General features: G+C 45.3%; 2 protein-coding genes across 2 annotated transcripts in view; one reads left to right on the top strand and one right to left on the bottom strand.

Annotated features, from left to right (window-relative positions):
- Window positions 1-2,312, top strand: part of sucla2 (succinate-CoA ligase ADP-forming subunit beta) — a 13,887-nt gene extending 11,575 nt beyond the window's left edge. Inside the window, exons 10-11 of the mRNA XM_080478685.1 lie at window positions 871-959; window positions 1,076-2,312. Of these exons, the coding sequence (XP_080334811.1) occupies window positions 871-959; window positions 1,076-1,150 (164 nt within the window). The 3' untranslated portion in view covers window positions 1,151-2,312. The remainder of the gene's footprint in view (window positions 1-870; window positions 960-1,075) is intronic.
- Window positions 2,313-26,669: 24,357 nt separating this feature from the next.
- htr2aa (5-hydroxytryptamine (serotonin) receptor 2A-a) lies at window positions 26,670-71,786 on the bottom strand (the record flags this gene model as incomplete). Its single annotated transcript, XM_080478917.1, has 3 exons — window positions 70,323-71,786; window positions 42,566-42,766; window positions 26,670-27,517 (listed from the first exon to the last, which is right to left on the bottom strand). Exons 1-3 carry the CDS (start codon window positions 70,714-70,716, stop codon window positions 26,670-26,672), a joined length of 1,443 nt encoding a protein of 480 aa, XP_080335043.1. The 5' UTR covers window positions 70,717-71,786.
- Window positions 71,787-72,089: the final 303 nt, after the last annotated feature.

Here is a 72,089-nt window from a genome sequence, read left to right as displayed (position 1 = left end):
AAACATGTGCTGTGCATAATTCACACATTATAAAGTCGATAAAAGATACAGGTAAAACAGATAAAACTAAACGGTTCAAACAAATAAAAGGTCGAAGTTGAGCAATAAAGGTTGCAGAGTCCTGATCTGAAGGTTGTACTGCAGCTCTCCTCTAGGGGGCAGCAAAGAGCTTCAGTCCTCAGCCTGGAAATTATCGTCACGTTACTGGAGGAGTGTGAACAAAGAGCTGGAAATCCTCTTCACACACACACACACACACACACACACACACACACACACACACACACACACACACACACACACACACACACACACACTAAACTGCGTCAACATTTTACATGTGTTTGAAGCTTCGGTTTGATTAGATGTGGTGGGAGGAGCCAAGAATGACCTCAGGTTGTAAATATTGACTCTTGTATCATGAAAATAAATAACTAGATAAATAAAACTTCACCATGATGAGACACATGAAGCTCCTGGCTTCAGGCTGCGGGATCGTTTCTAAACGAACGTTACTCTTTTACAGATGCGCCAGTAGTTGGTGTCAGATTGTGAAAGCTCGTTTACGTGACACATTTAATGAGAGTGTGTGTGTGTGTGTGTGTGTGTGTGTGTGTGTGTGTACTTCTGTAGTAATACTAAATTACACAGCTAAATACTGAAAACTGGTTGTGTCCATGTTATAAATGATGTCTGTCGGCCGACCTCTGACCCCTTACTGCATAGAACAGAATAAAATAAGAAAATAAAACAGAATAAAATAAGAAAATAAAACAGAATAAAATAAGAAGATAGAACAGAATAAAATAAGAAGATAGAATAAAATAAGAAGATAGAACAGAATGTATGAACTCCTCTGTGTGTTTTCAGGAACCAGAGTGGACGACGCCAAAGCTCTGATCGCTGCTAGTCCGCTCAAGATCCTCGCCTGCGACGACCTGGACGAGGCCGCCAAAATGGTACACACACACACACACACACACACACACACACACACACACACACACACACACACACACACACACACACACACACACACTGGCAGCCTCATGTTTGAATGTTTTTCTCCTCTCAGGTTGTAAAGCTTTCTGAGATCGTCTCTCTGGCGAAGGAAGCTCAGGTGGACATCACCTTCCAGCTTCCCATCTGAAGAAAACATGCTGATTGACCTTCTCACCCCCCCTTTAACCCCCCACCCACCCCCACCCCAAGCGAGACATCGAACCTCTTTAGGAGTTTCTACAAGTCTTTTCTGTGGCGTGATGGCTCCGCCCCCAGTCCTAATGTCTCCGCCCCCAGTCCTAATGTCTCCGCTTCCTGTCCTAATGTCTCCGCCCCCAGTCCTAATGTCTCCACCCCCAGTCCTAATGCCTCCACCCCTGGTCCTAATGTCTCCACCCCTGCTCCAAGGGCCCCGCCCCCATCCAAATATCCCCGCCCCCTGTCCTAATGTCTCCGCCCCCAGTCCTAATATCCCCGCCCCCTGTCCTAATATCCCCGCCCCCTGTCCTAATGTCTCCGCCCCCAGTCCTAATATCCCCACCCCCTGTCCTAATGTCTCCGCCCCCTTTTCCCATGTCTCTTCAGTCGATACGCACAACCCCCTGACTTTAGCCCCGGTGTGATTCAATAGGAATGTTACAGGATTAAGAATGTTTTGCTTTTGTCTTTTTCCTCCTGAATAACCAATCAGAAGCCACACTCAGATTTTAGACTCCGCCTCCTCCCTCCACAGCCTATCAGAAAGCCTTTTCCATCCCACAGCAGGTTTTTCCTTTTCTTCTCTGGAGAAACCAAGCAGCAGCAGTTTAATTGTGTGAAAATGAACTCAAATTCATTTCACCGTCGTTTGAAAAAAAAAAAAAAGCTCTTAAAAACAATCAAAAAAGTCTTTCCTGCTCAAAGTCAAAATCCTGTAACCAACTGCAACTGTCTCGTGTCTGGAGGTGGGAAAGATCCCAGTTCCTAGTGGGAATTACTATTACTATTTGAAAGTGGTGATACAAACAACATTCGAGCGTCGTGGTTTTTTTACAAAATGTTTCCTGTCATTTCAAACACAACTTTAAAAAATGGTAATTTTCCAGTTCTCAGTTGCATTTTTCATTTTATGAAAACTTAAGGTCGTTACATCTCACTAAGGTTCAACGTTCTCAGTGAACTTTCTCTTTAGTTTTTAGTCTGAAGATGAAAACTGAAATAAAAACACTTGATTCTGAACATTTTCACACAAACTCTTGCAAAGGAGCTCGAAGCTTCACGTCTCGTATTTATAATCACGGACAGTTTGGATGATGGAAGTTACAGGAGGTGGAGCGAGCAGGTGGAGCGGTGAGGTAGAGCGAGCAGGTGGAGCGGTGAGGTGGAGCGAGCAGGTGGAGCGGTGAGGTAGAGCGAGCAGGTGGAGCGGAGAGGTGGAGACGCTGGAGTCCAACGGTTTCTTTCTTTCTGGGGTTTTCATGCTGACTGAGAGAACCTGCTGCCGTCACGCCACAGTTCAATCCTCCCAATCCTTCAGGTTCTGTAGAGGCTTCCTCAGTGATCACTCCTCCTCTTCCTCCTCCTCCTCTTCCTCCTCCTCTTCCTCCTCCTCTTCCTCTTCTTCCTCCTCTTCCTCCTCTAGCACTCCAAACACATTGTGAGTTGTACGTCATTTATTATATCTTGTAAATAACCAAACGGATGTTCTTGCTCTGTAAAATATTTATGCTCCTCGCAGAGAGTAAAACACAAATAAAAGCAGAGAACAGAAACTCGTCTGTGCTTCTTCCTCCGTTTGGCTTGAAATGGAAACGCAGCCTCTGATTGGTTAGTTCACACCATGTGACGCGTAGCAGGCAGGCCTGAGCGGTGCAGTGGTTAGGGCTCAACTCGGACTGCGGTGGTTCCTGGTAACAGAAGGTTTTTATTGTTCTTCAAAAACTTAATATCCAGAAAGTCACTAAAAAAGAAAAAAACATTAAGTCTATAAAGGTCTCTGATGAAAAAACATATAATCTAAACATTACAGGGGATTTCTAGACATTAAAAGATCCAACTGCTCTCTTTATATAATGAAGAGGTTGTTTGGGTCGGGTCGGGTCGGGTCGGGTCCGGACTCTTCCTCTTTACCTTTACTGATCTTCTCTTTGTTCTGAACAAGACGAGAACATTTTCTTCAATAGAAATAGTTTTGAGGACGAACGTTTGAATAATTAAAAACTTTATTTGTATTGTGGTTTTGATTCTTTTAAACAATCAGTGTTCGACCCCTGATGTGTTACTGAGGGTTGCTGGTTCAAAACCTCTTCTGTGAAGTTTGTGAACGCTGGTAGAAGGTTTCTCACCACACTGAGCAGGTCACACACTCTATTCTTTATTGTCTTTATTTTTGCTGGTGAAGTAATCCAAAAGTAACTAAAAGTACTCTGGTACGTTACTTTTTTATTTTAGTACTTAGAGTAAGTTACTGATTCCTTTTTTTGACAGGTAACTTGTAATTGTAATGGATTACAGTTTTCAAGTACCCTTCCCAACCCTGGAGGTTGATCCCTGACATACTGGACGTCTCTGCTGTTGTCTCTGTTGGGACGGAGGACAGAGACGGATGAGGGGGAGGAGCTTATCAGCCGGACGTCAGTCAGGAGGCGGATTTCAGCTCCGAGCTCGAACTTTAAGGTGTGAGAGGTAATCCTCAGAGTATCACCATAGTTTAAGTTTTGTTCAGTAAAACGAGATGTTGATGAGAGAAAAGTAGCTGAAGTAATTCTCAGTAACGAACAGGTTCATGTTCCAGACATGGAAAACGACATTGAGCATCTCAGAACAAACAGATTTGATTGATTTGATGATCGTCTGTCAGCGTGGTGGGAGCTCGGACCTCAGGAGCTCCTACAGCTGGAGAAGTCTCGCTGAGCTTTATAAATGATGTCCAGTAGAGCTAAATATATCCCTGTAATGATGCATACATGAACAATCCCTTTCACTCAGACTCATAAATCGTCAGAGATTAAAAGTCTTTTCTGGACCCTGCAGGAGAGAAAGTGAAAGGTCGACGCTGAGTCAGGGGAAGTCATCCTAACGTCACCTAATGAGCACCCCAGGGGGCCTCTGGGAGTTTTCCTCTGGAGGCTTGTTGAAAATAACAATATCTTGTAATATATAGGAAAATATCTTGTAATATATTATACAATATATTTCCATATATGGGCATGTGCTTATATTTTCCAATATATTCATATATATATTCTGAAGTGTATTTAATACATTATTACAAATATGTTAATATAAAAGTAAATATATTTTCATCTATTTTTCAATATATGAAAAGTGGCTATTCTTTGTGTTTTTCAGTATATTGTAATATATCAATACAATACATAATTCCATATATTTACAAAAGATGCTTGTTTTGTTTTCTAGTTGAAATCAGAATCAGGTCGTAATGCAAAGACAGAAATTAACTTTATTAAATCTTTTAATCAACCAATAAATCAGAATGCTAAATATGTCAATATATTGAAATTAGACATATTTTAGAATATATTTTCTTTTATGTAGGGGGGGGGGGGGGTAGGGGGGGTAGGGGGGGTAGAGGGGGTAGAGGAGGGGGACAAGAAGGACCAAAACCTGTGTTTCTTCACAAAACACAGAACGGCTGGGCGCCTCTGAGCGGCTGCAGGTCCTCTCAGTCTGAGAACAGAGAACACTGTGGAGGAGACCCAGAGGAACCACGACGTCTCAGAGCAGAGGAACCACGACCAGCAGCAGAGCAGAGGAACCACGACGTCTCAGAGCAGAGGAACCACAACCAGCAGCAGAGCAGAGGAACCACAACCAGCAGCAGAGCAGAGGAACCACGACCAGCAGCAGAGCAGAGGAACCACGATGTCTCAGAGCAGAGGAACCACAACCAGCAGCAGAGCAGAGGAACCACGACCAGCAGCAGAGCAGAGGAACCACGACGTCTCAGAGCAGGAAGTGGACTGACAGAGAGGAAGGAGAGTTCAGTCTCCTCACCAAGCAAACACACGCCTCATTACAGGAGCTGAGGACAAGTTACTGGAAGTTACTTCAACCACCAAGTTGGATTGTTATTACGGTGACTGTCAAAATAAAGCCACTAAGTTGGATTGTTATTACGGTGACTGTCAAAATAAAAGTACCAAGTCCCAGGACTGGGAGTCATGACACGACGGAGGAAACTTTGTTCAGATTGTCTCTACTGAGCATGTGCAGAAGAACTAGTTACCATGGAGACCAGGAGCGTTTCCAAAACGTTCAGTGGCTCTGAGCCGTTACCATGTGAACAGAAACTCCAAAACACAATGAAAGATTCACGTCAACGATCAATTTTTCCTGCAGCAGGCGTCAGAGCACTCCGGTCTGTTAACGGGTCTCGTCTCAGATGTTCTGCAGACCTGGTCCAGACGACGAGAGGTGGAACTCTGAAAGGAGGATGGAGGATGGAGGATGGAGGGTGGAGGATAGAGGATAGAGGGTGGAGGATGGAGGATGGAGGATAGAGGATAGAGGATAGAGGATAGAGGATAGAGGATAGAGGATAGAGGATAGAGGATAGAGGATAGAGGATGGAGGATGGAGGGTGGAGGGTGGAGGGTGGAGGGTGGAGGGTGGAGGATGGAGGATGGAGGATGGAGGATGGAGGATAGAGGATGGAGGGTGGAGGGTGGAGGATGGAGGAGCCCAGCTGCTCTGTTGTTTGTGCTCCACCTCTTGTCTTCATGCCTCCTCATTTCTTTATCGGGTTCTCGGGAGGGAAGGACGAATGACCTTCTGCGGGATGTCGGTGACGTCAGGGTCGCCACGGAAACCGACTGAAGGAGCTGCTGTGTCCGGGGGAGGGGGGGAGGGGGGGGGGGGGGGGGCTGAAATGAATCCAGAGCAATTAGAACTGTACCAGAGCCCGAATGTGCTTCCCTGCAGGAAGACATGCTGCTCATGAAAACCATGAATGTGGCCAACAAGACGCTCCAACGGGGCCAAAGCCCCGAGAAAGAGAAGAATCTTTTATTAACAAACCCTGAGACCGCTGACCACGCTCACGACCACGCTCACGACCAAGCTCACGACCACGCTCACGACCACGCTCACGACCACGCTCACGACCACGCTCACGACCACGCTCACGACCAAGCTCACGACCAAGCTCACGACCACGCTCACGACCACGCTCACGACCAAGCTCACGACCACACTCACGACCATGCTCACGACCAAGCTCACGACCACGCTCACGACCAAGCTCACGACCACGCTCACGACCACGCTCACGACCAAGCTCACGACCAAGCTCACGACCACGCTCACAACCACGCTCACGACCAAGCTCACGACCACGCTCACGACCACGCTCACGACCACTGTGCTATCCACCAGCCTCAAAGCCTCGCCGTCAGGGGCACTTTGTGAAAACACCCAGAATGCAACAGCAGGAGAAGCTCTCTGGACGTTTCACTGGATGTCACACCATGAAGGGTTTGTTACCTTCACCAGCAATAGTTTGGGGCGGGGCTTAAGTTTGTCTGCCTGTTTAGTTATTCATTGATTTGAATGTATTTGACCAACTTTAACACAAAAACTATTAACCCACATTTCATGACATCTTCTGGAATGATTTGTCTTTATCAAAGCCAAAATGTTCCGTTTTCAATTCCCTATCCTGTGATATGTCACATGATCCAGTGAGGTCATCACCCTGATTAGTGGATGGGGGTCAAAGGTCGGGGGGGGGGGGGGGGGTCACACACAAATTGTAAGAAGTATTTACATCAGTGTCAAACAGTGACATGAAGTGATTTAAATGACCTGGGCAGATGATGGAAGGAGCGGTGGATCAGATCACCTGCTAATCTACTGGTTTCCATGGTGACAAATGTGACGTTGGTGAAGGTCTGCGCTCTACCGAGTGGCCGCTCCAGTAAAAATTGGATTTATGTTGACATTGGAGTCGTTTTCCACCAGAATTGTGAAAAAATAGACATTTTCATCTTCTGTGTAAAAAAAACCTTTAAGATTTAAATTTCAAGGTTCTGATGTCACTATTTTACTGGTTAACGTGAGAAGAAACGGCTGAACTGGAATGAGTTTCATTTCTATTGTGAATTTATTATTATTAGTATTATTATTGTTCAGCTCTAATGAAGAGTTTTTTGTAAACGTAGAGGAGGAAATATCAGTTTTTGTAAAAACCCCAGATACGTGTGAACGTGGCCTCCGAGGTGCTGAAACCTGCAGAACCAGTATCGGGCCACGTTTACACGTCCCCAGGTCTGATATCTCCCCTCTACATTTACAAAAAAAAATTCTTCATTGACACTGACCTGCAGCAGCCAGACCTGTAGGGGAGCATGAAGCCATGACAGCCATTCAGATTCCCAGAAAAAACACAATTTCACTAATTGTGAAAAATGAGAGATTTCAGGAATCGTGGTTTGTGGAGACTGGAGGCCAGGCCGCCGCCGCCAGGCCGCCGCCGCCAGGCCGCCGCCGCCAGGCCGCCGCCGCCAGGCCGCCGCCGCCAGGCCGCCGCCGCCAGGCCGCCGCCGCCAGGCCGCCGCCGCCAGGCCGCCGCCGCCAGGCCGCCGCCGCCAGGCCGCCGCCGCCAGGCCGCCGCCGCCAGGCCGCCGCCGCCAGGCCGCCGCCGCCAGGCCGCCGCCGCCAGGCCGCCGCCGCCAGGCCGCCGCCGCCAGGCCGCCGCCGCCGCCGCCGCCAGGCCGCCGCCGCCAGGCCGCCGCCGCCAGGCCGCTCTTGGTGTTTGGTTTGAGAGAAGCTCAGCTTTGGAGTCGTCCTCTTGTTTTTACTGGTGTGCAGCGACTTGTGCTTGATGCACCATGAGGAAGCTGGAGAGGAACGACTTCCTGGATCCTCAGAGGACTGATGAACGTTTTCACATGGAAACAGGATTTTCACCACAAAGACTTTCCGTCAGTGAAACGTGGAAACACAACTTTCCTCTGCGACTCCACGAAGATATTTCTCTTCATTTATTCTTTATCTTTGTAAAGATGCAGCAAAGGAGGAAGTTCTCCGGGAGGCACATCTTTCCAGTCGTCCAGTTTGTCCATGAGAATCGTCCTCGGTTCTTCTTGTTGGACGTGTGAATGTGCAGCCTGAGCAGGAGACACACGGCCGGACGCCTCCGGGGACGAGGCAGCAGATTAAGATGCAGATGAGATTAAAGCAGAGCAGAACAATATGTGAACCTCTTCAAACTGGAGAAAGAATCAAAGCTGCTGGAGCATGCGGAGGACGCCCAGATAAACCCGGATCGACACGGAGACGAGGACATCTTGTCTTTAAGGTTTGTGTTGGTTCTTACTGGGTAATCCAGCAGAGAACCAGTGAGAACGCAGCTTTCAGCAGGATGGCGTGATGAGGTGACAGAGGTGAAGCAGTTTCACGGCTTCAGCAAACTCCACACGGTTTACTATGGTGACTGTCAAAATAAAAGTACCAAGTTGGATTGTTATTACAGTGACCGTCAAAATAAAACCACCAAGATGGATTCTTATTACGGTGACTGTCAAAATAAAACCACCAAGTTGGATTCTTATTACGGTGACTGTCAAAATAAAACCACCAAGTTGGATTCTTATTACGGTGACTGTCAAAATAAAACCACCAAGTTAGATTCTTATTACGGTGACTGTCAAAATAAAAGTACTAAGTTGGATTGTATGTATATATATATATATAAAATAGAAAATGTAAATTTTTGAAAGAGAATAAATCCTGATTATCAAACCTGTTAGTTGGGGCCTCAGGAGGAGAGCGCGCCACACCCCTGGTTCATCGTACAGTACTGTCACACTCCATTTTCCACTCCAGCGCACTATGGAAGCCAAACCCCTCCAGCATCCAAACTTCCCTCCCACTGATAAATTGACCGGGCAAAGAAAAACACTTTGTGCTGCGAGATAAAGAAGCAGGGATCCGGCCGGTGCAGCTGCTGTTCTGGGCTCTGCGACTCCTCCTTGTTTCGGACAAGCGGTTCACATGATGAATGGATCCAGACGACGATGAGCAAAGGGCTCGGCTGCGACGCCGTCTCCCGGCGGCGTGAGGAGAAAAAACCATCCCGCCATCAATTAACCTTTCTAAACAATGTGGAGCTCTCGTGTCACGATGGACGCACGGCCCCAAAACCAGCGTACATGGAATTAAAAAAGTTTTTAATTAAAAGTGCAAACTAAGTGACTCTGAGCGACTGACCGGACACGACAGAGAAACAGGGACGTAATGCAAAGGGTTCCTCAGGGTTCTCACGTAGTTAAGGTAAAACGGAACATCTGGAAATCTATTTCTATTACAATACTTCTTTTAACCTAAATACATACTTGAATGTTTGTCCTGTGATGGACTGAAGACCTGTCCAGGTGTATCCTGCCCTCACCTGTCCTCACCTGCCCCCACCTGCCCTCACCTGTCCCCACCTGTCCTCACCAGTCCCCACCTGTCCTCACCTGCCCTCACCTGTCCTCACCTGTCCTCACCAGTCCCCACCTGTCCTCACCTGCCCCCACCTGTCCCCACCTGTCCTCACCTGCCCTCACCTGTCCTCACCTGTCCCCACCTGTCCCCACCTGTCCCCACCTGTCCTCACCTGTCCCCACCTGTCCCCACCTGTCCTCACCTGTCCAGGTGTGATTTGAAGTATTTCCTCACACTGGGTTGGAGTTGTATTGTTGAGGGGAGGATTAGTGTTTGATATGTTTTACTAATGTGTTTTTTTTTTAAAAACATTTTATTGACAACATTTTTTGTACCAAAGGAAGATTAACAAAACAAGGAGCAGGGGACTCATTTTCCCAGAAAAGAGAATTAAAATCAATCAATCAAATTAAAAATAAATAATTTTTTCAAAAAAAGAACTAATTAATCACACAATTTTCTGTAATTAACTGTGATTAATTGACATTTTTTCTCCTTAAGACTGAGCGAATGATGTTTCTCTCCAAGTTTAGCAAAAAAAAAAAAAAAACAAACTTAATTGAATAGAAAAATAAAAGTCTTTCCTTTAACAAATAACTAAATCCAGACATATGTAAGACTTAAGCGCACACATGCAGGAGAGTTTTAACAGTTTGGCTCCTGGTCAGCCAACATGGCAACCTGATGCTTGGCTGCAGAATTAATAATCATTAAATCCTGCTTCTTTACTGACTTTCACTTTTTAAAGTAAAACTTTCTGCCTCAACAGTATTCCATCGTTGCTCTGTATTCTGCTGCTCTGTATTCTGCTGCTCTGTAGAGCTGCGCTCATAGAAGGCTGCACCGGTAAAGGAGTACAAACAAAAACAGCAAAAGGGAAGTAAATAAAACTGCGTTAATTACGTAAACATTTTCATTTAATGAATTAAACCTTTTAAATGAATTCATTAAATTAACACATTATTTTTGATAGCACTAAAATAAATAAATAAGTACATAAATAAAAACATTGTATCTCCCTTTAAGGTTTACAACAAACGGAGCTCATTATTTATTATTTCCATCTGTTGAATGTTGCATAAACTGGAACACTAAATCTGCATTTAACCCAGAAAACTCCTCCTGTGTCGGTTTTAAACAACAAACACAAACATGTGGCTGATCAACAACCAAACTTGTGATCGTTAGAACAATCCTGCACTTTAAAATATATAGGTTTTTAAAAATGGCACTTTAGCTGCGTCAGACTGCTGAGTAAGCACTTTAATATTTGCACTTTATGGTAGGAAGAATGATCTTATCATCTTCGTCTTTGTTTGAGCGTATTGTTTTTATATGCTTTTATAGTTTATATGTTTTTATTGTTTTTATATGTTTTTATAGTTTATATGTTTTTATTGTTTTTATATGTTTTTATGTTTTCATTGTTTTTATATGTTTTTATAGTTTTTATATGTTTTTATAGTTTATATGTTTTTATTGTTTTTATATGTTTTTATTGTTTTTATTGTTTTTATATGTTTTTATGTTTTCATTGTTTTTATATGTTTTTATAGTTTTTATGTTTTTATTGTTTTTCTGTTTTCATTGTTTTTATATGTTTTTATAGTTTTTATGTTTTTCTGTTTTTATTGTTTTTCTGTTTTTATATGTTTTTATATGTTTTTATTGTTTTTCTGTTTTTATTTGTTTTTATTGTTTTTCTGATTTTATATGTTTTTATGTTTTTATTATTTTTCTATGTTTGTAACCTCGTCTGGTTTTCTGTGGGACGACGGATGAACGACGGCCTCGTGTTAAATCCGTCCAAATAAACAAATAGATGAACTGAAAATAAAGAACAAAAATAAAAACACTTGTCGTTCTACCTGAAGCAAAAAACGGTAAATTAACTAAAACCCACTGCAGCTGGAACATTTCTGGCTCCGGACGCTGGAAGTGGGAAAACTCCAGGATTTCCAGGGTCCAACGATCTGAGCTGGAAGGTTCAGGACGATCGGCGACAGGTTGGATGTCTGAGGAGTTAACCCGGGACGGGACGGGTCCGGACGGGTCCGGACGGGTCGGGTCGGGACGGGTCGGGTCGGGGGTAACGGGTCCAGGGTGGGAGGAAGCAAGGCAGCAGGAGGTGATTGATCAGGATGACCACATTGATCAGCGCCTGACACTCCTCCGCCCGTTCACCTCCGCCCGTTCACCTCCGCCCGCCGCTCCACTGAGAGGGTTTCTACCCCCCGAGGACGTTTCAGGAAACTGAAGCAAAAGTCTTTATATCCCAATTACTCAGCGACTCTGGCGGGCCGGGTTAATATTTAAAGAGATATGAACCGTGAGACTCGTGTCTCATTAACAGGTTGAAAATAGAAGTGAAGTTCTGAGTGATTAACTGAGCAGCTCCTCGGGCGCCACCGCGCCAAGGTCCTGGAAAAAGACAATGTGCGAGTTGTCGTCCACTGACATTAACAGGAAGTCATTCCTGTTTGGCGTGTCGTGTTAGATGGTTAACCCTTTCATGGCTCAAATGTATTGGTTTTATTTTGCTTGTTTGGCTGTGAAATCCCCAGAATCCTCAAGGGAAATGAAAACTAGGATCCAGTTGTTCTAATAAAAACTTCCTGAAGGAAGTTCCTCGTCACACTGGTACAAACTGGTATTTCCAGCATTTTATTTTGGCGGGACATCCCCGGTTTGTTGACGTCTCAGCGTCCCAGAACCTCCTGAAGGTTCCCGAGGCTTCGTGTCACAAGATCCCGTTTGTCCTCTGGATCTCTGCACATCTGGATTCTCTGAGGAAAAAGCTTCAGTTTCACTCCATCCAGACTTTCTCCAGGATTCAAGGCTCTTTCCTTGACAAAGTCTGGAGCTTTTTCAAATGTTGATGTTCTGGCTGGAGCTGCCGCCATCTTGGATATCCCACAATCCCTTGGGGCAGGTTTCCCAAGATGGCGTCAGTCAGGAACCATCAACAGTTTGATGGTTTGTCTGGAAACTTCTGGACTTTATTGTGAAGGATTGAGGAACCTGCAGGTTGGAATGAGAGGAGAGGTTCTGGTTTGGTTGGTTCTCTGGACAGAACCTCTCCTTTATGGAGGACAAAGTTTGTTCTGCTGGAGGAACTTTAATATCATAAAGTCACGAGGAGCAACAAACATGTAAACACTGGAAGTTATTAAATACAGCAGCTTCATTAACATTACAAGTATTAAAATACCACAGCCCTGCGTGTGTGTGTGTGTGTGTGTGTGTGTGTGTGTGTGTGTGTGTGTGTGTGTGTGTGTGTGTGTGTGTGTGTGTGTGTGTGTGTGTGTGTGTGTGTGTGTGTGTGTGTGTGTGTGTGTGTGTGTGTGTGTGTGTGTTCTCTCTATTGAGCCAATTATCCCTGGTTTCCCTGCAGCAGAGTGAGGATCTGATCAGACGCCTCCGTCTCTCTGTGGGTTATTATTATTATTATACACTTATTTATTTCAACACTTTAAAAAGATAAAATAATAATAAATGAAAGGAACCGTCCTCATCGAGCAGCAGAGCGAAACTCTGTTATTCTGGTTTTGATTTAAACTCTCGATGAACTTTGGAGGGTTTTTTTGGCTCCTTCGGTTCCACAGTTTATTCATTCGTCGGCGTTCTTCCTCCCAGGAGCCTCCAAACGTCTCCGTCACTTTGAGATTCAATCTTCGAAACCTCGGCGGGACTCCGAGGGTCCGTTTGTAGAACTTCAAGTGAAAATGCAGAGCTTTTGTTGTGATTTGTGTTTACAGGACAACGACAACAAGAGCCTCTGAAATGCAACTTTTTACAAATAGTTTCTAAGTGGAACTTTTCAAAAGGCTCAGACTCCGTTGTCGTGTTAACAGGCGAAAATGTCACTTCCTGGAAAGACACGGTACTCATCCTGATGGCGGGACGCTGCTGCTGGTCCTGGTCACCATGGTAACTAGTTCCACTGCACATGCTCAGTAGAACCAATCAGAACAAAGTTTCCTCCGTGGTGTCATGACTCCCAGTACATGTTCTCCTGGACTTGGTACTTTTATTTTGATAGTCACCATAATAACAATCCAACTTGGTAGTTTTATTTTGACAGTCACCGTAATAACAACCCACCTTGGTAGTTTTATTTTGACAGTCACCGTAATAACAATCAAACTTGGTGCTTTTATTTTGATAGTCACATTAATAACAATCCAACTCGGTGGTTTTATTTTGACAGTCACCGTAATAACAACCCACCTTGGTAGTATTATTTTGACAGTCACCATAATAACAACCCACCTTGGTAGTTTTATTTTGACAGTTACTGTAATTACAATCAAACTTGGTGATTTTATTTTGATAGTCACATTAATAACAATCCAACTCGGTGGTTTTATTTTGACAGTCACCGTAATAACAATCCAAGTTGGTAGTTTTATTTTGACAGTCAGTATAATAACAATCCAACTTGGTAGTTTTATTTTGACAGTCACCATAATAACAATCCAACTTGGTGGTCTGTCCTCTAGAACGTTCTCCCAGTGTTCATGTTTAGAGCTCTTTGTTCTCAGCTGTGTGTGTGTGTTTGTGTGTGTGTGTTTGTGTGTGTGTGTGTGTGTGTGTGTGTGTGTGTGTGTGTGTGTGTGTGTGTGTGTGTGTGTGTGTGTGTGCGTGCGCGCTTTCATTACTAAAACTAAAAACACCACCCACTAGTGGCCAAACAAGAAAACTCCCTGTTTTTAGCATTTAAGCCATTCCATTGAAACAAACAGAAGAAGGAACCAACAAAAGGAACAAAGAAGAAAATAAAAACCAAAAACATCATTTTCAGGACAACATGGAAAAATAACTACGTCGTTTTCAGCGATTCGGCTTCTCCCCTACAAACGGACATCGTTTTTAAAACAATGTCCGCAAACGCAAAACTGTTCTGAAAGGAAAACTCACACTTGATGGTTTTCACTGCAAACAGGAAGAGACAGAAGTTACTCACTACTGCCACCCAGAGGACAAAAGAGACGTCACAGACGTCTTTCACGAAAAAACTGAAATAATAAAACAAAAAGTTAAACCAAAAGTCCTAAAAGGAAAAGAAACGACTTGAGATTTGGTGTTTTCAGGATGAACTGCAGGTTCCAGTGGATCTTCAGCTGCGACAGTTTGAGGCTGAAATGAAAATCTGGTTTGTGGGTGTGAGAGTTTAGTGAGGCGGACGCTTTCTTTTCTCTTTTTCTCATTATGTGCAGTTTTTTATAAAAGCAGATGTCAGTCTGTCCTCCTCCTCTTCCTCCTCCTCCTCCTCCTCCTCCTACTCGACTCTATTCTTTCTCTTAGATAATAAAAGTCGGGCTGCATGAAGAGGCGATCTCTCTGGGGAAGACGAGGAGACGGCCACACTTTCCTTTGAGCTCCAGATTAAATCATTTCTCAGTTTTATATGTGACCGAGTTGAACAAAGTTTGTTTAGTAGTTTGGTAGTTTGTTTGGTAGTTTGTTTAGTAGTTTGTTTGGTAGTTTGTTTAGTAGTTTGTTTGGTAGTTTGTTTGGTAGTTTGTGTAATAGTTTGTTTAGTGGTTTGTTTAGTGGTTTGTTTGGTAGTTTGTTTGGTAGTTTGTTTGGTAGTTTGTGTAGTAGTTTGTTTGGTAGTTTGTTTAGTAGTTTGTTTGGTAGTTTGTGTAATAGTTTGTTTAGTGGTTTGTTTGGTAGTTTGTTTAGTAGTTTGTTTGGTAGTTTGTTTGGTAGTTTATTTAGTAGTTCTCTTTCCAAGGGCAAACACAGAAATCACAAAGGAAACTCCCTTGCGGATGTTTCCTCCCCTGTGCCGCTGGTCCTCTCGAACACGTCCCTTCAATTTTGAACTGATTCAAAAAGTTTGTACAACTACAACCCGGTAGTTTTATTTTGACAGTCACCAGATTCATGGCTCCTGCAGACTCAGAGAAGAACAGGAGGAAAGTTCTGCTGACGTCAGCGAGCTGCTGTTGGACAGGAGAGGTCATACTAGAAGCTGTGGGACTCTCAGGCCACGCCCCATCACACCAGACCACGCCCCCAGCAGGCCACACACCCCAGCAGGCCACACCCCCTCACAAGAGCGACACTTCTGTGAAGCGGCGTTTTAACTTTTCCCCTGCAGCTCATTTCTCCCTTCAAACGTTTCCAGAAACACATTTCTCTGAACTGTTTCAGTAAATAAAAGACAAAGTTTGTCTCTGAGCCGCCATGTTGGTCGGTTTTAACTGCAGGAGCTCATCCCTGCTATGTGCTAATTGCTAACAAGCTTCGGGGCTGATACAGTAGTGACGCTACATGCTACATGCTACATGCTAATAAGCTTCAGGACTCGCCCAGTATTGAAGCTATGTGCTACATGCTAATGAGCTTCAGGGCTCACACAGTATTGAAGCTACATGCTACATGCTAATGAGCTTCAGGGCTCACACAGTATTGAAGCTACATGCTACATGCTAATGAGCTTCAGGGCTCACACAGTATTGAAGCTACATGCTACATGCTAATGAGCTTACGAAACAAATGGACGGACGGACAGACGGGCGGACGAATAAATAAAAGTGATGATTGTGTCGTGAAACAATCCCTGATCAGCGATCAATCAGCCTCGTACTGCCGGCTTTCTTTCTTCTCCACGTCGACCACAACGAACAGCCGCTGAGCAATAAGAAGAAAAGCACGGAGCACTGGAGTGTGAAGGCGGAGGATTATCAATCACATGCAGACGGTTATCAATAACCTGGAGGCCGCGGCAGAGATAAAGTCTAATCCCTGTTGGAGCTCCTCGGGGAATCGGCAGATCGGATCAGGAGACGCTAAATGAGCCAAATGTTCAGGATCAATTCTTTTCTCTGGCCAGCACAGCTTTTACTTTGACTAATTATTTTATATCCGCCTCTATTCTCACATCGTTCACTGAAAAACAAAACCTGAACTCAGGAGATCTTCAGGCTGGAATTCAGCCCCCGGGAAGCTTCTGATAAACTCCTAATCCTCCTAATCCAGTCCGTATTCCTCTTCCCCCGCTGCGTTCAGCTTCGGTTTCGCCTCGGGGACGATGGACACCGAAACTAAAACTTTGAAAGAGGTTCAGGCTCGTCTGTCATCGACCTGAAAACTGTTTGTTTTCGTCTGGAAACTTCAGAGGAGCTGCAGGACCAACACGTCTGGCTCCAAGCCAGAAGAAGAAAATGAAAATCCAAAGACCCCCCCAGTGTCCCGACGGGTGGAGGAGCGTGATGGAGGGACTGTGACGGAGACGACTGTAACTGTGGATTACTGAGACGACTGACGGGAAACGACTTTATTTGCTCCCAAATTCCACGAGCTGAACTCTCAGTTTTAAGACTAACGGCCTTTCTCTCTAATCCATTGTTCACAAGCTCTTCTCTTGGAGCAGATTAGAGAGCAGGATTATAGGAACGCTTTACATGTACCTGGGCTTTTTACAAAAAAAGATATTTCCCCCTCGACGTCTACAAAAACGATGAGCAGCCAAACCTGTAGGGGGCAGTGTAACGAGAAGCATGATGCGCTGAGAGCCTTACACCGCCCCCTGCAGGCCTGGCAGACGTACTACACCATGTTGAGTAGTTTTCATGGTTGAAGTATCTTCGCTGTTTTTCCTCACGCAGTGAAACACGTCTCCTTGTCGGGCTCATCCCAAATGTCTGCTCTCCACAGGAATGAGACTGAAACTGAGACTCGGTTCTTGTCGGAGGAACTGGAGAAGAAGGTTTTGGTTCTGATCGACATTTTCTGTGAAAAGCTCGGCTCTGAGTGAGACGAGGAGAGGAGAGGAGAGGAGGGGAGGGGAGAGGAGAGGAGAGGAGAGGAGAGGAGAGGAGAGGAGAGGAGAGGAGAGGACAGGAGAGGAGAGGACATGACAGGAGAGGAGAGGAGAGGACATGACAGGAGAGGACATGACAGGAGAGGAGAGGACAGGAGAGGAGAGGACAGGAGAGGAGAGGAGAGGACAGGAGAGGAGAGGAGAGGACAGGACAGGACAGGACAGGACAGGACAGGACAGGAGAGGAGAGGAGAGGAGAGGAGAGGAGAGGAGAGGAGAGGAGAGGACATGACAGGAGAGGAGAGGACAGGAGAGGAGAGGAGAGGACAGGAGAGGAGAGGAGAGGACAGGACAGGAGAGGACAGGACAGGACAGGACAGGACAGGACAGGACAGGACAGGACAGGAGAGGAGAGGAGAGGAGAGGAGAGGACATGACAGGAGAGGAGAGGACAGGAGAGGAGAGGAGAGGAGAGGAGAGGACATGACAGGAGAGGAGAGGAGAGGAGAGGAGAGGAGAGGAGAGGAGAGGACAGGACAGGAGAGGAGAGGAGAGGACAGGAGAGGACAGGAGAGGAGAGGAGAGGAGAGGACAGGACAGGACAGGACAGGACAGGAGAGGAGAGGACAGGAGAGGAGAGGAGAGGAGAGGACATGACAGGAGAGGAGAGGAGAGGACAGGAGAGGAGACTAGAGGAGAGGACAGGACAGGAGAGGAGAGGAGAGGAGAGGAGAGGACATGACAGGAGAGGAGAGGACAGGAGAGGAGAGGAGAGGAGAGGACAGGACAGGACAGGAGAGGAGAGGAGAGGAGAGGAGAGGAGAGGAGAGGAGAGGAGATGACAGGAGAGGAGAGGACAGGAGAGGAGAGGACAGGACAGGACAGGACAGGACAGGAGAGGAGAGGAGAGGACAGGACAGGACAGGACAGGACAGGACAGGACAGGACAGGACAGGACAGGACAGGACAGGAGAGGAGAGGAGAGGAGAGGAGAGGAGAGGAGAGCGACGGGAGGAAGGATGGATGAGGAAAGACGGAGGGAGGCTTCAGTGAAACACTCATCCTCCATCTCCTCTTCTTCCTCCTCTTCTTCCTCCTCTTCTTCCTCCTCTTCTTCCTCCTCCTCCTCCTCCTCCTCCTCCTCCTCCCACTCTCTGATCTCTGCTCTGATCTTTGCCTTTGCGGTCGATGGTTCAGTTTCAGCTGCTCTCCTCACTGAGATTTCTAACGACTGTGCTCTCCTGCCTTCAGCTGTCTCTGAGAGGAATCCTTTAATTACCTCCGGCTCGCTGAAACCACTTCGACTAAACTGTGGTTTCCCGATAGCGGCGTCTCACACGGCGGCCTCGTATGTCGGCAGTTCGCCGCATCGCCTTCGCCTTTTAGCAGGAGATGAGAGGATGTTTTGCTTCTGGACGATGAGAAACACCAAGTTTTACCCTTGAAAGTGTTTCGGTGTCAAAAGCAGGAAGTGGAGAGAATAATTCATAACCTCCGAAAGAACAAACTTACGAGACCATATAAGTGCACATTTAGGAAGAAAGGTCTTGTGTGTGTGTGTGTGTGTGTGTGTGTGTGTGTGTGTGTGTGTGTGTGTGTGTGTGTGTGTGTGTGTGTGTGTGTGTGTGTGTGTGTGTGTGTGTGTGTGTGTGTGTGTGTGTGTGTGTGTGTGTGTGTGTGTGTGTGTGTGTGTGTGTGTGAAAGAACCTAAACCAGTCTGGGGCTTTGTGACTGTTTTGGGAACAAAGATCAAGATGAGTTTATGGTCCAAGTTACTAAAAACTGTAGTTACGAATGAATTTACGGTCAAACTCCTTCTTAACGGAAACGAAAACTTTCAGTTCATCTAACTTTGGATCAAAGCATTTATCTCTTCACACAAAGTTAAATTGTATTACCAAAAAAACAAACCCGTGTAATCTACTTCCACTTCCAGATGAATCCACTGTGGAGCTCCTTTAAGAATGACCTGCCAACACGTGTACGTAATGTCTGTCCTACACAGAAAATCATGAGAATTCACCTAAAGCTGCTTTCAGGAAATGAGTCTAAAGCCTCGTACGTACTGTACGTGTGTGTTTCTCTTTGTTCCTCATCCCGAGTCTCGTGTAAATAATTACATTTGTTCTTGGAGACAACCTTTATTGTGAAGCAAGTGATAGATGAGTTCAGTCTGGAGGAAATTCGAATTAATCAAGACAGACGTGTGTGTTTTGTGTTCTTGTTCATGGGTATTGATGGGACCGGGATCGCGACTGGACACTAATGAACGAGGACTCGTGCGACTAGCAGGACGAAAATTAAAATCCATGTAATTTAAATCACATTCTTAGTTGAAGACGTGTGGGAAATGAAGTCAATGCAATATCCACTGAAGGCAGATGAACTGTGTGTGTGTGTGTGTGTGTGTGTGTGTGTGTGTGTGTGTGTGTGTGTGTGTGTGTGTGTGTGTGTGTGTGTGTGTGTGTGTGTGTGTGTGTGTGTGTGTGTGTGTGTGTGTGTGTGTGTGTGTGTGTGTGTGTGTGTGTGTGTGTGTGATGTGATGCTATTTTAGACAGCAGAAGACAGATGGGGCAGAGATATATTCTTCGCAGTAGTGTTTGCTGTGGGCGAATAATCAGATTAGTACGATGAATTTCCCTCAAATAACCTCGTCTCGACTTCACTTCACTGGCGTCACTTTCATGTTTTTGATGCTTCACAATGGTTTTGGTCTCAGAAGGAAATGGTAAGAATCAGCTGTTTCCTCTATTGTTGTTCTTAATGAAAAAAATCAAAGAAGAACGATCTGACATTTCAGTGTGAATAAAATACAACTTCAACAAAGCAACCAAAGGGATTAATGTCAAAACCAATAAACACACACCGCCAGAAAGTCGAGCGGTCTCGGTTCCATCTCCAGAGGGGGTTCAAGCCCATTTTATTACACCAAGTATAACAAAGTTATCGCCTGTCACTTTTCAGAGAAACACCAACAGTTCACCATGAGCAAGCAGAGGAGACGCTGGACAGACAAACTCCCTTTTAACAGGAAAAAAAAACCCTTGATGTGTTTCTTTGTTGTGGCGCAGAGCACACCACATGAAACTAAAACACTACTCCTGGAAGTGACTTCAGTCTCAACACAAAGCCAATTTTATTTTCCGCAAAATTCCATGAAATATCCCCCAGAAAACTCCTTGGTATCTGTTGTATTGTGGGTGTTTTTACACCCTGAGGTTAGGTTGGTAGTTTAAAGCTTTCATGGCAGCATCACCGATATCTCAGCTCGGGTCTCAGTGTTCGTATCCACTACTCTTAAAAACAAAAACATGTTATGTTTTTATTTCCCATGTCTGAATTCCTTTAACCACGAAAACACTTTTAAAAAAAGTTGTGAAAAAATGAATTTCATTTTAAAATGAAGTAAAAATTGCCGTGGCTGCTGGTGGACTTGTAGTAAAAGCAAGTTTGAAATTGTACTTTAGTATGAGTGGTAAAACATATGATGATGCTTTATTATACTAATGTGACGTTTATTGTTGTAATTTATTTCCACTCCTGTTAACAAGGTTGTTTCTTCTCTTAGTGGATTTAGACGATTTGCACCTCTGAAGGAACACAGAATAATTCATCTCACCTCTTTAATAATTGTTTGCTTGGTTCATTTCATGGACGTTCATATCTCTTCACTCACATCATTTCAAATTCTCCGTCGAAGGTTTTAAAAATCCCTTTTCTTAAAAATGAGTGAATGAAAAGATGAAAGCTTCCGGAGCTTTACACATCATCGCCACACAGTGGATCGGATGAAGGTTGATAAATGTTTCAGAGTCGTTGCAGGGAAACACCACGGCTGCTTTTCAGCTCCTCGCTGTGACCCAGATTTAGTTTGGTGGTTGTAAATGTGCCGGGAGTTGTTGTCGGGCAGGTGTTTGATGCTGAGTCACATCACAGAGCGCTGAGTCAGCGTCGGGGGAGCCGCACTTCCACTTCAAAGACTCTGAATTAATCTGGAGAAAAATAAATGTTGACTTCTGAGATTTGAAAGTTGTGTACTGGACTGAGAACTGTGGCGGCTGTTGGTAGAGCGGGTCGTCTCCCAATCGGGGGTTGGAGGTTCGATTCCACGCAATGTCAGAAATGCTGTTTCCATGGAGACGGAATTGGGATATTTTCAAAAAGTTGCATTTTCAGCGCCTCTTGAGAAAGCCCCCAAATTTTTCCGTGTTCACTTGAAAAGTTGGTAAACGTGGCTTTAGTGAAGCGTCGGCCAGAGATGTGACGTCACTGCAGCCATGAAGTCGGGTGGGGATTCAGTTCTCCACCTATCAGAAGACGTAGAAACATTATTGAGTGTGTAAAAGTTACAGAGTTTAAGTTTTGATAAAAATACAGCTAATTGAGCACAAAAAGTAAAAAGTGCTTTTCCTACATCTCCACTGGTCAATTTGTTTTTTCTCATTAAACTTGTTTTTGTTCGACTCTCAGGTTCAAACTGCATCTGGTTTCTATTTCAGTGAATTTGGAAAATAGATTTTTATTGATTTGTTGTGTTTTTAAAAGCTCCTAAAGTCAGACCAGTTGAGAAAGATTGTTCAAGACCGGAACACGGAAAATATTTCTACGTCTCCTGCTCTCGTATGTCGGTGACAGTTGATGAGAAACTTTCTTTTTTAAATAAGCATTTCCTTGAACGTCTTTTACGGGCTCCTTTTTAAACTCTTTTACCTTTAAACATTGTTTCTGTTTTTACGTTCCTTTTAAACTTGCATTGGCAGCACTTTGAGGTTGTTTGAATGTAAAGTACATTCACAAATAAAATGCTTTCTTCTTCTTCTTCTTCTTCTTCTTCTTCTTCTTCTTCTTCTTCTTCTTCTTATTATTATTATTATTATTATTATCATTATTATTATTATCATTATCATCATCATTATTATTATTATTATTATTATTATTATTATTATTATTATTATTATTATTATCATTATCATTATCATTATTATTATATACATATTTAAGGATCGTAGTTTGGGACCTGCTTTATTCCCTCTCCTCACCTCCTGTTTTACATTTTTCATCTAAGCATGCGGCGCCGCACTGCTGGCCGCCTCGGTGGGTTGGTGCACTCTTCACACCAACTGCAAAAAGAATTTTGTTGTAACTATGTTATAATGGCAATAAAGATATTCTATTCTATTCTATTCTATAATAATAATAATAATAATAATAAACCAGTGTTTGTTTTCACTGTAATATTTTGCCAATCAGAGACTGATATCACGACTCGTTTTAACCAAATGAAACTCTCACACTTAATCTCCTTTTCTTATTTCTTTACTTTGAAAAGAACAAAACAAAACAAAACAAGAAGGCAAAAAAAAAAGTTTTCATACAATTGACATACCAAAGAAACGTCACCATCAAACACCAAACTTCAAAACGGATACAAGACACCTCCGGTTAGAGCGACATGGTGGATCCAGAGCAACGTCAAGTTGTCGATGGTTTTCACGTCACTGCAACTTTACTACACAGAGAGCAGCTTCGTTCTGTCTGAGAGCATCCGGAGCCACACCGGGCCTTTTACCCACCAGGATGATTGATCACGTCAAACCAAATGAAGGGTTCAGAGCACAGGTCCCTTTACAGACCGAGAAGATACAAAGGCCATTTCTGAAACTTCTGACATCAAGTGGAAATTCAGTGTTTCCACTGGTTTGGTTTAACGATTCTGGATTTGACTCCTGGGAAGTGCAAAATTAAAAAAAATCGCTAATTCGTGAAACACAACAGGAGCTAATGTGTTTCATCGGGAAATAATTGAGGTAATAACGACATGGTGACGACCCGAGAGGAGCAGTCATTGTGGACTCTGGACTACCACGTTCAGTCTTTCAGACAATCTGCTTGGCCAAAGCAGAAAAATCCGTGAGCAAATACAAAATGGTGTATCACTGCCGGGTCACTCACACACACTGCGTGGTTCTCAGTGCCGTAGAGAAGAGCTTGGTCATCTTTTATCCTGGAGTGACGCAGTGTTGAACTGCCTGGCACACCCACATACCTTGGCGTGTGAAGCATGTTGAGGTTTGGTGGAAGTCAGAGTGAATAACCATTGAGATTGCATGAATTTTACCAAGACTGTTGGTGGCGCTGTGGAGCCGTTTTGCCCCGCCCATTTCTGAAACCAATGAAATATGTTCATGTTCAGCAGTCCTGATTTTTGAGCCAAATTTCATCCACCTTGATCAAACCATTGATTTTACATGATTATTTCATGTTTGAAGGTGGCGCTGTGGAGCATTTTCGCCCCACCGATGTCTGAAACCAATGAAATATGTTTCTCAGCAGGCTTGACTTTTATTTTTTGGCCAAATTTGGTGAGTTCAGTTCACTTTCTAGAATCCAGAGCAGACCTGGTAAACTACACATTGGCTGTTTTGAAGGGTCTTTTTATTAATGTGTGTGGGGGGGGGGGGGGGGGGGGGGGGGGGGTGGTGACCACAGGTGTTTCGCTTCCCTGTAATAAAATAGAGAGGGTGAGAACTTTTTAGAGGCAAACTGAGAAGGATCCATTACAAAATAAGGTTGTTAACCACTTCTTCTTATTTGACCCTGTTTATGAGCGGCTTTACAGCCTGAATCCTCCTTATGAGCCGTAGTTTTCTGACATTTTCCCACCTGATTCTGTCAATAAAATAAAAATAACCCAGCTGCTTTATGTACAATATAAAACTCCAGACTTCATTGTAACCCTACATAACATCATTATCCGCCTCCTAAACCTTCAGTATACCCTGAGCAACCTTTGGTTTTCCTTAGACATGTCAGTCGCTCTAGTAACTTTCTCAAAATGCATCATTGATGAATTGTTGTACAAAAATGTCTCATAATGTGAAGAGACTCATGGCTTTACGAACCTTTGTGACCTTTCCCTTTGATGTTGCATTCATCAAAAACAAGCCGACGTTCATCTTCTACACCCTCCAACTAACAGAGGTCCCGTTTATACATGGTTCCAAGTAAAAACGCATCATATTAGTATTTTTGGAGTAAGCTTTGCATTTCCATGTAAAACTGCTGAAAAGGATTAAGTCAGCATGTTGGGCCACTAGTGGGTGCTGTTGGTTTTTGTAATCAAACACATGCAGCAGAGAACAATGAGCTCCAAACATGAACGCTGGGAGAACACGGACATTCTAGTGGACAGACCACCAAGTTGGATTGTTTTTATGGTGACCGTCAAAATAAAAGTACCAAGTCCCAGGAGAATATGGACTGGGGGTCATGACACCACGGAGGAAACTTTGTGGTTATTGTCCATCTACGTGTGTGTGTGTCCCCCGGCGGTGGTGTGCCGGCGCGGTGGCAGCATCTCCGCCGTCCACTCAGAACGTTTCCAGAAAGTGTTTTCTGCTGCTTCTGCTTGTTTCTGTTGCCGTTCTTCAAATGTCATAATCAGGTAATCATTCTGGATCTGTCATTGTTTAGATTTCTTTGTACTTTATGTATTTGTTTAGTTGATACTTGTTAATGTCTGGAAAGTGCTGCTCAGGCTCATCTGGTTGTGCAACGTTTCCTTGTTGGAAGTTCTTTTTGGATCAGTGCAGTAACTCTTGTATTGTATTGTATTGTATGTTTTCAGTGGCTCCACTGTCGTGTAAACAGAGACCCAAAGCACAACAAAAACTTTTGCGTTTTCACTCAAAATAGTTGCCGTAGAAACAGGCCTCATGCATAACCTGCCTGACCTAAATGCATAATGAAGTTATTTGAACCACGTTGTTCCTCGCTCACGTGCTCCAAGCATCATCTGTCCTACATTCACATCTCTCTGACACAGCAGCTCCCTATTAGCATGTTTTAAAGTGAAATTTAAATATGTGGCCCCCTGCTGTCAGACAAATCGGCACATTGTGCAGAGGCTCCAGAGGCAGCTTCATCTTTTTGTGAAAACCACTTAAAATGTGAACGGAAAGTTTTGTTTGAGCACAAAAAATATATAACTTCCACAATAAATGCTTTTGCACTTTTCATTTCCTACCCACGTGGTCTCCTTGTACACTGCGTCTGAACAGCTACAATCTCTTTCTTTCTTCTAAATATATAGATATAATCTCAATGATCAAATACATAGAATCACATATTTTTGCACAAAAATACAAATATATATTTAATTTCAATGTCTCCTCCAGTCTAATACAGACAAACTCTCAGATAGAAATCCTAGTTTTCCCTCTAACTGTTGGAAACACAGCAGCAGGAGGTAATTCTTCTGTTTTGGGCAGAGTTATCGGACCTCTGCCGGAGTCGGGCTCATCCCAGATCTCCCCTTCTGACGCCGTCATCTGATAAGGTGGCAGAAAATCCAGTTTAATCCCCGCTGATCCACCCAGAGGTGCAATGGGAGGTAGAAATCACCCGACTGTGCCAAGGAGTCGCAAAAACACGGGTGGAGGTGAGGTCACAGTAGCTGAAAATGAAATTATATGAAGAGTCTATTCGTTACTTGCCCTTTTCATCCGACCACAGAGATGAGTCATGCCACTTTTTATCAGTGTTTCACATCTTTGTCGCTTTGATTTCACTCTCGGACCGTAAGGTACCCACATCCTCGAGATCTCTAAAAACTGATCGGTGAAAAACAGGAGTTGATTCTCTGGCAGTGTGTAGAAGGCTATAAAAAGATCAAGGAGCCCTAAAACTGCTGCTCTGATCCATGAAAGCAGTTTCTGAGTTAATTTACATTTGTTGACTTGTTGAAACGCCAGGCGTTTCTGATTCTTCATCCGCTACACAGATCAGCCATAACATTATGACCATGGACAGGTACTAAGGGAAAAAGATGATCAGTCTTACTTCGTCTCTATGTGAGTTGGATCTATATCATTTAGAGAACAATTTAAATTTGATGGAAGAGGAGTTTAGAGAATCTGACAAGAGCCTCATTGACCCAGTAGACGTCTGAGTCATTGTACTGCAGCTCTAGTGACGTGTTCCCACAGTCGTCAGTGTCTGTCACAAGTGGCTCAAGGAGGGAAAAGAGATAATCAATTCTTAGTTGGCCGAATCCTGACTGATGTTAATTATCCCCGGAACTGTATCTGACAAACTTCCAGGACATGAAGGATCTGCTCATATCTTAGTGCCAGTTACCATAACTCCGCTGGTCATGGTGGTTTGGGTGCCCAAGGAGGATCTACCCAATGTCAGACATGGTCCTAATGTTCAGGCTGCTCGGTGTGTACTGGTACATCATGGTACTGGTACTGGTACATCATATTCTTTAAACAGGTTGGAGAAATCACGTCTTAATAATCCTGACTGGGAGGCACTTCTGTTTTTGGCACTTTAAATCTCCAACATGTTGCTCCCCAGATTACCGTACCTGCCCCCACCTTCCCCCGTCACCCCTGAGCCGGGGTCAGGGGTGGAGCTCCATTAGATCCACGCCATTGAATTTCACTCATGTTTGAAGGTCTTACACACAGCTCTCATCCTTGTCACTGTGGCTTTTTTCTGTTTTCACCCTGGGCAAACACAGTTTCCTCCCTTCACCACTAGAGTGTGCTGCTCCGTTTCGTAGTTTGCCCACGTCGCCCAGGGGCAGCTGGGTGGAGCTGTAAGCCAGCGGCGGGAGGGTGTTCACCAGTATGAGCTGCAGCGGCTTCTTTTCGGGCTGGTACTGGCAGCGGACGTAGCGCAGGAACGCAGCGCGGTACGTTTTGTTAAACAGTGTGTAGACCAGCGGGTTGACGGCGGAGGACAAGTACCCCACCCAGACGAAAACGTTCAGCAGCCCTCCCATGACTCCGGCGTCGCACGCCGCCGGGTCACACACCACCACCAGCACATTGGTGATGAAAAACGGGCACCACATGACCACAAAGAGAAAGAAGACCACCCCGAGGACCTTGGAGGCCTTCTGCTCGTTGCTGATCGACTGCATGGTGCGACGCCCGAACAGCGAACCGGAGATGCTCCCGCGGGCGCCGCTCAGGCCGCCGCTGCTTCCTCTGCCTCCGGCCTCGCGGCTAATGGAGCGCCGGAAGAGTTTCTCAGAGGAAAGAGACGTCTGAGGCAGGAAGCTCAAGCTGAACGTGGTGCTCCATTTGGGCCGCGGGACCAGCTGGTCCAGGCAGAGGGTGGCTTCGTTCTGCAGGGCGTTGATGGTCAGGAAGTAGGTGACGACCATGATGGTGAGGGGAACGAAGAAGGCCACGAAGGAGCCCACCAGTACAAAGTTGTTGTCTGTCAGCAGGCAGCTGCCGTCTTTGAAAACCTTGGAGTGGTCTCTGAGTCCCAGCACTGGAATGGGCATGGAGATCCCTGCAGGGAGGAAGGACACAGCAGAGACACCAGCTGAAAATGACACAGTCTCTGTCATTCATGTAAATATTAGTGTTTGTCTGTGTCTGTTTGGAGGGAGATTAGGACCGGCTGGCGAGAGGGAAGCCGTTCGATTCTGTGTGCTGCTGGAAGAAAGAAGTGACTACAGACAAATGAGCAGCCCATCGACGCTAAAGCAGCAACAATAAGAAGGACGGGAGAACATGGATTGATCAGCAGCCTTTCACCGCATAAACACATCGACCTGGAGTAGAACACAGATTATAGAGAGGACATCAATGGCTTTACACCTCCCAACATCAATTACTGACAAATTCTTCCAAATGATCCACTTTGCTATAAAACATGTTGACATTTAATTAATACATTCTTGTTCATTTCCAAGTCGTGTCTCACAGTAGAGAACCGTCTCCTCCTAATGATTTGCCAGCCACAGTCGTTTCTATTCATTATGTAAAGAGACAAAAATAGATTCTCTTTGAAGAATTGCTGCTGACGCCAATAAATTAACTACACATATAATAAAGTATCTGTCTATCTATATCCATCTGCTAAACCAATTTCCATCTGGTTTTTGTGTTGCGTCCCTGTTTCCAGCATGGAAGCATCACCAACAACAAGTTGGGCAGATGGAAGTATAATTTCTATTGTACACGTAATCTGACGAGGCAAAACATGAAAATATCCTCAAATCCATGGATTGCATGTTCTCACTTTCTATCACTTATATATTACTTATCTATTACTATGCTTATTACTTATTATTATCTATTACTTATCTATTACTGTGGTTGATGATCCATTATAACTAATTCCTGGAGGCAGATACTTTTTTAATTCAATACTAGGGACAGAATTCCATTTTCCCTGCCTCTTGAAAATAAAAAGTTTAAAAACAATAGTTAACTGGACGTCTGATCCTGCCACTGTCCTGCCGTCTTTCCTACCTTGGTCTGGTTCACTTCACTTTTAAATCAGAATAAAGTCAGACTAATCAGAGTCGAGTAAAAGAATCCTTCAGGCGTCCCGAGTGGACAAACAGAGATTCCAGCAATCCGACGGTCGATGAGGCGTCGTTATCCAGGCAGAATGACCTAAACTCATTACTCTTTTAATGATAAAGCTTCACTTTATCCTTCATAAAACAAATAATATTCTTTCCTCAAGCTATCCAGCTTTTGTTTTATTAAAAGTTTATTATGAATCTCAAATCAACCCAATATCACAGGGCTACATATTTCATACTGCTGGCTTCCAGCCAGAAACTCAGACATGGTCTGTCAAATATTTTGCCATGCAATTTGACACAAGCCCTTCACTATTAAATGTGTCACATTTTCCATTAAGTCTGAGGTCTAAAACTCTATTTCCTCCATTTGTGTGTCTGTCACGCTGTGGGAGGGAAGTGCCTCAGCCTGTCCTCTGTGGGTTGAGTCTGGATCCTGACAGCGTCTCCATCTCTCCCCGGCCGAGCCGCCGGTCACTGCAGCTTCGTCCTCTGTCCTCTAATCTGTCACCTACACCTCCATACCTGCCATCTGTTTTCTTTCCCAGTAAACGTTGAGTTGTTTGTCACAGCGATGATGAAACACGTCTCTGCACTCCAGTTATTTCTGCCTCTGCTGGCTGTGGTATATTCAGATGAAGAACTGATAATCAAAAGGTTCCAGAGTTCCTGGATGAGGTTGAACGTTCTGACTGTAGCACAACCGCAGAACAACGGCAGCGTGAGACAAACCAAGCAGTCTTCCTCACACTATATTCTCATTAGCAGAAGGTAGTGAGAAGGAGCAAACCCACGGGGGGAGGCTGCAGATCCACAGCTGCGTTCTGGACACACTGAGATTGTTGCTGCACCTCGGGAGCACCAGGGGTCAGCAGACGGATAATTCTCATTAAGTGTGGATGGTTTGACAGAAACCCAGCTGGACAGACTCAGCCTGTAGCCACAGAAAGTCCCTGTCCACCCTGGACGTTCTGACCTGGTTTGTTCATTGTTGGGTGATCTGAGTGTTTCCTGGGTTGAGATTAGGTCACCTGACAGTTCTTCATCATTCAATAGAACAGAAATACTTTCTCTTCAGCCAAAGGCTGCGGCTGCAACATGCAGGACCTCGAGCCATCCACTGGGAGCAGTTCAGGGTTCAGTGTCTGGCTCAAGGGCACTTCAACAATGTGGACAGGGAATTGAACCTGCAACCTTGAGACTGAAAGACGACCACTGTACCAGCTGATCGATCCGTCCCTCCGTCCCTCCGTCCATCCATATAAAGGGCGGCATGGCTTGGTTGGTAGAGCGGTTGACAGAGCGGTCGTCTCCCAATCGGAAGGTTGCAGATTCAATTCCCATCTCTGCCTACATGCTAAAGTGTCCTTGGGCAAGACGCTGAACCCCAAACTGCTCCCAGTGGAGTGACGGTGCCGAGCTTGGCCACGTTGGTGTGTGAATGGGTGAATGTGATGAAGGCTGCTCAGGCAGCTGCTCGAGAGGTGAAGTCTATTAACCAACCATCCACCGCTGGAGCCAATACCAGCTAACTAAAGGCGAGAGCAGTGGACACATCATTAACACCGCAGTTTAGTTCTTACTTCTTTGTTTCCACTCCCCTTTTGTTTTGGTCTTTAACGTGAAGCCCTGGGTAAACCCTCATTCGACTTCCTGGAAATGTTCAAGAGTTTGTTCAATGTAGTTAAATTAGATTTGCACATCTCAAAGAAAACCACAATAAGACAACTTTCTGGAATGTAGAATGTAAAACCAGACCTGGGAACCTGCCACAGGCTATCTGTGGATTTCTGACTGAGTTGTTTGGCTTCAGTGGAATATTCAGCCAATCAATTGAAGAGACTTTTTTAAAGATAATCTGGGAAGCCCACAGAGGAGAAAGTGATTCATGTCGGGGTTCACATTTTTTCTCTTGTGTTTTTTGGTAAGATTCTGACTTTGTCTCTGGTTTCAGGCTCACCGGCTTCCCCTCCTTGTGTTTGATTGTCGTTCCCTTTCCTGATGTGTTTCACCTGTTCCTGAGTGTGTGATTGTCTTCACCTGGTGGCTGTGGTTTATCTTGTGCCTGTTCTGTTTGTCTGTTTCTGCCTTGGCTCTGCTCCCGGGCTCCGGTGTTCCTGTGTCTTGTAGACGGATTTTATTTTTGTGCTTTTGGATATTTGGTTCCACATTTGTCACATTAACTGAGCTCCTTTCGCATTGACGGCAGTGTCTGGCATTTTGAGTCTGCACTCAAGCCAAACTTAACAGTTTTAATGTGATTATACAACATTATGTAATATCCAGTGTGGCGGCTGTGTCTCAGAAAGTAGTTTGTGGCCTTCCAATAACAATGTTAGCTGTTGAATTGTGTCAAATTGTCCTCGGTCTCGACACTGAAAGCCAATTTTCTCCCAATGGAGCTGACGTTGCAGGATGGATGATAAATGGACTTACATAATATATTTTTACTGCTTCAGTAGCCTCAAAGTGTTGGTCGGACACTTGTGAACCACCAGGAGTGGCTGAGCCTCAGACACTGCTGCATGTGTGAGAGTGCTGACATGACGGGGAATAGAACCAAGATTTCAAAGTGTTGAACAGATGAAATCTATGTATAGACTGACTGAGCTAAAGCTGCATTTATCTCTAGAGAGAAGACCACACTGATAAAGTTACACTTCAGGCTTTAGGATTTGGAAACAGCCTTTTTAAATTCAGTTCATTTTTACTCTTATGATTTTATCTTATATGTTTTTGTGGGAATTAATTGGCAATAAATTAAAACCCACAATGAAGTACTTTTCTAGTGGACCTGCTTTATGTTTAGACTGTTTAGAGTTCAGGGCAGAGAGCTTCTCGGGTCTCCTGTACATTGATGTGAGGTTATTTCAAGTCTGATCAGCCTCTTGCAGGCTGAAGTCTGGGGTTTGTTATTTTTCTGTATGTGTGACAGGTCAATTGAGGACACAGAAATGGAAAAGGGGGGGGGGCTTCGGGGGGGGGGGGGGGGGGGGGGGTGTTCACATCCAAAACAAGGATGAGTAAAGAGTATGGTGTGAGTGACGAGACGGTGGCAGATGGGCTGGATTTGGCTTTATTGGGATTCTGCTTTCTTGGATTTTGTGGACGACTGTCTGGACTCCGACCGGGGAAGAGAATGAGTGTTGCTCCTGTCGTTGATTGGACAGGGCGGACGGGAAAATGTCCAAGTGGGGTTGGAGCGGAGAGACAGAAAAAAGATCCCGTTCCTCGGCCGGCTCTCCATCCTGATCTGAGTGCCACAGCTCATGTATTGTCAGCAAGTCCTTAATGAAGTGTTTGGCAGGTGTACCGCTGACCTTTTCCCTGGATTGTTTTCTTAAACTTGTCTGGCCCATCTGAGATCTGCTGTGGCGTTTCTGTCAGTCGTGGACTTGATTTAACCAACGTGACATTTTTGGAGACTTTCTGTTTTCTAATTTGTTCTGCACAAAAAGTCACACTTATTACATTTTGTGTGTCTGCTTACATGACAACGGTGCTCGTGGCAACTGAAAACTTTTAGAAAAAGGCACCCAAGGTGAAACTTTTCAAAAACACTCTGAGTCCGTCTCAGTGGAAACGGAGGAAATCGCCACTTTTTGAAAATGCTCAGGATCTGTGCGCGAGTAGATGGACAGTGTCTGTGTTCTCCCAATGTTACTGATTAGAGTCCGTGGTTCTCTGCGGCATGTGTATGTGTGTATGCTTTCATTACAAAAACAAACTAGAGCTACACTCGGTAGAGCGCAGACGTTCACCAACGCCACATTTGCTTACAGAACCGAGTTAGCATTGATAGCATGTTAGCCGTTAGCTCGAATCGATGCTAACTAGCCTGTCAGGTAGCTACATCACTGTGAAACCCTGAGCAGGGAGCGTCTCCATGGCAACAGACGCTGATCTCCTTTGATCTCCTCCATGAGGTGCCTCTCTCATCCACTTTGTATGAGACAGTTTTTCACAGTTTTTGGGATTTATTCAGAAACTCTTAGTCGTTAATGTCGATTGGCATTAATTGATTGGTCCTTTGATGATGACAAATCATCCCTGAAGATTTCATGCAATCTGGTTTAATAGTTTCTGGGAAAAGTTGGTAAAATACATGGAATGAATGAAGGAATGAAGGAATGAATGAATGAATGAATGAATTTAACCTTCCCCCAATGTTTGCTGGCAAAGGTAAAAACAGCACCCACTAGTGGCCTGGCATGCTAACTACGGACGATAGAAAACGAACATCCTTTTCAAAATGTTGTTATGTAAAGGTGAAACTTTTCTGAAAGGAAAACGATGTGTTTTCAGGTTGTCATGTAAACAGAACCTAATCAGATAGAAGTGTTTTGATCAGGTCTTCAAGCTGTTTCTGATTTCAGCTGCTGAAGTGTGTGACGTGCAGCAGCGAGAGGAAATAAAAGCTCCTGCTTCTAAAGCTGCAGCGACTGTGGATGAAGTGATGAAAACTGAAAGCTTTGACTCATCTGCAAGACTTAAGACCGGAGGACAGTTCAAGCTGAAGCTGCAGTACAAGCTTATGACCTGTCAGCGCTGAGTCACTGACGGTTTCTGGGATTATCGGAGCTGCAGGGACGTTTTCAGAAATGTCTTTACTTTCCAAACTGCTTTCCAACTTCACTTCTTGTCAGGATGATTTTGGTGCTTTGACTGCTTGAATGTGTTTCGACAGGTTTAATAAACTGACTGTACGAGGCATTCCTGGAGTCATTTACACTGATAAAAGATGTTAAACTAGCCCACGAGTCATATTTTGTCTGGATATTTGACATAGAGGTCATGGACTATTCAGAGAATGACAGTTACTTATGTGTTGTTAAAGAAAACGTTACAGAGAAGAGAGAATCTGTCCATTGTTGTGTTATATGTTTTATTCTTCGCACTTAAAATGTGATTTTGTTTGATGAATTTGGTTCATCATGGGCTTTTGGTTTATTAATTTTAATTTATATACTTCTATAATGCCAAATACAACGCAGTCATTTCAAGGCAATTTTATACCGCTGTAAACTGCACTGCCCTCTACTGGATGCACAGCTGAACAACCAGACCAACGCAAAGGACACATTTACATCACGACAATTTACGGACATAAAGCGATCATATTTGAGCCACGAGACACAACCAAGGTCCTCGTTTATACAACAGTTCAAGTGAAAATGCGTCGATTTAAGTTATTTTTTTTCCAGAAATACTTTGCATTGATGTAACAACATTTTGAAAATGATGGAAACGGCAGAAACTCTGAGAACAATGTGCGTAGCATGTGTGGCCACTAGTTGGTACTGTTGTTTTGCCACACACACACAAGAGCAGGAGCAGGAGCATGAGCAGGAGCAGGAGCAGGAGCAGGAGCAGGAGCAGGAGCAGGAGCAGGAGCAGGAGCAGGAGCATGAGCAGGAGCAGGAGCAGGAGCATGAGCAGGAGGAGGAGCAGGAGCAACGTTTCCACCATTTTGACCGAGCCTGAAAGTTTCCATAAAAGTTGCATTTTGCCTCATTTCCATGGAAACGGAGTCACACTTACAGCTTTGAGTGCCGTCGTCGTGTGAACAAATCCAAAGTTTCACTATTTCAGTTAAAAACATCTTGTATTGGGGCCGAGGAGAGATTTCAAGGTAAAGTTACTGACACTCCATAAGATCAAATCATCATTGATTTGTCCCACGCTGGTAAAAATTTCCCAGCAGTCTCTGATGTCTCCCACAAAGGAGACTCGTGACAATACTTTTGCTTTATCGGCTCAAATAAAATAAAACATGAGACTTGAAAGCCATGATACTAAATCCTTCCATTAGCTGGCATCCAGACACTTGTCAAATTCACTTTGAGGAATTTCGCTCATCTTTTTTATCTTCTCGGGGAGAAGATTGGTTTCTGGGTCATAAAAAGGAGGAGGTGAAGAGAAACAGGAGCAGAGGAGGGAGCATTAAACACCCACATGAACATAAAAACTGCAATGACAAAAGCATAAAAATAAATATCTCAAGACATAAAATACCCACAATTGGCTTCCCTACAGTAAATGCCAGCCTGAAGCTCTGTGTACTCTGTGTACTCTGTGTATCTGCCAGAATGTGTGAGGAATCGGATGGTTTGTTGACATCACACTGGAACGCTCCGCTCGGATTACAGCGTTGAACAGCGTCCTGCTGTTTACTCTCACTGCAGAAAGACACTCAGATCACGAACAGTAGAACGTTTTCTCTGGAAACACATGAATATCTGCTTGGCCAATATTATACTGGCACCATCCCAGTGTATTTATTTATTATTGATTCATTTATCTTACAGTAAAATCCATTTTAGTGCAGCACTGCGACTTGTTTCCATGTAGAGGATTGTTCTCCCCAGTGAGACAGTCACTATCAGATTATCTCGCAAAGCCCTAGATTAGGTTCTCAGTTTTTAGCTCAGTGTTTAAAAGGATTACTTCTGACATTGTCTCAGTATGGCAGCTGCAGCATGGCTGACGCAGTAAAGTATGACAGACGCAGTATGGCAGACGCAGTAAAGTATGACAGACTCAGTATGACTGATGCAGTATGGCAGATCGCAGTATGCTGGACTCAGTATGTTGGACTCAGTATGGTGGACTCAGTGTGGTGGACTCAGTATGGTGGACTCAGTATGGTGGACTCAGTGTGGTGGACTCAGTATGTTGGACTCGGTATGGTGGACCCAGTATGGTGGACCCAGTATGGTGGACTCAGTATGGTGGACCCAGTATGGTGGACTCAGTATGGTGGACTCGGTATGGTGGACTCAGTATGGTGGACTCAGTATGGTGGACTCAGTATGGTGGACCCAGTATGGTGGACCCAGTATGGTGGACTCAGTATGGTGGACTCGGTATGGTGGACTCAGTATGGTGGACTCAGTATGGTGGACTCGGTATGGTGGACCCAGTATGGTGGACTCAGTATGGCAGATCGCAGTATGTTGATAAACGTCAAACTTCCTGAAAAGAAAACCCAAAACGATACGTTTTCACTCCAAATGTTGTGTTAATGGGGTCGGAGGCCTTCTTTTGATTCACTTGTGTAATTGATCATTTTCCTGCCTTCAGGTGTTTAAAACTAGACGTCAAAAGAAGATGTGGTACACAAGTTGTTCTTTCAGCTGCTGGGCGATGAGACATTGGACATACAGGTTGTGTCCCATCTAAAACTGATCCCACTAATTATTGTCTCTGCTGATTCTCTTTAAGTGCCGATCACAAATATCCCCGCTTGCATGAATGAAGGGAGTTTATGTGGGGAGGAGTCCTCAGCCCACTGGGAAACACTCTGTTGTTGCATCACCAAAACAAGCTGCAACGTCTCGGAGTCATTTCACCAGGCCAGGAGGAGAAACTTGGTTTCCTGAGAGAGGCGAAGCAGCAGGGACCGAGAGAGGAAACTGGAACTACAAACCCGAGGACCTCAGCAGGAACACAAACTTTAATCAATGTGAAACAAGATGGTGGCCATACCAGTGAATGTCTCTTTAGTGGCCAGACGACACAAACAAACCTGATGGGATTCGACAAGGGAGTTGATTGGTCCAAACGTCAACTTATTATTTTCATCTGAATTTATTTTTCTCCTGTTTTGATTCAGGCGAGTTCAATAGAAATAAAAACTAGAACGTTCTAGAGGAAATGTTGTGTGCCGGCCTCCTGCTGCTACAGCGAGCCTCGCTAGTTCACGCTCCTGTTAGCATCTAGTCAGCGCTTACGAGCAATGCTAACTGGCTAGCGTATTAGCTCGCGGTGCTAACTAGCGGTGCTAAAGTGTGTTCAAGCCAATTTATACCGTTTAATCTTCATCTATATTTAGATCTCTAATTCCCAGAGGATTTCCCATTTTTAAAATTAGAGCACATTTGTAAGCAACTGCACTTTTTTTTAATTCATCACAATAGAACATAACATTCTACAGTCTCGCCCTCGTCACAATCATATGATGACTCTCAGGCGTAACGCCATTTGAGGGAGTGGCTTTGGGCGTGTTCGCTGTCAGGTCTCTGTGTTTCTCACCTCGTGTTTTCAATTAACCAATGTTCCACTTGTGTTCACCCCCTCCTCGTGTATTTAAACTCCTCTCCCTCTGTTGTCCTTGTCGCATCGTCTCGTCAACATGTCTTGTCTCTGCTCGTCATCAAGCCTCTTGTCATCGTGTCGTTCCTGCTTTTTCCTCGTGTTCCCTGGACTTTGTCTCAATAAACCTGGTTTTCATGGAACTGGCTGAGTCTGCGTTTGGATCCACCCTGCACAACCCTGACAGTTCGCCATGGAACAGGAAGTGGACTGTAAATAGACCGAACGGGATCCGATTGACCTCAAACTTGATACGTTGCATCAGAGCCCGGTCCTCATCACAGCCGTACAACCATCAACTATGGCACCACCTGCTTGAAACAGCGAGTGTAAATAACCTGAACGGGCTCCGATCCGCCTCAATTTTCCCACGTTGCATCACAGTCACGGTCCTCATCACATGAATCTCAGTCATGGCTCCACTTCAGGGCGTGAAGGTCTCAGCTGCATCACAGTGTGGCACGGCACCTGCACCGCATCCTGCCACAAAACCCTCCAGCGCATCGTGAGAGCAGCTGAGAAGATCATTGGTGCCTCTCTCCCCGCCCCTCATGACAACCACTCCACCCGCCTCACCCGCAAGGCCCTCGGCATCGCAGGTGATCCCACCCACCCACCCCACCCCATCCCACAACCTATTCAGCCTGCTGCCATCGGGGAGGAGACTGCGGAATCTCCAAGCCAGGACCAGCTGACTGAGGGGCAGCTTCATCCACCCACCAGGACACTCATCTCCCTCCCTGCTCTGCCCCCACTGCCTCTCTCACACAAGAACGCTGGATCCTGACACACACACACAAACACTCACACACACCCTGGACTCCCCCAAATACCCACCGTCCACCTTTCTACACTGAACCCTATCACCCACTTTTAGATAGGAAATTAAGTCAGGGACCCATTTTTCTGTCTGTTTGCTGTTTTTATATTCCTGTTTTTATTTACTTTTATTTATTTATGTTTTTATGTTTACACCATGGGCCAGAGAGAAACGGCATTTCAAAACTCTGTATGTCCTCTACATACGCAGCATTGATAATACATTTGACTTTGACTTTGAACTAGGCATGTGAACAAAATGTGTCTGCACCTTTGCCAGCGTCAACACATATTCAAATACACAAATGACACATATTTGAGTAGTATTTTTCATTTGTTAAAACAAATTTTTCTTTACAACAAACTTTCTCTTCAAGGCATAGATGGTAAGAATGCCAGAGCTGTACACAGTCCACCACCTCTACACAGGACCTGAGTCACTGTATTTTTAACAAAGAAAAATATATTGATATTCTGGACAGTTTCTGAAACATAAACTCAACACAAACACTGGGTATGACATCACTTGGTGTGACTTTGATCTAATGGCTCTGATTCCAAGATGAAAGCTTGATGACATCAAAAGAAGTCTGTGTATGAAGCACCTGCTGGCACCGGTTGACAGTTTCTTTAAAAGAAAGGTTTGAGAAATGGCTCAAAGTCGCAATACCAGAGATGAAGATTTTACACACTGCCCTAAGCCCAAAATTGCTCGTGACATTATGATGCTGAGAACTCAAGTCGATGAACTTGAAAATGCACAACAGGAAATGTTCAACCCGAAAAAGCCTATGAACTACCAGGAATTACAGAAAATTGAAGATCAGCTGTGGATAAAACAATCCAGACTGAAGGATCTCAAGATGACTGCTGGACTCTTGGAGGAAAAGACACAGGAGAAGACTGAGGCCTCCTCAGACAGCCAGTCACCTCAAACAACAAAGAAAGACTTCAAACAAGAAGTCATCGAGTTGAAGGCGCTGCTCGTTGGCAGTGAAAAAGCCATTGCTAAACTGCAGAAGGAAATTGAAATCCTCTCTGCAAAGTTCCATGTTGCCTTTGTAGAGTTGGCTGACAGAAAACGCCAGAACATTCAGAAAGATGAGGACAGGATGGAGAAGCCCAGAGGTCTGGAGGAGAGACTCCAGCAGGTGGTGGAGGAGAGAGACAGGCTGCTGGCTGACAAGGAGATGCTCAACAATGAGAAAGATACCCTTCAGGCTGAGAAGGAGAACCTCCAAACTGAGAACAGTACCCTTCAAGCTGAGAAGGAGAACCTCCAAACTGAGAACAGTACCCTTCTGGCTGAGAAGGAGAACCTCCAAACTGAGAGCAGTACCCTTCTGGCTGAGAAGGAGAACCTCCAAACTGAGAACAGTACCCTTCTGGCTGAGAAGGAGAACCTCCAAACTGAGAACAGTATCCTTCAGGCTGAGAAGGAGAACCTCCAAACTGAGAACAGTACCCTTCAGGCTGAGAAGGAGAACCTCCAAACTGAGAACAGTACCCTTCAGGCTGAGAAGGAGACCCTGCTGGATGAAAAGGAGAACCTCCAAACTGAGAACAGTACCCTTCAGGCCGAGAAGGAGACCCTGTTGGATGAAAAGGAGACCCTCCTGGCTGAAAAGGAGATCCTCCAACCTGAGAACAGTACCCTTCTGGCTGAGAAGGAGACCCTGCTGGATGAAAAGGAGACCCTCCTGGCTGAAAAGGAGATCCTCCAACCTGAGAACAGTACCCTTCTGGCTGAGAAGGAGACCCTGCTGGATGAAAAGGAGACCCTCCTGGCTGAGAAGGAGATCCTCCAACCTGAGAACAGTACCCTTCTGGCTGAGAAGGAGAACCTCCATAATGAGAACAAGACGCTACTAACTGAGAAGAAGATCCTCCATGCTAACTACAACACCCTGCTGGATGAGAAGAACACCATCCACTCTGAGAACATCTGGCTCAAGGAGGCCAACAAGATGTTAGAGGAGATAATCCAGGCCAAGATGAAGAAGAAGAGAGGCTTCTGGAGGCGGCTCTTCAAATCGCACTGAACAATGGCAACAGAGAGAAGAAAGCCAGGGAGACGGTGGAAGAGGCCAAGAAGATTTCAGAGGTCCACTTGTAAATATCAAATTGCCACTGTCTGTAACAGACCTGTCCGAGGCAGGGCTTGTACCTTAGGACAGGATGGAGAAGCCCAGAGGTCTGTAGGAGAGACTCCAGCAGGTGGTGGAGGAGAGAGACAGGCTGCTGGCTGACAAGGAGATGCTCAACAATGAGAAAGATACCCTTCAGGCTGAGAAGGAGAACCTCCAAACTGAGAACAGTACCCTTCAAGCTGAGAAGGAGAACATCCAAACTGAGAGCAGTACCCTTCTGGCTGAGAAGGAGAACCTCCAAACTGAGAACAGTACCCTTCAGGCTGAGAAGGAGTCCCTGCTGGATGAAAAGGAGAACCTCCTGGCTGAGAAGGAGATCCTGCTGGATGAAAAGGAGACCCTTCTGGCTGAAAAGGAGAACCTCCAAACTGAGAACAGTACCCTTCTGGCTGAGAAGGAGATCCTCCATAATGAGAACAAGACGCTACTAACTGAGAAGAAGATCCTCCATGCTAACTACAACACCCTGCTGGATGAGAAGAACACCATCCACTCTGAGAAGATCTGGCTCAAGGAGGCCAACAAGATGTTAGAGGAGATAATCCAGGCCAAGATGAAGAAGAAGAGAGGCTTCTGGAGGCGGCTCTTCAAATCGCACTGAACAATGGCAACAGAGAGAAGAAGGCCAGGGAGACGGTGGAAGAGGCCAAGAAGATTTCAGAGGTCCACTTGTAAATATCAAATTGCCACTGTCTGTAACAGACCTGTCCGAGGCAGGGCTTGTACCTTAGGACAGGATGGAGAAGCCCAGAGGTCTGTAGGAGAGACTCCAGCAGGTGGTGGAGGAGAGAGAAAGGCTGCTGGCTGAGAAACACTAAGGAGACCCTCAACAATGAGAACAACACTATTCTGGCTATGGTATGGTATGGTATGGTATGGTATGGTATGGTATGGTATGGTATAGTTTTTATTTGGACAGGGACAGTTGCAAGTTTGATTTTCTAGAAGCCATTTTTTAGTTCAATGTGTAAATGCTTTGAACGTAGTACATGTAATATTCTCTGCTGGCAGAGTATTCCACTGACCCATTGCCATTACAGAGAAGGCAGATTTAGCAAAAGCAGTTTTACATTTTGGGATACTGCATTCTCCTCTAGAAGTAGATCGAGTAGCTTGAGCCATTTTATCAGTGCATAAAGTTATGAGTTTTCTCATAGGAGGTGCAGTGATGCCATAAATAATTTTAAAAAGTAGGCAGAGATTAGTGTGAAATATTAGGTTTTTAAAATTCAGAATTCCATAATTAGTTAGTATTTGACAATGGTGATAGCGCCTGGATTTTTTGTCATGGATCTAGAGTCCATATTTCTATAATGATTCAAGAGGCCCCAGAGCCGTTTTACAGCCCTGTGACCAACTGGATATACAAAACATAAAACGTGACTAGATCATAGAGTTTAGGTACATGTGGGACGCCTCAGTGGTAAGAGACCCCCGTAGGTATGAAAAGTTGGACAAGCGACATTTTAAAGTGTTTCTGAATATTTTTTACATGATTTCTGAAAGTCAAGGTTGGGTCCAGGGTTACACTAAGTAGGTGAATTCATTAACATTCAAATTTTTTTTCGTACCGTCCGGCCCACCGCGCTCAGGGATGTACTGCAGAGGAACCAAAGAGCCGCGGGTTGCCGACCCCGGTTCTAGACATTCTGAGGGTCTCAGCTGCTTCTTCTCTCAAGACCAATGTGGCTCAGAAATGTGAGAAGAAGAGCTGCCAAGTCTCTGGCAGCCTGGAGGAGGCAAGAGGAACCTTGTTCAGAAGAACCGTTCATCATCTTCATTCAATGTTCCATTCATGTTCATGCCCCCCTACTAACAACGTCATTTAGAAACTCAGAGCTGATTGGCTGGCGCTGATTGAGGCGGGGCTTCACAGAACCGGAGCCAGTCGTCATGAATACCAGCAGCTTGTGAGCAGCTAAAGCAACAAACAGTTCAGAATGAATTCGGTGGATTATTCGCTGGAGTACGGAGTATGGAGAAACTGGAAGAAAGAAGTTGTGCAGCCAATTTATTCTGGCATTTAGTGGCGTCACTCGACCTGAAATGAAGTCTTGTCCCACCAAGTATTTACATATACTGCACTCTGGAAATAAAATGAAAAAAACCCAATGAAAATGTTTTTACTTGAAACGTGTAAACGAGACCTTTGACCTCTTTTTATCTTTGTGTTTTTGTTTGCGATACGTGTAGTTTTCTTTGTGTAGTTCAGTACAGCCGACCTCAGGGAGTTTGGATTAACACGGTTTGGTTCCGTGTCTCTGCTTTTCTTTTCTTTTACTTCCTGTTCTCGTTGTTTTGTTCACACTTTGGGGTAAATATTTACTCTTGGTCTGTTGTGCTTCTCACCTCCAACAATAGTGATTCATGACTCAGACTGTAACCTTTGTCAACACTCCTCATTCATCCAGCTGCTCATCGTCCTCATAACACTCTTCCTCAAATGTGTTTTTAAAAAACAACTCCTTGTTTATCGTGGTTTCCTCACAGAGAAACATCCCGCGGGGAAACTCCCTGCAGATTCTCACAGTCGAGGCAGAAAAGCATGTGGAGCAGCCCGGGAAACATTTCTATGGAATTGTGCACGCCAGCGTCGTTTGAAGAGAAAACAAGCAAAAACAATAACGTGTCCATGGTTTTTAATCCCCACCGTGGCAAAGAGGCAGAAAACCTTTGGACCACTGCTCATTAAGTCGTACGAAAAGACAAGAGTTAATCCAATTAGAGGCATTTCAATATGGTTTTGTTTTTTTCCCCCCAAACAAATACAGTTTTTCGGTTTCCTCGGCTCAGAGGTGGTCGAGACACATCAACACATGGAAGTTTAAAAAGACTGATAGAAGTTTGACTGGAGGTTTGACAAGATTTGTAATGTAACTGTATGAAAGCACTTATCAGCTACAACATATTGAGAGAATAAAACATGGTGTGTGTGTGTGTGTGTGTGTGTGTGTTTACCTGCTGAGATGGTCCACACCGCCAGGATCTTGATGCGGGCCTTGGTGTGGGAGTTGAAGCGGCTGTGGTGGATGGGGTTGCGTATGGCGATGTACCGATCCAGAGAGATGGCACAGAGGTGCATGATGGACGCCGTGGAGAACAGCACGTCCAGGTAGATCCAGATGGGGCAGAGTTCAGGGGGCAGAGGCCACCCGTAATCTGCAGACAGAGACAGACCACTCTTCTTAAACCACCGGACGCGCCCGAGAACGTTTCTGATTGGACGACCTGCCTTCTATTAGCTGCTATCAACAAAACCTACGTTTACTCTGTGGTCATCCATGTTCTGCTTTGGTGGAATGGAAATGGGTCAAAACCCAACTTTTTGAAAATGCTTCAATTCCATTTCAGTGTAATTCAGGGACAAGACGGCATTTTGAAAACGTTCCAACTCTGTGTCAGTGAAGGAAAACACAACTTTTCTCTAGTGCTGATACTGTGCATGTGCATTCTGGCTGTAGTCACCAGTAGTTCTGCACATGCTCAGTAGAGCCAATCAGAACACAGTTTCCTCCGTGGTGTCATGACCCCCAGTCCATATTCTGCTGGAACTCGGTGGTTTTACTTTGACAGTCACTGTAATAACAATCCAACTTGGTGGTCTGTCATGTTTAGAGCTCATTGTTCTCTGCTGTGTGTGTGTGTGTGTGTGTGTGTGTGTGTGTGTGTGTGTGTGTGTGTGTGTGTGTGTGTGTGTGTGTGTGTGTGTGTGTGTGTGTGTGTGTGTGTGTGTGTGTGTGTGTGTGTGTGTGTGTGTGCTTTCAGTACTAAAACAAACCACCAACACGTGGCCCAGCATCTTAACTACATCATTTTCACAGTTTTTGATGTTTCCAAAGGAAGGTTGTATGTATGTATGTATGTATGTATGTATGTATGTGTGTGTGTGTGTGTGTGTGTGTGTGTGTGTGTGTGTGTGTGTGTGTGTGTGTGTGTGTGTGTGTGTGTGTGTGTGTGTGTGTGTGTGTGTGTGTGTGTGTGTGTGTGTGTGTGTGTGTGTGTGTGTGTGTATGTATGTATGTATTTTACCAACTTTTCTCAAAAACTATGAGCCTGAATTGCCTGAACGGTTCAGGGATGATTTGTCATCATAAAGGACCAAACCATTTGATTTTGTGACGTTAGCGACAAGCAGTTTCTGAATAAAACCCCAAAACAGAAAAAAAAACTGTTTCATATAGAGCAGATGAGAGAGGCTCCTCATAGAGGAGATCAAAGGAGATCAGCGTCCGTTGCCGTGGAGACGCTCCCTGCTCAGTGTTTCACAGTGATGTAGCTACCTAGTTAGCATCGATATGAGCTAACGGCTCATATCGGCTAACTAATGTGGCGTTGGTGATTGCCTGCGCTCTACCGAGTGTAGCTCTAGTTTCTTTCTTGCGATCCACTGATAACTGACTACCAACATATTCTATGATCGCGAACCGGAATCACCGGATAGAAGATGGACGGACGACTGGAAAGACGTGTGATAAACTTGGAAAAGCAAAGGATTGTGCAGAATATATAGAAATATGTTTATAAGATTGTGAACTACTGCCTCCTGCCTTCAGTTCCATTGTAAACAGCCTTTTGTTACTTTGGTTATCAAGGTAAGATCTGCAGTAAATCCACCATGTCTTATGATACGAATGAAAAAAGTAATTAGTTCTAACCTGAGTTATGTGTGTGAAATAAAACGCATCGCTGGAACAGATTGAAGGACCGGTTGTGTGTTCGGCTCTGACAAGTTAGTCACACTGTGGCCGCGCTGTCAAAAATGGAGTGAGTCACCTGGAAGGAAGAAGGCCTGAAGCTTTCAGGGTGACGGCACGCTCCAGATACATCCAGCACCGCTTCAGGTTCACACACACACACACACACACACACACACACACACACACACACACACACACACACACACACACACACACACACACACACACACACACACACACACACACACACACACACACACACACACACACACACAGTGTTTCTGCGGCAGCCATCTCAATAATTCACATTGTAAATTGGTCTGGAAATCATTTCAATTTGAATGGAAATCACATTATCCAGCCCTGCGTTGAACACGGAGCGAGACAGACGTGCTTTTTATGGAGTATGCATCAAGGGGAGTTTCTTTACAGCTACAGGCAGTTTCAGGTGACAGATAGTATTTCGTTCTGGATTTGACCTGTGCAACTCTAACGTCAGCAGCCAGAGCGAGGGAAACACCCCCACCTTCCACTGCAAAGCCACGAATGTAACGACGACCCAAAGTGGTAATAATTGTTAAGGGGCGGCGTGGCTCTGTGGGGGTGTCAGTCTGAGCACCGTCACCCAGGTCACATTGACCCATTAAGAACCTTCCTGCAGGTGGAGAGCCCACAGGAAGGTGGAGAGCCCACAGGAAGGTGGAGAGCCCACAGGAAGGTGGAGAGCCCACGGGAAGGTGGAGAGCCCACGGGAAGGTGGAGAGCCCACGGGAAGGTGGAGAGCCCACAGGAAGGTGGCGCCCGGCGTGGGACATGAACCCTCTACCTTGAGACTGAGAGTCTGATGCTCTACCAGCTGAGCTGGACGGGGGACATGAACCCTCTACCTAGAGGCTGAGAGATGATGAGCCGGCCGGGGACCCAAAATGTTTTGACCAAAATCTGATAAAACCTAAATTTACTGGTCAATGATGTAAGAAGACGCTGAGCCCAAAACTTTTAATATTATTAATATTTCATTATGAGACAGGCAAAATACTGTAATAATGTGATTACATCATAAAATGAATCAATGATTTATGGTTTGAACTTGAACCGTTTTAATAACATTGACAGAATGAGTTCTAAACATTTAGACTATTTGTTCATAATAATATCTTCGTACAGTTTATGGTATTTATGTAGGATTGCTGTTGCCCAAGTCATTTATAGTATTCTGTTATCTAGAATCTGTAATCTATTCCTCTGATCATCAGTATATGATAATGTAGAACATTAAACATATGGAGATCACACTCAGATTCTTGTTAAATCTTTTTACATTGGTGACCAGTTATTCCGTTTTGGGTTTAATGACGTTATATTGTGTAATAGTTTGGGTCGTTGTTCCTTCTCGGGCTCCAACAGTTCTGATTACCTGGACTGTCTTTGTTCTCTGCACTAATCTTCTGATCGGACGTCACCGCTCGTTCATGCCGCAGGTGAAGGACGAGCGGATCTTAGTTTTTATTATCAGGAAGGAGATGACTCATTCATGTGTTCTCACCATCATCATCATCACCATCATCATCATCATCACCGTCGCTTCCTCTCTTTCCGTGTTGAGTTTTTTATTTTCATATCTGAGGGTGATCCTGCACTCATGATATTTTTATCTCCACGGTCTCACGCTAACTCCTTTTTCTCATTTTAGCTCTGTCGATCTTTGAGTCCGTCTCCGTCGGGCCCGTTACGTTCAGGCTTTTGATCTCAGCAGGGAGTTCTTTCTTCCTGCTCAACATCCTCAACTTCTCACCAGCCGGAGAGCTCTTCAGTCTGCGTTCAGTTAGATAGACACTAACAGCTGCGGATTTTCTGACAGTAGTGGTCATGAACCAGCGAACCGCGGTCCGGGTCTGGGTCTGATTATGAGTCCGAGACCAAGTCTAGATCCGGGTCTGGGTCTGGGTCTGGGTCTGGGTCTGGGTCTGGGCCCCTGTGGGGGGTTTTCTGAAGTCAAATGTCAAAATGGCGCAGTTTAAGTCTAAATCAAATTATTAATCAGATTAATGAAAAGGTTGCATGCAGATTTTTGCATGAGCAAACCAACTAAAGAGAGAAAGGTATATATATATTTTATATATATATATGATATATATGCACTTAACATGTTTATTTAACACCTTTAACAGTTCATGTTCACAAAAAACCAACATTTTTGGGCCAGACTTGTGGACGTTGTCTGAGAGGAGAGACTTGGGGCCGTCTGCTCCTCACTGCCAGAAAGATTCGTTAGAAACACTAAAAGGAAAAAAATTACTTAGAACAAGAGAAAATACATTTTACCCGATAAGAAATCTTGAAACCAGATTTAAAAATTTAGATTTAATGTTATATTGTCAGATCCATCCACCTTCTCCCTCTTATCCCTTCCCGGGTGGTGGGGGTGTCAGTCTGAGCACCGTCACCCAGATCACATTGACCCATTAAGAACCTTCCTGCAGGTGGAGAGCCCACAGGAAGGTGGAGAGCCCACAGGAAGGTGGAGAGCCCACAGGAAGGTGGAGAGCCCACAGGAAGGTGGAGAGCCCACAGGAAAGTGGCGCCCGGCGTGGGACATGAGACACCCTCTACCTTGAGATTGAGAGTCTGATGCTCTACCAGCTGACCGACTGTCAAATCAGGGAGTAAAAAACAACTTTTGAAACAAATGATCTATCCTGTCTAAAAATAATCCCAATCAAGGTAGGCCCTCCCTTTGACTCCTCCCACAATTAGGCAGCTCTGCTCTGGCACATGGGAAGCACGAGAGGAAGTACTTCCTCCTCTTCACAAGATGGGCATGTGTGGGCGGAGCCAGTCCAGCTCACATAGACACAGCAGATTCTGAATGCAGCTCCTATGATCCAATATTCAAATGAGGAAAATCAAGGAGGAGCTAGAAACTTAGAATACTGAAGGTTTCTGGACCGACCAGACCAGGAGGAGGAGGAGAACAGGAGGAGGAGGAGGAGGAGGAGAACAGGAGGAACAGGAGAACAGGAGGAGGAGGAGGAGGAGGTGAAGAGGAGGAGGAGGAGAACAGGAGGAGGAGGAGAAGAGGAGGAGGAGGAGGAGAACAGGAGGAGGAGGAGAACAGGAGGAGGAGGAGGAGGAGAACAGGAGGAGGAGGAGAAGAGGAGGAGGAGGAGGAGAACAGGAGGAGGAGGAGAACAGGAGGAGGAGGAGAAGAGGAGGAGGAGGAGGTGAAGAGGAGGAGGAGGAGGAGGAGAAGAGGAGGAGGAGGAGGAGGAGGAGTGGAACAGGAGGAACAGGAGGAGGAGGTGAAGAGGAGGAGGAGAACAGGAGGAACAGGAGGAGGAGGTGAAGAGGAGGAGGAGGAGAACAGGAGGAACAGGAGGAGGAGGTGAAGAGGAGGAGGAGAACAGGAGGAACAGGAGGAGGAGGTGAAGAGGAGGAGGAGGAGGTGAAGAGGAGGAGGAGGAGAACTTTAAGAGATTTCCACAGTTTAGTGGTGAAAGAAATAAGAACACGCTCCAGGATTAAACTTATTTTAGCTGCAGTTGAGTTTTGTTTTCAAACTTTTCACCCAAAAGACAAAAAACCAACCAACTGAAGCACGGAGGACGCTTTGAGGCTGATCTTCTGTTCTCACCCTCCACCCTCCACCCTCCACCCTCCACCCTCCACCCCCACCCCCCGGGGGAATGATGAAATATCACATTATTATCGGCTCCACAGTCTCTGATGTCAGTGACCTGGAGCTGCAGTGAATAATCCCTCGCTGAAGATTTCCCCCGATGTAGAAGACACCCCCTCACTTCCCAAAAAACAAGAGGGCAGGATAGTAAAACTGCCCGCAGGCCTGCTGGGATGTGACTGCTTCCTGGCTCAAGTCGCCTCTGCCTCGCTCCTCACAGAGCCTCCGGCAGCACAGAGCGGCTGGTTCCTCCGACCAGTCGATCCACAGGAGACGCTGGGATTCTTCTCTCGGTATCCTGACACCAATTACAGCCGGCCGGCGCTGCATCGCACTCCGTCTGCGTCACCGGACTTCCTCCCGCTCAGTGCCGGTTAAAGCCGATTAGAACAGGAACCTTTCTGTACCTCGACTAATGAACTGATGAACTAATGAACTAATGAACTGATGAACTGATGAACGGAGCCTCGCTCTTGTGGCCTTTGAAGAGAAACCCTCCTAAGTTTTTTTCTACATCCCACAATTTCTTTTGTGACGCATTTTGCCATTGTAGCCCCAAAGCATCGGTTTGGTTTGAGCTCCATTGTGGCAACACTGGAGAGAATTGGCTCGTCAGCCCTACGCTGCCTCTGATTGGCTCGTCAGCCCTCACACTGTGCAGTTGTTTGGAATCACCAGCTTCCTCTCAGTATGTTGAATAGTCCAGTCAGCATTTTAAAACCAATCTGAAGATCCACTTTTATTCTCTGGCTTTTAACCATGTCTGAGACTCTGTGCCTGATTGTATTGTTTGTTTTGCTGTATTTTATTGTTTCATTGCTTCCTGTTTTTATTATTAATATCAGGTAGTTTATTCATTTAAAGCACTTTTGCTTCAGCCGCAGTTCTTTTAAAGTGTTCTATAAATAAAAGTGACTCGACTTGAAGATTTGATGGTGATTTCTTTAATTTACCTGAACAAATAATATTTTGCTCTTTAGGAATCCAGTGCTGCACTGAAGCTGAAGCAGAGGTGCTTCAGTTAAGAGTTCAATTCTCTTTCAAATGTTTTACCTGTCCTCTGTACTGATTGGCCAATAAGAATTGGGAGGCGGAGCCTCCAGGAAGGAACAGGAAGTGATGTGATGGAAGAGAAGGTGGCTGGCAGTGAAGGCCACGAGGCTGAGACCCGCTCATGAGGAAGAGAAGAATCTTTTTGATGAGATTTTCCTTTCATGGTTTTTTTTTTGTTTGTTTGTTTTTGGACAAAAGTTCTGAATAAAAGTGGGCTTTAACCCTGCGGCGCTCTTCTGCCGCTGGATTTTGTCCTGACGCCTCTGCAGTGTCGCTTCACCCTGAAGTCTTGTTGGCAGAGAATGATGGGGGGGGTAGAGGAGCCGCCGCCTGAAGGAGCCATGGCTGCAGGAGGAGACCAGCAACGAGTGGTGCAGCTCAAAGTGAAGACAACGTGAGTAAACGTCCACTTCAACCAATCAGAACAGTGAACAGTGAGTACGAACCAATCAGAGGTGGGTCATGGCTTAATCATCCTAGGAAAAAAAAAAATCTAGCTAGTAGAATTCAGTGAAAGAAACAAGTGGTGCTTTTCCATGAGTACTACTGAGCTCTACTCACTTCGCCTCTACTCCACTCAGCCTCATCGTTTTCCATGATGATATAGTACACCCGCGGCCGTACTATAGTATATAATCTTATATATTTATTAATAATATTACAGGATGTGGATCGTTACGATGGTGCTTCACTGACCGGTGTTTTGGTTTCACTGGTGCCCCTGTTAACTGGTGACTTGTGCCAGCAGCCATTAGCAGCAGCTGATGTTAATATAAGACAAACAAACACTACGATACTTTAAACTTTAATAGAAATGTGGTTAAACGACGTTCTCCAGGACAGCTCCGGGTTCTGATCGGGTTTTTAACATCTGCTGTGAAAAGGAGACGCTGGAGGAAGACGGTCACCAGTTAACAGGGAAACCAGTTAATCCTAAACACCGGTGGTCTCATGGCTGGGAGACCTCCTGGTGCTGGTAGTGTGTCGCTCCATGGAGCTCCTGAATCCTTTGGTCATCTGCATCTCCTCGCTGCTCCACTGGTTGAGTTCTGAGCGTCTCTCTGGTTCTGATCGGGTTTAAAAATGGCGGCTGAACGAGACGCTCTCTGACTGTGTGGTGACGCGCCGGCCAATCAGAGGCTGCCGTCTGCCGACGTCGCATTGTCTCCTGGCCTGAGCTCACTGGGAACCTGGAGGAGGAACCACTGGTAGTGAGACTAGCGTCAATAGCGAGTAGAAACTAGTGGCGCCAAAAGAAAACAAAGGTCACACAGTCAGAATCTGAGGCACAGAAACCACTGGAACAGCAGCATCGCTGTCCAAAGCTGAACTGATTGGATGACTTGTTTTATTTTTTTAGAATTCCATTGTGTGAGAGGTAAGTTGAGCAGTGGGTCGGCCTTTGAAGCCCTCCTCCAGTGTCTGATGTGTCTCCAGCTGTGGAACATCAGGAGAAACCAGCGCGGAGCATCGATTATCTGACGGCCGCAGGCGAGAGGCGGTTCGATCCCTCCACTCGTCTCTCGGGGAGGTTAAATCACGGTGGGTGCAGCGGCCGAACGCCGGGGAACGTCGGCCACAATCACACGAGAGGCACTCCGGTGGAGGTCGGCGCCCGGCGGAATGACCGGCGAGGAACGTCTTCGCCTCCGCGGTCCAGCGCCGAGCTAACCACATCCCCACGTCTCCGGCAGGTTACTGAGCAGGACACGTGTCTCCTGTTGATTTATGGATGACTCCTTCCTGCACACCGAAACTCAAGTCCTGCATTTTTAAAGCTGTTAAATCTTCAGAGGCAAAACAAAGACGAGTGAGTCAGACACGTTTCCCGCAGTTTGATTGGCGTGGGATTAAAGTCACCAAGCGAGGAAATCAGAACTGAAAGCAGAATCGCAAAAAAGATAAATAAGTAAAAATCAGATTTTCTTGCTATAAACACGGTCAGCCCACTCATCTATCTTTAATGGTGATTTAGCAGCTGGCTGGAGTCGATCCCAGCGGGTTTCACCTGCACAGGTGAGCAGTCCACCACCGGACACACACAGACAGGAAGTTTAGCCGATTCAGCGCTTTTCCAATTTAGATGATTTAGCTTTTTTTTTTCCCGACTTATCAGATTGAGTCGTTTTGTATTTGCGTGTGAGGTCAGTCACTGTGTTCTTCTTGGTTGAACACGAGCAAAACGCTCCGTGTTGACGTTGAGTTTAGCATGCTGGAGGCAGGGTCTCAGTAATCAGGCCTTTAGTGATGTGATTGCAGGAGTTTCCTCTACTGAATACTGACTCGGGGGGGGTTGAATATTAAACAGTGGTTTACGTCAGCTAATATACTTTTATCACATTGACATCCGTTTATAAAAACCTGTTTCCACTCGATTTATCAAAAAGCTCAAATATATGGGTAATGAGTTCATGTATAACTGCTGCTTTGTATTTGTTTGTATTCATTAAAGTTGTGTCCATTTATTCTTTTTGAAAAAGATCCAAAGAAACAATTGGATTTTACTCGGGACACACCGATAATACTTTTTTAAAGGACAAGTACTAATTTTGTTTTTTGTCGATACCAACTATCGATACGAATACTTATTAAATGCCATTTAGCCTATTTCATACTTCATACACAAACGATGCGTGAAGGCTATGTATTGCTGCGAACCTCCTCCACCAGCCTCACAGTCTATAGTAGCATAGCATCGAGCGTAGCGTCTCTCTCCGATCTGCGCTTTGCTACTGAAGACTGGAGACTGAAGACTGGAGACTGGAGACTGAAGACTGAAGACTGAAGACTGTGGGACGAGCTGCTGGTGATGAGAGGATCAGTCACTTTATCGTGTTTAGCATGTAGCATGTAGCCTCACTGGTGTGTGAACCTGAAACTCTTTAGCATGTAGCATTGCTGGAGTGTGAGCCTGTTACTCTTTAGCATGTAGCATGTAGCATTGCTGTAGTGTGAGCCTGTTACTCTTTAGCATGTAGCATTGCTGGAGTGTGAGCCTGTTACTCTTTAGCATGTAGCATTGCTGGAGTGTGAGCCTGTTACTCTTTAGCATGTAGCATGTAGCATTGCTGGAGCGTGAGTCTGTTACTTCAGACGTTTGTCTGGAGAGAATCAGGAGTCCTAGTTGAGAGAAATAAGAATGTAAAAGTTCACAATCAGTGCTGTTCACGACTAAGTGCTGCACTTTCATCGGTAAAGAGAGGAAGAGTAACTGATGGAGGAGTGGAAAAGGAGAGCAGGAAAGAAAACGAGCTCCAGCGACGACGCAGCCGCTCACAGAAAGGTTGATTTGATGAAAGTGAGAAAGAGACGAGTGAAATCAGCACAGCAACTTTCTTTTTTGCAGCAGATGTTCTCCTCCTCCTGTTCTCCTCCTCCTCTTCCTCCTCCTGTTCACCTCCTCCTCCTGTTCTCCTCCTCCTCCTGTTCCTCCTGTTCTCCTCTTCCTCCTGTTCCTCCTGTTCTCCTCCTCCTCCTGGTCTCCTCCTCCTCCTCCTCCTCCTGTTCTCCTCCTCCTCTTCCTCCTCCTGTTCTCCTCCTCCTCCTCCTCCTCCTGTTCTCCTCCTCCTCCTCCTGTCCTCCTCCTCCTGTTCTCCTCCTCCTCCTGGTCTGGTCGCTCCAGAAACCTTCAGTATTCTAAGTTTCTAGCTCCTCCTTGATTTTCCTCATTTGAATATTGGATCATAGGAGCTACATTCAGAATCTGCTGTGTCTGTGTGAGCTGGACTGGCTCCGCCCACACATGCCCATCTTGGGAAGAGGAGGAAGTACTTCCTCTCGTGGTGCCATGTGCCAGAGCAGAGCTGCCTAATTGTGGGAGGAGTCAAAGGGAGGGCCTACCTTGATTGGGATTGGCTAAACCCCCGATGGCACTATATAGGGTTTGATCTCTGATTGGCTGGTTGGAGCAACACACTTTTTAAAACCTGAAACAAGCCAGGGAGAGAGAGGACAGACTGTCTTCACTTCTGGGACGTCAGTCCAGGTATGGGGACGAGTAGTACTGCTGGAGAACCTTTAGGATTATAATCTATATATGAGCCTTCACAGTCTGTGTGGCGATGCGTCCGGTTAAACTCTGGTTTAGAATCTCGGTACGATAAGAAGAGAATCTCGTTCAAAGTGCAAAGAGCAAGAACTCTGCAAGGAGCGACGTGAAACGATCCACCAAACAGACACAACTTCTTCTTCTACGACATTTCATGACCATCATGTCACATTTACTCCCTCAAACTGCAGGAGTTGATACATAAAATCATATTTATGTTTACTTGTAATGCTAATCGTAAACTTTTAGTATAAATAAAGTGCTTACTGCCTGTTTTTTCTTCAGGTTTCTCACCATAACCAAGCTCCCTCTTTCAAGCTGCTGACTCGGCACTTCTGTTCTTTTTCTCGTTGAAATGTTTTTCCGATAGTTCTCCTCCTCTTTCAGCTCTCTGCCGGCTGCTGTGGCTCGGCTGGGCGGAAAGTGCCGGTAATTATTCCACCGTTCCTTCCAAAGTGTGTTTGTGGTGATAAGATGAGTTGATTGTGTTGCTTTTCCAGAGGAGGAAATAGTAAAGCCGAGCAGAGCGAGGAAGAGAAGGAAGGAGGATAAAACATCTATAGGTCACATTTATTCTTCCACATCCAGTAACTTTTGTTCCAGAACCAAACACATCAAGTCCAACAGTCATGCAGGTTTTTATACTGGAGCAAGACTCTGTTGCTCTGCAGTGACACCTAGCGGTCAGAGGTGGTATATATCAATATAGTTGTTTACTTCACTCACATACCTTTAAGTGATATAACTTCAACTAACATCAGATTATAGAGCATCTTCCTCCTCTAACATCAGATTATAGAGCATCTTGCTGAGTCTCATATCTCCTCATAAAGAAGCTGAACTTTTCCTATTGCTGCAGTTTTACTTTGTTAAATAATGAAATCTGCACTAGAAAGAGTCAAATCAAATATTAAAGTGGGTCTGAGCTGCACAGCTGTCGCAGGCTTTTTTCTCAAAAGACAGTTTTAGATATAAAGATGTGTCTTTATCAATATTTAATGCTTCACATCACATAGATTACCTCTTTATTTTTTTAGGTGCCGTTTACACGACATTCTTAAACAAAGATTTTGTACGTTTTTTGAAGTATATCAATTTTTTTTGTAGACATTCAGGCCGCCTCCAGTTCGTCTTTCCTTCCCTATGTGAACTTTCTAATCATCTTATATTTTTATCTCTGTCTCGTCAGACTGAAGCAGAACAACCTCTGCAGCTGCTCGTCCTATTTTAAAACGGGATTGTTAATCCAGGGAGGCATTGTGTCGCCTGTTTACAGTCATTGTATCGGAGCTAATCATGTTCAGATCCTTACAAGCAGACGAGACGAAGCAGGACCCCCCGCGGTGTGGGGGTGTATTTAATGCTCCGGGACCGCCGCGCTGTGTCGGCGAACTCGGTCACCACTGCGTCTGATTGTCTTTAACGATGAGACAGAAAAGTGCTCAGTGTTCCACCAGTGTAGCAACAGAGGGAAGTAGTGACGTAAGATCAAATGAATAGGATCAAGATAAATGAAAAGAAAAACACAATAAAATAAGAAACGTTACGGGAATATTAGCAATCAATAGGATAGTAATCAGGATAATATCAGAAAGTTGAAAGTCACAATAATAAACAGTATAACTATAATAAAGCAGAGTGCGAGGTTGATAAAGCTGTTTAACGCTTCGTCCTGCAGCTTCTGACTGAAAACCTCAGAAAAGAAGCTGAAATTCACCTCACAGTGTCAAACTCAGGCCACTGGGTTTTTAAAAAAAAATGATATTTCCCCTCTCTGTTAAAAAAAAAATAAAAATCTTCAATTACATGGACCCGCATCTCCACCTGGTTCAGAGCTGCTATGAACAGCCAGACCTGTAGGGGGCAGTGTAACGAGAAGCCATGATAGCCAATCAGAATCCAAGAAAAAAACACGATGTCACGAATTTTGACGGAAACCTCCGCCTCCCCCCTTTACATGCAAACAGAGACAGAGTTTTCCTAAATGGCCGTCCCCGCCGTTTTATGTAAACGCACCGTGTTTTGTTTTGATCACCTACAGGGGGCAGCGTTTTAGTAGCCCGAACACCTTTTCTTTTTTTTTCTTTTTTTTTTGCAGGGGTCCCAGAGTTGGGAAATTATAAAACACTGAGTCTGCTTCTATATATCTATGCTCTCTGTGTCGTTTTCTGTGTTTTGGGTGTATTTGATGAGTCACAGCGCCCCTAAAGGCCTGGCAGATGTACTGCTGGCCCTTTGGCCTGGCGTTGAGCCATGTGGACAGGACACCAGAGAGAGAAAAATGTTTAGGCTGGAGTTTTCAGAAATCGTTGTTTGTGGAGACTCGTAGCTGTGTTTATGTGTAAATGCAGAGAAATATCACAGTTTTTTTTAAAATACCCAGGTACGTGTAGACGTGGCCTCGGGTCCTGGGGGGCTGCAGCCCTGCATGTTTCCCATTTTCAGTGACTCTGAGCAGCGTTAACATGTAAACAGACATCCAAATCACAAGGAAACTTTTGTGTTTTCACTTGAAAACCTTGTGTGAACGAGGCCTAATGACCAACCTGGTTCTCCAAGTAACTGAAAATGACAGTTTAACTAGTTGGTCCTTCAAAAAGTAACTCATGGATCACGTTTGGTGACATCTATTACAAATAATTAATGGTATATAATCACCAGGGACGTCCCGATCACACTTTTTTGCCCCCGATACCGATCCGATTTTTCAGAATGGAGTATCGGCCGATACCGACACTTTCCCGATCCGATACTCACATTACTATTGCAAATATACTCAATAGTGTATTTTTGGAGCGACTAAGATGTCTGAAGCTAAAAGTACTATTGGCAGAAGCTTTGTTTACCTCGAAATTAATGTAAAACTCACTTATTGAATCAAAATTCTTCTCTTTCTCTTTGGTTGTTGTTGTAAACTGAGGAACATCCACACAACGAAAAAAACCATCTATTGTCCTCCCTGGTATTCTCCCTAAGAACCTCCGTCACACCTCACTATGAACACGGCTCAACACGAGGCTTCAGGACATGTAGTACACATGCCAGGCCTTTAGGGGCGCTGTGACTCACCAAACACTATAAAAAAGCAGAAGGAGACAGACCACATAGACATTTAGAAGTAGACTTCTGCACATAAACACATAAACCGCTATATTTAACTCTAGTTTTATAGGTCTACGGCCCCGCTCCGCCTGCTTCTAGCTTCTGCAGCTCCACCAGAGCTTCTAGTCCCTGATTGTTCTGGTTATTAGGGGATGTTGTGGACCGCGTTCTTTTTTTTTTAGATTGGCGGGGTGATCGGCTGGATTTGCCGATCCCCGATCACTCACACATCACTAATATCGGCCCCGATCCGATATCTACCGATTGGATCGGGACATCCCTAATAATCAAATGAAACATGGTAAAATAAAGCTGCTCCACACTGAGACAGGCCCTTCTTTCCTTTGGTAAAATTCTACTTCCTGCCCGTGGATGTGATGATGGATTTGGAAGTTTTGTCTTTAGTTGGACTCGGAGAGAAAAGTGAGTTTCCTCGTGGGACTGAAGCACCGGCCCGGTCCAGATTACAGCGAGTCGCCAGAGCAGCTCATTATTCACTGTTAATCACACCGAGAGCTCCACAGGAAGTCGACGGCCTTTTAATGCGACTGAACGGCCGAGAAATAAAAGCCTTTCTGATTTAATCCGATGTTTTGTCTTTTGCGTGACGACGGCGCGGCGGGAGGAGCTTTGTTCAGCTCCGAGATCCAGAAAAGGAAAATCTCCATCTCATCACAACACAACCTTGTTTTTTCTTCGTCTCTCTCTCCAGATCGTCTCGTCTCTTTTCAGCCACTTTCTTCTTACATCATCTTCGTCTCTCAGAAGAACCGGGGTTTATTTTCCTTCGCTCGGGGCGGTCCACTGCCTCGTCGCGGCGTCCGCCATCAGAGCGACACTTCGCTGTTGTGTAAGGCTCGTTATACCCGCCCTACTTCTCCAGGATCAGCGTTATTAAAGCCTAAACCGAGTCCAGAGCCTCAAACTGTTTCCTCCAACGTGTTTCGTCAGTTTCTCGCCTCCGTTTGGCAAAACATAAAACCAAACCTCAACACACGCCGAACATCCTCAACAGTCCGAATCTCACATGTACTCTCACGAGAGGAAGTAGCGGGATGAAGAAGGGTCAGAACGATCTCCATGTTTGATTCTTTTCTTCTCCTAATACATTTTGAGAATTGATTTGAAGACTGGGTGCGTAACACCACCAGGGGACGACTCCATTTAGCACCTCAAAGAAGTTCACTGATTCATCCTTGTTATCCAGTTCAGCCGTAAGAGGTCATAATGTTCTGGCCGACTGGTGTTGATTGATCCTAATGGCGGGTTGGGTAACGCTGCAGGATTATGTCCAGGGTGACGGCTGCAGCTTCTCCAGAGGTTTAGTAACCAGGGTATGAAATGACGTTCTGATGATACGACTGTCTTAGATTTTGTTTTGTAACATTAAAGGTCTGATCCTGCTGCGTTCAGCCGCTCGGCTCCTGCTGTACTTCCATCTGTGGCCTGAGGAGGCGCTCTGAGCTCATAACTCAATCAATCCCTCTCTGGACTGAAGCGTGAAGCAGTGAAGACCTGAACGCTGCGCCGCAGATCGTATCCAGTGACGACGTGAACAGAAATGTCTTCCATTGTTCTGGACGCTCCACAGATTTCCAGAGTTCCGGTTCGACGCTCTGCGGCTCTGGAAAAACCTTTTATGTTTGCGTCGTTTATCCCTGGAGGTTTTGTTTTCACTGGCAAGGCGAGCAACACGTTATCGAGGTATTGATCGCTGAAGAGTCTGAGTTACTTTCAGCTGAACCGATGCTCTCTCTCCCTGAGCGCGCAGTTAGCATTAGCATTAGCTGTGGTCTCCGTGGTTACTATTAGAGAAGCTCCTGTTTACTGCAGAAGAAGCCGCTCATTGGTCATGAACTAACTCTGTAAGTAGCGTCAGTCTGCCTCAGCAATAACTGTGATTAGCGGCGGCATGCTAAGCTCCAGCTGAAACGACGCTTCAAGTGAAAACGCATCGTTTTCATGTCGTTTCAGAAAAGTTACGCTTTTACATGGAAATGTCCTGAAAACATCAGTTTGTTTGGAAAAAACGCACAAAAAAAACTATAGTGAGCATGTTAGGCCACTAGGTGGTGCTGTTGTTAGTTTTTGTACTGAAACACACACACACACACACACACACACACACACACACACACACACACACACACACACAGCAGAGCACTATGAGCTCTTAATCATGAACTCTGGCAGAACATTCTAATGGACAGACCACCAAGTTGGATTGTTATTATGGTGACTGTCAAAATAAAACCACCAAGTTGGATTGTTATTATGGTGACTGTCAAAATAAAACCACCAAGTTGGATTGTTATTATGGTGACTGTCAAAATAAAACCACCAAGTTGGATTGTTATTATGGTGACTGTCAAAATAAAACAACCAAGTTGGATTGTCATTACGGTGACTGTCAAAATAAAACCACCAAGTTGGATTGTTATTATGGTGACTGTCAAAATAAAACTACCAAGTTGGATTGTTATTATGGTGACTGTCAAAATAAAACCACCAAGTTGGATTGTTATTATGGTGACTGTCAAAATAAAACCACCAAGTTGGATTGTTATTATGGTGACTGTCAAAATAAAACCACCAAGTTGGATTGTTATTATGGTGACTGTCAAAATAAAACAACCAAGTTGGATTGTCATTACGGTGACTGTCAAAATAAAACCACCAAGTTGGATTGTCATTAAGGTGACTGTCAAAATAAAACCACCAAGTTGGATTGTCATTAAGGTGACTGTCAAAATAAAACTACCAAGTTGGATTGTTATTATAGTGACTGTCAAAATAAAACCACCAAGTTGGATTGTTATTATGGTGACTGTCAAAATAAAACCACCAAGTTGGATTGTTATTATGGTGACTGTCAAAATAAAACCACCAAGTTGGATTGTTATTATGGTGACTGTCAAAATAAAACAACCAAGTTGGATTGTCATTACGGTGACTGTCAAAATAAAACCACCAAGTTGGATTGTCATTAAGGTGACTGTCAAAATAAAACCACCAAGTTGGATTGTCATTAAGGTGACTGTCAAAATAAAACTACCAAGTTGGATTGTTATTATAGTGACTGTCAAAATAAAACCACCAAGTGGGATTGTCATTAAGGTGACTGTCAAAATAAAACCACCAGGTTGGACTGTTATTATGGTGACTGTCAAAATAAAAGTTCCAGTAGAATATGGACTGGGAGTCATGACACCACGGAGGAAACTTTGTTCTGATCGGCTGTACTGAGCATGTGCAGAAGATCTAGTTCCTCCAGCCAGACAAAAAAGCTGAAGGAAAAGATCTTTACGTAACAGTGAATAATCTACCGTATGCAGGATTAAAATCCGCCGTGGTGTTAAAACCGGAACGACGTGGATTTGGGTTTGGAGTGAGTCAGAAGAGAATCCACAGGAGAAAGTGATCCTAGTCTTTTGAGTAAATCTCTTCCAGCTCAGCGGTCCATCCAGAAACAGAGTGAGGAGCGTTTCCTGTTGCGAGTGTCAGAGAGCGATCGCTGGAAACACAAGAAGAGACAGAAAGAGACTCAGTGACGGACAAATGGTGCCTTCAAGTGTGAGCAGGAAGAGAAAGAGGAGCGATGTAAGGTCTGACAGCCCGCCATGGAGACCGATGAGAGAGTGAGTCAGCATTTAAAGCTGAAATTCTGAGAAAATCCATCTGACAGGAAGTCAGTTTAGTGACAGAGCGCAGGGAGGAAACCTTCCTCTGAATCCACCGGCCGCCGTTTGTCACGTCGCCTCAAGTGACCGACCAAGAGAAGCAGTGGTCAGCGGTTACAGGGCGATGGTTGTGAGAGGAAAGATGAAAGTCTGCGGCTCCTTCTGGAGGTGATCTGAGTGTGAGAAGAGATTCCTGATCACTTCATCACGCTGTGGACGGTCGACCTGCTGGTCAGGAGAGTCTGACTTCATCCAGTCAACCCTCTTCTTAAGTTCCTCCAGCAGAACAAACTTTGTTCCTCCATAAAGGAGAGGTTCTGTCCAGAGAACCAACCAAACCAGAACCTCTCCTCTCATTCCAACCTGCAGGTTCCTCAATCCTTCACAATAAAGTCCAGAAGTTTCCAGACAAACCATCAAACTGTTGATGGTTCCTGACTGACGCCATCTTGGGAAACCTGCCCCAAGGGATTGTGGGATATCCAAGATGGCGGCAGCTCCAGCCAGAACATCAACATTTGAAAAAGCTCCAGACTTTGTCAAGGAAAGAGCCTTGAATCCTGGAGAAAGTCTGGATGGAGTGAAACTGAAGCTTTTTCCTCAGAGAATCCAGATGTGCAGAGATCCAGAGGACAAACGGGATCTTGTGACACGAAGCCTCGGGAACCTTCAGGAGGTTCTGGGACGATGAGACGTCAACAAACCGGGGATGTCCCGCCAAAATAAAATGCTGGAAATACCAGTTAGTCTGAGTGTGAAGAGGAACTTCCTTCAGGAAGTTTTTATTACAGACGAACGTCGACAACTAGAACTGGATCCTAGTTTCATTTGGATTCTGGTGGAGGAACTTTAAACTTTACTAACCTGCAGTAACACAAAGTTAAGCTTCAAACTAAACGCCTCCGACTTTATACTTCTGTTTGTTGGAAAGAGAGTTTGGTGTTCAGTCCACGAGGTGGCGCTGCTCTAAACCAAAATACTCCAAAACAAAGAGCACGAGTGCAGAAAAACACAAACTACAATATATAACTTGTAGAACTGTCGATCCCAAGCAGCTTCTCCACCCTGTACACCACCACCAGGGTTTAAGTGACTCATCTGGAAATGAAACCTGCAGTTTCACCAGCAGAGGGCGTGCTAACGTTACTGCCGGCTGAGAATGTCTCTGCATGTCCGTCGCAGGTCCTCCTTTTGATGAAATATTCACTTTGCCAGTATTTGAAGCTACTCTGATGTCCTTCCTCCTGAAGTGGAACCTGACTTTGGAGTGTTCGTGTCGCTTGGCCGCCATGCTTCCTGGCGGCTGGAGTGACTTCCTGTTAGCTTCTGAGGAGGAAGTACCTGGTCACTGAAGGATGAAGACGCGGCGTGGCGATATCCTGCCTTCGTGTTGCCCAATATGTTCCCCTGCTGCACAGAAACCTAATTATTCGAACCTTCTGCACCTGATCAGTGGTTCTCAGGGACTGAAGGTGTCACCAGAAGAGGAAAAAGCCTGGACTCCTCCTCCGGCCAGCAGGGACAATGAGACCGAGTCCCTCCCAGTGGACAAACCTCTGATCACTCAGCAGCCCGGCAGGTTTGGGAGGAATCACACTTTTCTCAACTGGAATTAGGGAATAACGTCACGTCTATTTCTGAGTCTTTCTGTTTAGTATTCAAGACTGCTAATGAGCCGGCTTCTCTCTGGAGGGCCTGTTGGAGCTCCGACAACGTTTCTCACTCAGATTATTTTAGTTTCTAAACCGTTTGCCAGGGACAATAATAATGGACTGAAGCATCGGAGAGCTCAGATTGAAATGTGTGGCTCAGAGTTGTCTTCAGCTTAAAATGAACAAAAGGACGTGTGATTTCTTTGGGGAAACTCAAAACACAGTTGCTGACTTTGCACATTTCTTAACATGTGGAGGAACCATCTGTTGCTGCGACAATCATCTGCTATCAAGACGCTGGATAAAAGAACATCCAAACTGTCGGGGGGGGGGGCAAATTCCATTCAAGTGAAGCTGTAAGTTATTGAAGCTTCTCAAAGCGTCGGGTTTGTTTAGGTGAGACGTCTGGAAGCTCGTCCCCGGAGAGAAGAACAAAACCCGTCCGGATGAAGAGAAGCAAACCGTCACTCCTCAGAGAGCAGAACCGCCGGCAGCTGCCGCCTCAGGCAGAAAACACCGGGAAGAAGCAGACCTATTGTAATCTATTGTTATTACGGTGGCCGTCAAAATAAAAGTGCCAAGTTGGATTGTTATTACGGTGGCCGTCAAAATAAAAGTACCAGGTTGGATTGTTATTACGCTGGCCGTCAAAATAAAAGTGCCAAGTTGGATTGTTATTACCGTGGCCGTCAAAATAAAAGTACCAAGTTGGATTGTTATTACCGTGGCCGTCAAAATAAAAGTACCAAGTTGGATTGTTATTACCGTGGCCGTCAAAATAAAAGTACCAAGTTGGATTGTTATTACCGTGGCCGTCAAAATAAAAGTACCAAGTTGGATTGTTATTACCGTGGCCGTCAAAATAAAAGTACCAAGTTGGATTGTTATTACCGTGGCCGTCAAAATAAAAGTACCAAGTTGGATTGTTATTACCGTGGCCGTCAAAATAAAAGTACCAAGTTGGATTGTTATTACCGTGGCCGTCAAAATAAAAGTACCAAGTTGGATTGTTATTACCGTGGCCGTCAAAAGTACCAGGTCCAGGAGAATCTGGACTGGGAGTCTTGACACTACGGAGGAAACATGGTTCTGATTGGCTCTACTGAGCATGTGCAGAACTACTGGTTACTATAGTCGTGGTCTGCATGTGCAGTGGTCGCATTTTTAAAAAGTTGTGTTTTCACCACTTTACCCGGAGGCAGCCGTTGCATTTTCAAAGAGTTGCATTTTCACCAGTTTCCATGGAAACGTAGTGTTTCCATGGAAACGTAGCGTTTCCAAAAAGATGTTTTTTCACGTTTCAATGAAGACGGAGTTGTCGCATTTTCAAAAAGTTGCACTTTCTACTATTTACTCTGTCATTGTGATTTCAAAAAGTTCCACCTTGATGGCAGTTTCCAGAAAGTCAAGTTTTTTTTAAAATCATGCGTTTTTACTTGAAACATTGAGGTGTAAAGGAGATCGCTTCCCGTTGAAACGCCGGTTCTCCGCCCCGCCGCCTCCTGCAGAGACGATTCATCTCTAAATGAACCCGAGTCGTTTCTGCAGGACTGAAGCTCTTCAGTCTGTCTGACCAAGTCGAGGCGAAGCGTGACGGCGAGCTGGTCTCAGCGAGGACGGCGGCGACATGTTGTATCTGGCGTGAGCGGCTGATGACACCAGGACTTCTGGGGAGCGCCGGGGTTTCGCTCCACCTCAGGAACAGCTTTCTGCCGCCTCTTTGTCACAAAGGCGTCAGGTTCTTTGTATTATTGACGTTTTACATGACGAGCTGCGTCGTCTCTTCGCCTGTTCTGCTTTATGTAAATACCCTGATACAATCTGACACTTATTTTTAGGTTGTTTTTCTCTGAAAATATTAGTTAACCATCTGTGAAACATGATAAACCGGATGAACCGCCATTAAGTGTATTCGTAGTAAACAAGCAAATTTTAGTCTCAGGGCCAAGATAGTGTAAATATGTACATACGTATAAATGATTTGTCACTTACACCCGAAGAAAATGTGCTGAAAAGAGTTAAATTGACCATAATTACATCAGTATGACCATTTCCAGCTCAGAAAACTCATAATTGGACAATTTTATCACCTTTTTTCTGTAAAAGATAGTCGAACACTATTGAGCACCGCTGATGGAACGTACAATATGTCACATCAAAAACAACGAATTATGTAATTATTACTAATCACCTACGTATTTTTTCTTAAAACTCAAACAATCAGTGTTATATGCACGGTGCATATAATAGTGGATTAACATAATCACAATCAGAATATTTTATCAATCCCAGCGGCTAATCCCTTTGGTGCACCAGGTGGCAGCAGTGAGTCACTATTACTCAAATTGATCACGTGAAGAATTAAAAAAAAATCTTATTTGTGTTCAAATCTGCTTCTTTTTCTGTTCTGATAATGAAATCGTAAAGAAAGGTAGAAGGATTCATTGCATCATCTTGTGGTATAAAGTGGTTTTGCAGGTCGGAAGGTTTATATATATATATATATATATATATATATATGTCTTGGTCCACATTATCTCTGAGGCTCTTCAGATCGTACTACCCTGCCTCACCTCATTTTGACTGTATATCAATAATCCTTCTCGTTCTTTCATCGGTGGGTAAAGTATTTGTCTGCTGCTATAAAAAGAAGTCGCAAGACTTTCAATTATTAGAATGATAAAATCATCTTTAAATGCCATTTTTGAAGGTATATTAGCGTATTCTACTTTTGTGCACTGGGTGGCAGTAGTGAGTGGAGGGTCGCAGATGGTCTCATCACACTATCTTGTGGTACAAATGGGTATTGCAACCCTAACTGAGCTCTGGATTCCGGTTAGTTTGTTAACTTTGTTAAATATCTCTTCTACGTTCAGATGAGTCTTTTTTATCTTTAAACTATTGCAGCCAGTAACTTTTAAAAGGAAGATAATAAAGAGCTCAGAATCAAAACATATAATGAGAAAAACATGAAAGTCGTGGGAATTATTACAACTTTTCCTTCTCGTTTTGTCCCATTATCACTTTGCTGATCACGTTTAAAGTCGTTTAAGGTTTCAGGTGTAAAGATCAGAAAGGCTCAGTGGAAACTGTGGAAACACCGAAGAAGATGCAGTTTGCCTGTTTGGCCACTAGTGGGTGGCGTTTCAGTAATGATGCGTTTTTCTCTGTTTATACAGTGAAAAAGTTCCAGGTTTTCAAAAAGTTGTCTTTCCAGTGACTCCGAGCACAGTAGCACCAAAAAGAGTTTGTTTTCAGGTGAACCCGTTCAGACCGAGCTGAGCTGAGCTGAGCTGAGCTGAGCTGAGCGAGCAGACCGAGCTGAGCGAGCAGACCGAGCTGAGCGAGCAGACCGAGCTGAGCGAGCAGACCGAGCTGAGCGAGCAGACCGAGCCGAGCCGAGCTGAGCGAGCTGAGCAGACCGAGCCGAGCCGAGCTGAGCGAGCAGACCGAGCTGAGCAGACCGAGCCGAGCCGAGCTGAGCGAGCAGACCGAGCTGAGCGAGCAGGCCGAGCCGAGCCGAGCTGAGCGAGCCGAGCTGAGCAGGCCGAGCAGACTGAGCTGAGCTGAGCCGAGCTGAGCTGAGCTGAGCTGAGCTGAGCGAGCTGAGCGAGCCGAGCTGAGCTGAGCGAGCCGAGCAGACCGAGCCGAGCAGACCGAGCTGAGCAGACCGAGCTGAGCAGGCCGAGCAGACTGAGCTGAGCCGAGCAGACTGAGCTGAGCCGAGCTGAGCTGAGCTGAGCTGAGCTGAGCGAGCCTGCCTTCACTGAGCTGCAGCAACAGTCTGACTGACTGACAGGAAATCATCTTTCACGTTCTACACGGCGTTTTTCATGACCTCCATAATGACCTCATTAATAATCACATTTCTTCAGGAGCTCGGCTCAGCGACTAATCTGTGATCTCATTAGTCGTCATTCTTGCCCCCGTCTCTTGATTCACCCGTAATCTCCCTCCTGACACCACCATGGCCTCCCACCGGCGCTCCTGACCGCTCCAGACGATCTCCCATCGGCCTGACGCCGCGCCGCGTTCGCTCTTCGGCTCGGTGAATGAATGTGAAGCACTTCGTTCGTGTAACGAATAATAATAAAACATAAGTGCGTGTTGATGTTTGGTGGCGGCGTGGCTAATGACTGCTTTTGTCTTCTCTTTAGAGAGAGTGACGGGCGAGTAGTCAGCGCCGCAGCTCGCTCGTCCCTCTGAATAATTTCTTCTCATGCTAATGAATTTGCGATTTAGGGCTTAGAGCTTCTTGTGTGAGCGGCGGCTCGTGACATTCAGCGAGCCGCGCTGCGCGGCGGCGGCAGCGGCGGCGGGAGCGGCGATGATGAAGCGCAGTGGATGATGTGTGTCTGACGGAGGTTATGTGAGTTCACCAGGAGGGACGCTGACAAACAGATTAACAGACCGAAGGAGGCAGAGGGCAGGAAACAACGCTGAGCTTCCTGAGCGTAATCAGCAGCGACCTGGAGCGGCAGGCTGACGGCAGAGGAGCAGACGAGTCCAGCGCTTTGGGATGTGATTACTGCGGGGAGCAACATGCTAGTAACTGATTACTATCATTAGATTACACACAGAGTCACAGTTACTGAGGCTTCAGTCAGGTTTACTTCTATACTGTTACCAGGTCACTAAAGGTTAAAGATGTGTCACTGTAAGTAGCATTAGCATTAGCATCAGCATTAGCATTAGCATGATTCGACAGGAGACTGGATCAGGATTAGCGGGCTGTTAGCGGTTAGCGTCACTGAGCTGAGGTCATGTTGGTAGTTTATCTCAGAAGTATTTAGTTCATTAATATATTACTTTTAGGAACTGTTTATTTTACAGAGCATCTTCCTCTTCTAACATCCAGATTGTAGAGCAGCTTCCTCCTCTAACATCCAGATTACAGAGCATCTTCCCCCTCTAACATCCAGATTACAGAGCATCGTCCTCCTCTAACATCCAGATTGTAGAGTAGCTTCCTCCTCTAACATCCAGATTACAGAGCATCTCCTCCTCTAACATCCAGATTACAGAGCATCTTCCCCTCTAACATCCAGATTACAGAGCATCTTCCCCCTCTAACATACAGATTACAGAGCATCTTCCTCCTCTAACATCCAGATTGTAGAGCAGCTTCCTCCTCTAACATCCAGATTACAGAGCATCTTCCTCCTCTAACATCCAGATTGTAGAGCATCTCCCCCTAACACCCAGATTACAGAGCATCTTCCCCTCTAACATCCAGATTGTAGAGCAGCTTCCTCCTCTGACATCCAGATTATAGAGCATCTTCCACCTCTAACATCCAGATTACAGAGCATCTTCCCCCTCTAACCTCCAGATTACAGCGCATCGTCCTCCTCTAACATCAGATTATAGAGCATCTTCCCCTAAAAAACAGAACTCGCACACTTAAATCTGAAATCACAGTCGTATGTGTGAGTTTCAAAAACAAATCTAAATTAGTGATGTTCAGCTGGAACAGATTTTAAAAAGTTTCACATTAAAAGGTTGTTGTTTTCAATGTTTAGAGTTTGTTTGTTTCAAAAGTGCAAAAAAAAAGACAAACGACAAAATCTAGAGAGAAAATAGATTTGAAGTGTTGGTGATCAACAGTTTGTGTTTCCAGTCGAGCCGACGGCCGTCGGAGTCGATCAAGGCCACTTTATGCCGAGTCAACAGATCGTTGCCGCTCTCGTTCTAAAAATAAACACTTGATGTATTTTTGTCAGAAGCTTTGCGGAGCAGAAGAAGCACACAGGAAGTCAGACGTGTTAACAGCCTCAGACTTTTGGAGGATGTGATTCAATCTGTGCACGCAGCCGTCGGCGTGCGTCTGCACGGCGACATTCGTGTGGCGGTAATGAGACCCGTGTGCACACAGACAATGGAGACCACAGCTGGGCGACGTGACGCCCGGGGGGGTACCGGGTCTTCAGACGCTCTGGTCTGGAGCTTTTCCACCTGTTCCTCCCCGGCCGTACTCGACTCTACTTTCTTTACTGCGCTTTTACACCATGTGTTACCAGCAGCTACCAGGTACTTTCCTCCTACCAGGTACTTTCCTCCCACCAGGTACTTTCCTTCTACCAGGTACTCCTGCTACCAGGTACTTTCCTCCTACCAGGTACTCCTCCTACCAAGTACTTTCCTCCTACCAAGTACTTTCCTCCTACCAGGTACTTTCCTCCCCCCAGGTACTTTCCTTCTACCAGGTACTCCTGCTACCAAGTACTTTCCTCCTACCAGGTACTTTCCTCCCCCCAGGTACTTTCCTTCTACCAGGTACTCCTGCTACCAGGTACTTTCCTCCTACCAGGTACTCCTCCTACCAAGTACTTTCCTCCTACCAGGTACTTTCCTCCTACCAGGTACTCCTCCTACCAAGTACTTTCCTCCTACCAGGTACTTTCCTCCCCCCAGGTACTTTCCTTCTACCAGGTACTCCTGCTACCAAGTACTTTCCTCCCACCAGGTACTTTCCTTCTACCAGGTACTCCTGCTACCAGGTACTTTCCTCCTACCAGGTACTTTCCAGGTACCTTCCTCATACCAGGTACTTTCCTCCCACCAGGTACTTTCCTCCCACCAGGTACTTTCCTACTACCAGGTACTTTCCAGGTACTTTCCTGGTTCCTCCTCCAGGTTCCCAGTGAGCTCAGGCCAGGAGACAATGTGACGTCGGCAGACGGCAGCCTCTGATTGGCCGGCGCGTCACGACACAGGTGAGTCAGAGAGCGTCTCGTTCAGCGGCCATTTTTAAACCCGATCAGAACCAGAGAGTCGCTCTGAACTCAACCAGTGGAGCAGCGAGGAGCTGAGACGTTTCTGTGTCTGGAGGCGACCAGAGGATTCAGGAGGTCTCCGAACCACGATACCACCGGTGTTTAGGATGAACTGGTTCCCCTCTTAAAAACCCGACCAGAACCCGGAGCTGTCCTGGAGAACGCAGTTTAACCACATTTCCATTCAAGTTTAAAGTATCGTAGTATTTGTCTTATATTAACATCAGCTGCTGCTCACGGCTGCTGGCAGAAGTCACCAGTTAACAGGGGCACCAGTGAAACCAAAACACCGCACAGTGAAGCACCATCGTAACAACCCACATTTTGTAATATTGATAATAAATATATCAAAATATATAGTATATGATTTATTATTTGAGCTGATATCCAATGCACGTTCGCTCTGCATCATTCCAGGGAATAGAAAGAAACCGATTTGGATTTCTGTTTCTTCCTTTATTTCTCTCCTCCCTGTCGTTCCCTCCCCCTGCTGTGTCTCATCATCCCTGCCTCCCAATGTGTACTCAAGCCTTCACATTGGTAATCTGCCTTAACTCGCATAATTTGTATCCCTGTACTTTTTCCTCGAGTAACTATAATTGTTGTTGTTCTTTAATAAATATTACTCTAGTGCGTTTGTAGTGTTTTGTTCCTCTGTTGACGCAGAACAACTTCAAAATCTTCCCACAAACTGTGCAGTAGGATTTCATTTTTTTATAGAGTAAAACTGAACTGAACTTGTGGCTCCGCAGTAATCCGAGTTATTCATGTGGCCCTGTGGGAAGATATGCTGCCCACGCGTGGTTAAGACCAAATGCAACCTGACGAGTGAGCCGACCAGTCCAAACTGAGGGCGAAAAAACCCTTCAGGGACGGATTTCTGTAGTGTCGCAAAATCCACCAGAAAATACTACAGACATTTACAGGTCCTTTTAGATGCATGCAAATCTTAGAACACACACACACACACACACACACACACACACACACACACACACACACACACACACACACACACACACACACACACACACACTGCTGTCAGCCGTACACGATTCAAAGTGCACTAACTTGTTACCTACTGTTTGTTTTTGTGTTCTGAATGAAAGGGGCAGAAAATTAGAAGAAAGACTTGCTGGGAAGGTTTGTTGAGGGGGGGCAGGGGGGGGGGGGGGGGGTGGACTCTCCACCTACAGTCTCATCAAATAGATATTCACAGTGAAAGAGTGTGTATAGAAAGATATGATAGAAGTGTTAGAAGGGGTTAATTTAAAAAACAGTCTTGACACCTCAGATCATCTAGCTCATTTCTCCATCCATTATTCATTTCCAGTTTTTGTAGATTTTCTCTGAATGAGTGTAAACTGCAGTCACATGGTCCTGTGGGCTTTTTTTATTAAACTGAAGCAGCCCCTGAATATAAACTCCTCCAGTACCGTCGATCCCTCCATTTTACCACTGAGCAGAAGTTCTGACGAGGCCTTTTAATGTCAGCTCTAATGTTATGACTGAACACCACGTCAGATCAGCAAATGGTTGTTGAGAAATGAGACTTCCAGAGTTTTCAAAACGCTGTGTAAACGCAGAAAGGAACTGTTCTGAAAGTGTGGTACAACCTAGGCTTTATGGTCGGGGTGTCAAACATCTGAACATGTAAGAAAGCCAAAGAAAACATTGATCATATAACAAAGTTCTTTAGACACACGGAGACACCAGCTGAGATCTCAGTGATGCTGCTATAAAGCCTCAGAGCCTTTAGAGTCAGGGGGAGATTGTCAAAACTCCCATAATGCAACAGCTACAGGAGAAGTTTTTCTTTGTCTTTTTTATGTTTCACAGTATTTCTCAGAAGGCTTCATTAAAACTCACTTTATGTTACGATTGTAGTATTTTTTAGTAGTCAAGCATTCGGTTTTTGTGAATATTGGGACTCTTTCATCACGTATACTCGACACTAAACTCGGTGGCGACTGAACGCCAACTCAATAGAGCTCATCGTGAGCAAACCTTGCATCCCTCGTTTCTTACCATAGAGAATCGTCACCATGGAGACCGGCATGACCAGAATGCCCAGCAGCATGTCGGCCACGGCCAGCGACATCAGGAAGTAGTTGGTGGCGTTCTGCAGCTTCTTCTCCAGAGACACGGCCAGGATGACCAGGATGTTCCCCATCACTGTGACGGCGATGACGGCTAAAATCAGCAGCGCCGCCCAGTTCTTGTCCCCGGGCGGCTCCGGGGGAGGACACGGCGACGCCAACGCTCCCTCGCCGCCGCGGAGCGACCAGTTCCCAAGCTGCTGGCACGTCGGGATCGTGACGTTGGCGAGCCCGCTGGGAGCCCACGGGTCGGACTCCGGCGGCACCGCCGCTCCCACAGCCTTGGAGATCAACTCGGACAGGTTGGCGCCGCGCAGGTTCATGGTGTCAGCGCGGTATTGCCTCAGGAAGCCAACATGGAAAATGGGTCAGCGCGAATCGTAGCCATGGTGGACCGGCTGCCCAGGTGAAGACCAGAAATACTGCACCATTTATCACCGGTGTGATGAGCCGTGACTTATTTACTCCATCGTTTCCGAGGGAACGCAAAACCTGGGATTGGACGGAGATCAACAGATGATCTCCCCAAACGGGGACGATGAAATAGCATCCAGCCAAAATCGGCTCGGCAACAAGAAATGAATTCACACCAATGAAGAAGATCAAAGAGCTAAAAGAAATCTCCTCCAAGCAAACGTTGGCCTGCCTCTGACTCGCAAGTCTTCAAACAACATCCTCCCGTCCGCCGATGATAGGATCCATCCGAACGGAGGGAGACGTTCAGTTCCAGGTTTCTCCTCCTCGGAGCTCCTCTCATGTTCAAAGCACTCGGTCCATGTGAGTCACAGATCAAACTTGAATCCTAAGAAGTTTCCCACCGAGGCGGGTTCTGGTCCCTGAGTTTGGCTCGGTGATCTCTCAGGGAACCGGACGGTACCCTTTGGGTTTCCTACCTGCAGGGACGATCCTGCCCGTCTTCGTCTGAAAAGCCTCGCGCGTCCATCAACTCATCCCTGCACCTCTGAGAGCGCGGCGGCGGCGGCTGACAGAGACGGATGATGAACATGATGATTTTTGACGAGCCTCTCACTAAGTTTCCCTCCTTTTGCACGGTCGCGCGAGGAAGTGTGACTCACGCAGAGGAAACCTTCAAACCGAGCAGAAAACAATCTGAAATATCCTGGAATCTCCTCCTCAGTGGAAAATGTCAGTCACTCGTCACACAGACGTCGTTTTTTTTCTCTGTAATATTTCCATTTCTTGTTACTTTCCCAAAAAGAAAACTACGATGAAAGATGCTGAGGAGGAAGAGGAGAGGAGAGGATGTGCGTTCTCTCCATTCTTCAGGAGGTTAGTCGGTTTCCAGTAGAGCGTTGGGAAGCGTTCGGATGGTGATCAGGAGCTGAAAGCTTCTCTCCTCACACTGCCTCTCTCTCTTTCTCTCTCCTCTCTCTCTCCCTCTGCGACGCTCTGCTGGGATCTCCTGCTGCCCCCCCCCCCCCCTCTCTCTCTCTCTCCCCCTCCCTCTCTCTCCCGGAACCTCCTTCCTCTCTCTCCTTCTCTCGTTCTGCCTCTCAAAGGTAAACGTCGCCTCTTTTCCCTTCAGTTCACTTGAAAAAGGCTTTGAGTTGTCAGAACTGTGTTCTGATCCACTTCTGCCAAAATCCAGCAGGAATACTGGGGATTTTGAAAAATACTGAGAAGCAGCGTCGTTATGCAGAAACTTCAGGATGATGGGATGAAATTTGTGCCACTT

This window comes from Lipophrys pholis (assembly GCF_963383615.2).
Source record: "Lipophrys pholis genome assembly, chromosome: 13".
NCBI classification, from domain to species: domain Eukaryota; kingdom Metazoa; phylum Chordata; class Actinopteri; order Blenniiformes; family Blenniidae; genus Lipophrys; species Lipophrys pholis.
The sequence above is the reverse complement of the archived record's forward strand: the minus strand, read 5'-3'. Positions and strand labels throughout refer to the sequence as shown.